Consider the following 69560-nt stretch of genomic DNA (forward strand, 5'->3'; position numbering starts at 1 on the left):
CTATTAGAACTAGTAAGTGAATTCTGTAAGTTTGCAGGATACAAAATAAACATACAAAAAATCAGTTGCATTTCTTTACAATAATAAAAAACCAAAAAAAGGAATAAAGAAAATCTCATTTACAAAAAAGCATCAAAACCAATAAAATTCTTAGGAGCAAATTTAATTGAGGACATGAAAGACCTATACACTGAAAACTAGAAAACATGGAAGAAAAAGAAAAAATGTAAGACACAAATAAATAAAAAGTATTCCTCGTTCATGGACTGAAAGATTTAATATTGTTTAAATGCCCGTCTTACCCAGGGTGATCTACCGATCGAATACCATCCCTATCAAATGGCATTTTCCACAGAAACAAAAAAGCTCTAAAATTCATATGAAGCACAAAGGACTCAGACTAGCCAAAGCCATCTTGTGAAGGCAGAGCAGGTGGAGACCCCACACGCCCTGGGTCCAGCACAGGGGCTTGTTGGGCCCAGGTCTGAGCTGTCACTAGGGAGGAGTCTGGGTGAGGAGGGTCTACGGGAACTTCCCTAATACCTTTGTAACTTTCCTGTAAATATAAAATCATTTTTAAATAAAAAAGAATTGGGAGCATGACCCGTGTGTGGCCAGGAGAGATCTTGAAGGACTTTTGCTCATTGAAAGACGGAAGCACATCCACCCTCCATCCTCTGTCACAGCTGACATCACTGCCTGGCGGGCTCTGGGCACAGGTGGGGACTGAGGGGCCGGGCTCCCAGGAAGACCAGCAGGGCTGCAGCCCCCTCTGCTATGTTGCCCCAGCCCGTGAAATTATAGGATCCCCATGGCTATGCCTGGTCTCCACTCTGATATGTTCCTTAACCCAGGGGTCTAAGCTCTTTCCTGCCTTGTGGTCCCAAAGCAGGGGAACCTAATGGCAACCCCACAGATGTTAGTGTCAGCCTGTGGTCAATCCCGGCTCTGACACTGACTGCCACACGTCTCCTCTCAGCTCCCTTCCTCGTTTAAGGGTGGGACTGTGACACTGCCACCATGTTGAATGCACACAATCCAGGTGGCCAGGCAAGCAGGCCAGGGCATGGTGCTCTGGTCCTGTGTGCAAGGTGGGAATAGGAATGGGGGCCCTAGGAAGGGGAGCCAGATACAAGGCCTCACCCCTTCACCCTCCCTCCCCGCACATCTGCACTGTGTTCTATCCCAGGGCTGCAAGAAGCAGCACCCGGGTGCATCTCTCTCTCTTTGCACACACAATCTCATCTTCCTAATAATTTCAGAGACTCCTCAATTCATTGTCATTCCCTCCATCCCAAAAATACAGATATACTGACGGGGTATAAAGCAATGTGAGCAATGATGTCTTTTCCCACTAAGGAAAGGTATGGATAACTGTTTTTTGACCAACACTTAAGGCATCAATTCTAAGTATTTGAAGTCTCCTAAAATTGGCAGTTAAAGTGAAAGACCCGTGCCTTCACACCACCCTGGACTCCATCTGCTCCCGGACCAGCCTGGCCTGGCACTCCCACCAGCAAGTGGAAAGCCCTGTTGCCTCTGAACCTGGAGGGTTGGCTCCTCGCCTGTGCTGAGCACGGGGAGGGAGAGGCCAACTCAGCGCAGAGGCAGCCACAGCCCGCGGAGCTGAGCACGGGGCAGTGTAGACTCTTGCCCAGGGACAGGTGTGCAGCGGGCCATCCTGCGAGGGGTGGTGCAGCTGTGCCATGGAGCTGCAGTGGGAGGGGCTGGAACTCCCCTAATCCCCAGGGGATGTGAGCAGCAAGAGCCAGCAAGAGCAGGGCGTTTTCTGTGTCCTTTAAGGACTTCAAAGTCACCCATTCTGCTACTGAATTCTTTAAAACTTTAAAGGCATACTTCCTTAAAGATGAAAGTGACTCTCCCATTTCCCTGAGTGTAGAGAGAATTTGGAATGTGAAACTGTCACCTCTTCCCTACCCCGTCGTACTTGTTAGACCAGTTGGGGTTAATGTCAGCTTCAGCAGAAAGCCCAAAAAACATGCCACAAACAAAATGAATCTTCATCTCGCCCATGGAAACAAAGTCCTAGGGAAGGAGCTGGCCAGTGGGTCCTTCTGTCCAGGTGATGAGCATTGTTCCAAGATGGTGGCCCTCTGGCCCACTCAGCAGCACAAGGAGAAAATGAAGAACCCTTCCCAGAAGGCACCAGGCCTCCTCCCACCCTCTTGGACACTTTTAGTTGCAAGGGAGGCTGAGAAATGTGATCATCATCTGGGGAGGCCTCATGCCCAGTGCAGATAAATCAGGGGTTCCATGACCAAGGAGGGGGACCATGAGTATTTGGGGTTGTGTTAGTTCTTCATTACTGTAATGAAATACCTGAGATCATTGGTTCACAGATAGGAAAGGTTTATTTTGGCTCATGGTTTTGGAGTTTCAGTCCATGGTTTGTTGGTGCATAGTTTTGGGGGCCCTGGTAAGGCAGCACATCACAGCAGGAAGCAGATGGTGGAGCAGGCCGCTTGCCTCACAAAGGCCGGGAAGCAGAAGCGGGAAGAGAAGGGGCCAGGGTTTCAGCGTCCCTTCAAGGCATGTGCTAGTGATCTAACTCCTGCCACCAGGCCCCACCTACCTCATGAAGGTTCCTGCCACCCAACAGCACCAAGCCAGACAAAGCCTTTAGCGTGGGCCTCTGAGGACATTCAGACCAGACCCATGTCTCTGAAGGGTCGACCTGCAGTGCACCTGGCACAGGCAGATGGGCCACTCACCTGCAGAAGCCTTGAGGTTTCTGATTCCTGACTCATCACGCCTTCTCGTTCTGTTTTTTTTTTTTTTTTTTTTTTTTTTCTTTTTGGTTCTGGGGATTGAGCCCAGGTGCACTAAACCCTGAGCCATGTCCCTAGCCCTTTTTATTTTGAGGCAGGGTCTTGCTAAGTTGCTGAAGCTGGCCTTGAATTTGTGCCCCTCTGCCTCAGCTTCTTGAGACTCTGGGATCACTCTGAGGGCACCATGCCTGACTGCCATGCACGTTCATGTGCCAGTGTTTGAAGGCCTGCCTCAGCCCTCTTATGTGTCCACCCAGACAGGGCTGCTGGGTCAGGCAGTACCTCACTGCTGGACTCTTCAGAATTGCCCCCTTCCATTCCTCAGTAGCTGTCCTGCTACTAACGTGCAGGGTCCCTGTTCTTCCCCAATCTTGCCAACACTTGCTCTTTTCTCTTCCTTTAAATTACGGCCACTTTGCAGAGGTGAAGTGGTGCCCCTGTGTGGCTCCTCTGCCCATGGTGCGGGATGACACTGAACCTCCCTGTCTACCCAAGTCCTTCCCGTTCTTAAATCAGCTTGCTCCTCTCGTTTGCCACTGAGTTGTGTGAGGTTTTTATATGTTCTGGATACTACATCTTTACTTATTCACTTATTTACTTTTCCATGCTGGAGTTGAACCAGGGCCCCCACACGTGCCTGGCCAGTGCTCTGCGTTCCTGGTCCAAGTTTCTTGATACTGTCCTTTGATGTACAAAGGTATTAATTCTGATGAAGTTGAATTCCAGCCCTTTTTCCTTACGATTTAAGGATCCACTGCTAAAACCAAAGTCTTATAGGTTTACCCCTATGTTTTCTTATCTTTAGGATTCAATCCATTTTGTATATGGTATGAGGTTGGGGTGCACTGTTTTGGGGTTGAATCCAGGGCCTGGTGCATGCTGAGAGTGAGCACTCTCCCACTGAACTCTCCCACCCTCCTGAGGATAGCCCCTACCCCCAGGACATCCTTTTGCGCGGGGATATCCTTTTGCCCCAGTACCACCTGTTGAAATGACCCCCTTCCCCCTTGCTGAAGTCGACCCACAACTGCTGATTCGAGGTTTCTTAGGAATCCCCACTTCTATCCTGTCGATCTTCATGCCTATACCTGCACCCGTACCTCACTGTTCTGCTCACAGTAACTGCAATTTTGAGACCAGGAAGAGTGATGGGTCTGGTCATTTCCTTACGAACTTTAGGATCAGTTTGTGTCTTTAGAAAAGCACCTGGAGTTTTTATAGAAATTGCATCAAATCTGTGGGTGAGGCTGGTTGGTGTTGCCACATCAATCACATTGAGACTTCCAATCCATGAACACAGAATGCCTTTTCACTTATTTAGCTCATTTCTGATTCTCATTACTATGTTTTGTAATCTTCAGTGTTCAAATCTTGCACTTTCTTGGTTAAATTTATTCCTAAGTATTTTATTCTCTTGTAAAATGGAGTTGCTTTCTTATTTTCAATTTTGGAGTCTCTACTGCTAGCATACCAATTACAGCCTTTGTTTTTCTTTTGTGGTACTGGTCTTGAACCTAGGGACTCACACATGCTAGGTAAGTGCTCTACCATAGAGCTATATCCCAGCCCCTGCCCACAGCCCTTTTTAAACTTAATTTTGAGACAGGTTCTCACTAAGTTGCCCAGGCTGGTCTTGAACTTGAGATCCTCCTGTCTTGGCCTCCCAGGATGCTAGGATCACAGGTGCACCATGTCGCCTAGTTTTTTTTTTTTTTGGCTTCTGCAAACCACTGACTACTTTTCAGAGTTTCTGCTATAGAAAAAAATGGAAAATACTCATAATCAAAAAAGAAACATAAATGAAAATGGATCACAGTTCTATTGCCCATGTTTGGCTGCCCTGACTCACTAGCCACACCTGGCTGCCCCCCTGCTTGATTTCCACTATAAGATATTCTGTCTTGCTGATTTATGAATGTCGGTCTGTCCCTGGGAGTGTGTGGGCTCTGTGGCGACTGAGGGTCAAGTTCATAGCAGGTGCCCCAGGAGGGTGGTGCATGTGTGCTGCGGGGGTGATTAGAGGGAAGGCTGCCTGGGCCTCCAACTACTCAGGCCTCACAAGTGTCCTTCAAGGCAGGGCCTTACTGTTGTAGTCCCACAGGTTGGACACTGGGACACCTGTCTTCCAGCGACCAGCTTCTCCCAGCTGTGGCATGGCTCACTCTGTGTTCACCTGAGCCCCAGGCTGAGTCAGAAGCCTTCCCACTCAGGGCTTTTAGGGGCTTCACTATTGCTTCTGCACAAACAGGCTTCCACTGGGGGGCAGAGAGAACTGGGGTGTGAGACAGCTCATCAAGTTCTGTCCCTCGCTCCATGGCTCCCACCCTGCTGTTTTGTTTTACCATGCTGAGGCTGCAACCCAGGGCCTCGCGTGTGCTAGGCAAGTGCTCTGCCACCGAACCACGCCACACCCGCCCTCTTCTGAGAGATCTAAGTTATATGTTCTGGATGCTATAACATGTCTCCCCCAGGAGAAAGGTGAGCCCACATCTGGCTCAAGTCACAGCCCAGGTTTGCAAGGCCACCTTCATTTTCACCTGGACAGTGGGTGTAACAGTCCCTACCTTGGAGGACTGCTCAGGGATTCAGCAAACTGACAGTGCCTGGCACCCAGAAGCTAGTCCTTAATTATATACATAGAAACCTCTGCTCCCTGAGCCCTCCAGTTTTCCATAGCCCCGGCTCTGCTTGATGGATAGAAATTTATTACTAATTACTATTACGAGTGATCAGTTTCCTGGGGCAAGGCTCATGATAACTGAACTTTCAAGAAACTGAGGTATAAACTGTAATGTCACTGCTGTGTGTCTCAAGAGGCACTGTATATGAAGCTGGGGGAGTCAGGTGAGGGCCTGGGCCTTGTACTGGCCAAAACATGGCTATGTGGCCTCCAGGAGGGTCTCAACAGCAGGAGGACAGGGTGGTGTCTTAGCTGGTGGAGGTCTGGCTGCAGTGAAGTCTACAGATGGAGGCCTGAGGCACAACCATCAACCAAGGGCTCTGCTCGCATGGAGCCATCATGGAGGTGGAGGGGAGACAGTACATACTCCCAGCGTAAAATACTAGGGGAGGGGTGAGTGACATAGAAGGAGGGGATGTCACAAGCCTGGCTTGGGCACATGGCCCAGTCCCTTCCCAGAGCTGCCCTTTGACAGAGGAAGAAACCAGGCTGCGGAGGTTAAGTGGCTTCACTTGGGGCATTTGTCCCTTTAAAGTGGCCCTAGAGGCCTGACTTCAAGCCTGTGGTGGTGGAACTCCAAGAACTGGAGCCTGGGAAGGAAGGAGGGTCATGGCTGCAGAGGCATCAGCACTGGGCCTAGAAGCTCAGATGAATTTCTGAACCACCCCCTTACAGATGTGGCCTCCAGTGGACTGCTGGCCTCAGGAAAGGACCTGAGCCACCCAGGTCACGCGTGAATGGGAGGCATGGGAAGGGAGAGCCAGGCCCCAGGGAGGAGAGGGGTCCTGCCCTACTGCTGGGGGTTTCTGTCAGTGGGAGGCCAAGGATGGCATCAGGGTTGTTGGTGTTTGGACAGCAGCCTTGACATCCTGGCTGGTCAGAGTGGCCTACCCTGTGCCCTTTGCCCTTTACCCAAGCCCTAGGAGGGTAAGACCAGGTTCAGGACCTATTTGTTTTAGCTTTGGAGGAATGGCACTGGCGTTTCTTAAAGTGCTATGACAGCCTGTCCTAGTGACTACAGAGCCCTGAGAGTCCCCTCTACAGCAGGAAGTGGGTAGCCGCCAAGCAGGCTGGGATAGAGGCATGTACTTCTACAAGGCATTACATTAGCTGGGGCACCAGGGATGATGGTTCTAAGTGACTTGTCTAGGGTCCCTTTTTCCTAACTCTCCTGCTTCCAGGATGTTCTCCCTCCACTCTGCAAACTAAAAAGGCAAAGCCCCCCTCACCGGCCTCCCCCTTGCGCACAGTGCCTCCCACCTCCCTGAGAAGCTCCAGAGCTCCCAGCACAGGGAGGAAGGGCTGGGAGTTTTCTCCACAGAAGGGTTTTCAAGGCCTGAGGCTTTAGAGTCTCAGCTCTCCTGCACACTGGCTCTGTGATCTGGGGTAAGTCCCTTCACCAGCTTGAGCCTCTGTTTCCTTACCTGCAAGCCTGGGACAGAACACCTTGCCTGCCTCTGGATGCGTGGGAGAGCACGGCTCAGTGCGCTGGCGCACTTCAGTATTGTGAAGATCTATTTCCTCGGCCAAACTCCTGCTCAACCTGAACCAAACTCAGTGACCCCAAGGGCGTGGGGTGGGTCCTGCCCACACCAGGAAACGCGAACCCTGCAGGTGGCAGGCAGAGGGCCTCGAGGGAAAGCTTTTGTTTTTGACGTTTTGTATTAGGGTCTGACATACGCAACATGTACCTTCAGGTACAGCTGGATAAAAACTGACTTACATATATGCCCGAGTAATCTTCACCCAGAACAAGTTTCGAAACATGTCGGTGAACTGAGCCTTTCAAAACTCGGAGAAGGAGCTAGCGGTCCTTGTTTTCATCTCGGTGGCCCTGTCCCGGAATCTTAGGCTGAGACTTCTCTCGCCTGTCTCTCGGTGGAGAGATGGGGAAACTGAGGCTCAAGAAAGAGAAGGTCCCCGGACAGAGCCAGACCCTCCCGTGCTCCTCCCCAGCCGAGGACTTGGCGCCCTTTCCGCCGCCAGCAAACTCGGGTAGGGGCCCCCGCCCCACCGCCGGGACTTTGCCCGCGCAGCGCGCCGGGTGGAGGCGAGGGCGCGGCCGAGCGGGGCTCCTCCCCCGCAGGCCCGTCCGCGCGCCCCCGCCGGGCTAATTAGGCGCGCGGTTTGTTTACAAACACGGGCTGCCGGCAGGTGCGCGCCGGCCGCCTGAGCGCGGCTGGGGTTCGAGGGCAGCCCTTGCGGGCCCTGGGGCGGGGCGGGGCCGCGGGGGCTGCTGCGCTCCCGCCTTTTCCACGCCTCCCTGGGGCGCCTGGAAATCCGCCCACGGGCACACGTCCTCTGCGCGCGGACTGGAGGGCGGCGCGGGCCCGCGCGGGGGAGGCCGCAGAGGGTCCCCGAGCCGCCGCCAGCTCGGGGCGGGCGGGCGCCGAGCCCCGCCCCCGCGCGCCCCCCGGGCCGGGCCCGCTCGCGGCCGGGTCGGCGGGGCGGGCGGGGGCGCGCGGGGCGGGGCGGCGCCGGCGGGGCCGGGACATGTAGTCCGCGCGCCTCGGCCTCCCCTGGGCGGCCCCGGCGCGGGCCCGGGCGCGGACTACGACTCCCGCCAGGCGCCGCGGCGCAGCGCATGAGCCCTGCTCGGCTCCGGCGCGTCTATTATGCTGCCGGGGCCGGCGAGCCAAAGAGGAGCCGGCCGCGCGGGCCGGGAGGGGACGGCTCCGGAGCCGCCGAGGCCAAGTACGCCTTTTTCTTGATTCCTTGCGCGCGCGGGGCGGCGGGCGGCGCGGACGGCGGCGGCGGACCAGGCTAGGCAGCGCGGCCCCGAGCGCCCCGCTCAGGCCGTTGGTGCGTCCGGGGAGCCCGGCGCCCGGGGCCGCCGCCGCCGCCGCCTTTGTGCGCGGCCACGAAGCAACAAAGCGCGGCGGCCGCCCGGGGTCGCGGCGGAGGCGCGGGTCCCGCTCCCCTCTGTCCTGCGCCGCGCCGCTCCGGCCGCCTCTGCCCGGGGCTCGGGGGCGTCGCCGCGGCCGAGGCGCGCATCCCGGACTTGGCACGGCCCGCGCGCCCCGCGCCAGCCCGGCCTCCGCGCGCCCTCTCTCGCGGAAGGGATTTTTTTCCCTTTCCTCTGCCCGCCATCTTCGGAAGGGGGGAACCCGGGCGGACGCGGCGGGGGAAGGTGTGTGCGGCTGCTCGGGCCGCAGCAGTGCGTTCCGGCACCAGTTCGCCAGTGCCCGACTGGGGACCTTAGTGGCCAGGGCGGGGGGCCGGGCCTGGTCTCTGTGCGGCCGCCCAGAGGAGCGGCGGCCAGGCCTTGGGGGCGACCTCCTCTCAGAGTTGTGGGCCCGGAGTCGACTTCGCTCCCCTACCAGTTGCTGGATTACTTTAGCCAGGCCAGGAGAAGACCGAGTTCCCGTTTTGAAATCAGCCTGAAGAGCTCTTAATCCGGCCCAGGTCGAGTTGGATCGGGAGGGGTGGGGGCGCTTCCCTCCTTCCTACTTGGGGTAGGCACCGGCGTGGCAACACGGTGCAAGCCCATCTGCGGAGTAGTGCGCACCAAACCTTCTCCTATGTGGGCTTTGGAGGCTCCCTGTGAATAAAGCTGGGGGCCTGGGGACGTCCTTTCTCCACCGCTTGCGGTGTCCGGGGCAGGGCCGCAGTGAGGGCCAGGGGCAGCGCGCTTGGTTCGCCAGGACCCACTTGAAGCGGACCAGTGGTCCACCGTGAGTTCCCGCTGTTGTGCTCAATCCCGAAGTGTGTGCGGTCCAGAATTTTGGTTGAGATTCTGCTCAGAAATGCACAGTTGGTGTCCCTCGCCCCTCTAAGTTAAACTTATTGTCTGCAGAAGTTAATGGTAGTGGTGGGGGCATGCATTTCCAGACCAGCCAACAGGGCTGGACGCCTGGAGAAACCTAAGCTAGGGAGTCTCCCGGGTTCTCTTTGTGCCCTGCTCTCCTCCCAGGAGGAGGTAAGTTTCCTTCCCTTGCTGTTTCAGACCTTTTCTTACTCTTTACTATGGAAATTCTTCCTGACTCTATGCCGCCTTAGCATTTTGAGTGAGTTTTTTTTACTGGCATTGCAGGGGGTCCAGGAAAGGGCGGGCCTCAGGTTAGGGACCTTCTAGGTATGGGGGCAGGCTGCCTTTCTTCCCCAGGGGCCCCAATGAGGCTTTTCATTTGCAAATAAAGGTCTGTTTGCCTTATGTCGGGCCTTGATGTGTGCTGGTGGTTACAGATCAGGAGAGATAAGGCACAGCCCAGACGGTGTCAGGAGGTGGGGGCATTTTTGACCTTCCTGGTAATGGCTGGGCACTGAGTGTCTGCAGAGACAGTCCAAGCAGCTGCAGAGATCTGGTGCTTGCCCTGTCACTGAGAAGTTCAGGGAGGAGGGATTTGAAAAGCTTTCTTAGGGTGGACAGTAAGCACCATTTTGACTTTTGGTGTTAGAAAGTAGAGCGATTGCTTTCCTTCAAGCAGTCCTGCGCTTGCTTTGGAAGTGAGATTTGAATAGAAGACAGGTTTGTAAAACTTCTCCCTTGCTAGACTCCAGGCAGTCTTCCACAGAAAGTGAAAGTGGGGGAGTGTCTCAAGGGAAGGCCAAGGCTCCTTGGCAGGGGCTCATGCCTGCCTGAAGCCCTGTGTCCTGGGCCTCCCAGGGTTGCCTTGTCTTTCTCCTGGTTTACTGTGGCAGAGCTCTCCTTGAGGGCTGGGGGCCCAGACCCTTCCAAGCGGAGTGATTGGTACAGGATGGTCTGCCCATCAGGTACATTTGCCCTGGGGATATGTCAGGAACCAGTCGCCCTCTCCAAGTCCCTGCAGCTGGGGGAGCTTGCCTTGACTGCTCTGCAAGTCTTGATTTTGGAAACCATGAAAGTATTTGGCTCAGTGGTGAGGCTGGTCAGCAGTGGGGCCCTCTTGCCCTCTGGACTGGTCATTGGTATAGGCAGATTTCTGCAGAGGAAGCCAGTATCTAGTTGTGTCTGATCCTTGCTTCAAATGAGAAACTGTGGCAGCCAGCAGCATTCCATCCCCTAAGAAAGTCTGTGGGTTTTGTGGGGTTCTGCTGACCTGGGTGAGCCTGGGGCTCTGCCTCTTGCTGGAACACAGGAGATCAGGCCACTGCTGCCACATGTAGGTCTCCATGGCTGGAGCATATATCCTCAGCATCCTCTTTTCTGTGAAACCGAAGCAGCCGAGGAGTCCTTATGCTCTGCTGCCTGGGGTGGTGGGGCTCTTATCAAAGGAAGCATCCCAATTGGATCATGTATGTGTTGGTGGCTTTGAGTGTGAGTCTTTCAGCCAGTTCAGGTCTGAATTCACAGTGGAGCTGGGAGCCCCCCCCCCCCACCCCATCCCCCTGTGTGTGTGTGTGTAGCTGTTGGCTGTCTCTGGCCAGTGTCTGTCTCATGAGGGATTCAGTTCTTAGGTACTTCCTTTGCAGGACCCTGTAGCCTGGAATTGGAGGTGCATTTTGGAGAAGGTTCTCCTTTCCTCAGAAGCCTCAAAGTCTTGCAGAATCCGCAGAAGCTAATGAGCTGTTGGGAGGGCACTTCAGCTTCTTGGGACGTGTCATATGAGTGCAGTAACATCTAGGTGTCCCTGGTCAGGTGTCTCCTAGTGTGTTTGGAAGTTGGGCATGACAATGAATGTCTCAGGCATCTCCATATCCATTGGATTCCCAGCGTGATCTGCAGAGGAGGGACCTGTGAAATTGGAATCTGGGGCAGAGGGGACCTCCATGTCACAAGGAGCTTGGAGTCTGTCGCTAGGAGCTCTGGGTCCTGGAGGCAGAATGTCCTCAGCTTTTTCACAAGGACTGAGAGAGGTCTGGTGTGTACGTTTCTACCTGCAACGCCCACCTGCACATGAAGGCTGCTGCCCTCGTGGTGGTCACTGTGTGTCTCTTGTGGCACGGCAGAAGGAAGAGGAGTGAGCTGGGCAGTGCAGTGGGTTCCCTTCCTAGACAGTGCTGCCTGACCATCTTGGGCAGATCTAGGGGATATGGTGTGGCATGCAAAGGGTCCGGGCCTGGTTGTCTTCCAGACAGGAGCCGGGTGCTGCCTGGCCCCAAGATGCTCACCACCTACTTGCACCACATGACGGGGCCCTTGATGGTGCCTGCCCCACACTAGGGTGGGTTTGGACCACTGTGACTTCGGGAGCTGCAGACTTGAAATGAGGCATGCACCTTTGCTGGGCTCTGAGTTCTTAGCTCCCCCTCAGTTTGGCCTGCATCCTGTCTTGAGGGGTGGCTAGACTGAGGGCAGGGCAGGCCGGCTGCCCCTGAGTATCAGGGCAGGGTAAGGTGGCAGTCCTGAGCTCCTGGCCCTCCTACCACTGCTGTTTTTCTTGTTCCCAAGTCCTCCCAGCCTGTGACTTCAGTCTGCCTCACTTCCCATCTGTTAAATGAGATGGTGGAGCTGGCTCCTTCTTAGGGCCATTGCCCAGGGCCAGCAGGCGGGGAGGGCTGGGGTGGGGGTTGCTCTGGAGCAAACAGCTGGTGTGCATGGCACCTCCCCTGCTCTGGCCAGCACCTGCATCAGGTGCTGGTGGAAAGGTGTTCAGGTTAGTGGTTCTGAGCCGAGGGTAGGCAGCATGGGATCTCCCAGCAGTCCTGGCCGCTGATCTTGCTGGAGGCGGTTGAGGGGCAGGTTAGAGAGGCAGGGCCTGGCACCCAGCCAGGCAGGGTCCTTTCCTAGCTTTCTTTTACTGTATGAGTGGGGCTCTTCAGGCCACCCTAGAGGAGAGTGATTGTAGTGATTATTAGATCCACAGACCAGGGTGCTGGGTAGACTCCAGCCTTGCTCCAGAAAGTGCTGAGTGAGGGGAGTGTTGGTCCATCTGAGCCTCGGTGCTCACCACGCCACTGCAGTGTTGCTGGGCCACCTGACTGGGGACAGTACCCCCTTCCCTCTCCAGGGCGAGTGTCTTCCTCTGTGTCCTTCTGGGGAGAATATCCTTCTGGGCTGTGGCTCTGTGGTCACCCCCACCCATGCAGGGACCCTTGAGTACAGCAGGTGACCGGGTGCATGGCCACTGAGCTCTCCAGAGGGACGGCCCTGGGCCTGGCCTGCTGGGCCCCTGGCCAGGAGTCCTGGTTTCTCAGCACGAGTGTGAAGGGACTCAAGTGTAAGGTGTCCACCTGTCCTTGCTGTTGTAGCTATGGTGGGGGGTCAGGGTCTGTGTTGAGGTGGATGTCCCTGCAGCAAAGGAACCTCCAAAGGCTGGCTCCTACGTGGGCTGCTGCGGCCTGAGGAAAAAACCTGGATTTAGAAAGGGGGGTGGTGGTTGGAGGAGAAGCAGGGACCGCAGCTGCTGCCTGGGGAACGCCTGCATGCCTGGCCATGGGACAGCCCCGTGGATCCAGTGGAGCAGGGCACATAGGATGGGGCCAGGGCTGCCAGACAGGGCTGGGCAGCTGTTGCAGGGCAGGTGTGATGTAGACCCGACAAGCATGGGGCGCTGGCCAGGGGCGCCTAGACCGCAAGGGCCCTGTGCCTCTTACATGGGAGAGTCTGTCCTGGACAGGGAGGCCCCGCCCATGCTGACTGCCCGCCCTGGGGCCGCCTGGAGGCCCCTGGCCCTGGTTCCTGCCCTGGCTTGTGGAAGCAGTTGGCTCCGTCTGTCACTGAAACTGGCCCTCCCTTATGGATCCAGTTTCCCGCAGCCTGAGGGCTGGCCCCAGGGTGGGCGCTCCAGGGGCACTCATTCTGTCTGCCAGGGCAGAAGGCAGCAGTGCCTGCAGCATGGCTGTGGAATTCCCCGGAGATGGCATGGGCCTGGCGTCTTGGCTGGGTCGGCCTCGCCCTTTGGCTCTCCCCACCCTGAGCCCCCCTTCCTCACCTGGAACCCCATGGGTGCCACACTAGGATGGAGCAGCAAGGACACTGGGCTGAGTACAGCTACACCGGCCACTTAGGGTACAGGAAGCCATCAGTATGGGGTCCCCAGGGGAATGATGACCCCAGGTAGATGGAGAGAGCGGGCCACCCTCCCATTGGAGGAGCTGGCCTCCTTGAACGCTGTTTTGTGGCCAATGGGGACAGTGGATCTGAGCAATAGGGGAGACTAGGGCCACTGAGATCCAGAGGAACCACCCTGCCCAGCTTCCTTCCCACTCTGCTGCCCATGTAGCCTGCCCTTCTGGAGCTCTGACTGCTGCCCTCTGGGGTGTGTGCACCCCTGGAGTAACTGGGGACACGTGCCCCTCCTCTGCACCCATTGTCACATCCACCCGTTCCTGAACACGCCCAGAGCTGTGTCTCTGCAGATCCTCTAGTGCCCCAGGTGGGAGCCCCATGAGCATGCCCCCTGCCTGGCCCTGTAGGGTCCCTGCTCCCCAACCCCCACATGGCTCCTGCAGCCTTCCCATCTGTCTGCTGAAACACCCCAAAAGGGTCCCTGCTCTGGGGCCAGGTGAGGCTAGAGATGCCACCTGCTGTCCTCCAGCTGGCCCAACCAGGGCCAGGGAGGTGCCCTCCATGTTGGGTGAGTGGACATTGTCCTTGCCTTGAAGCTGGGCTGTGGTGCTGGCCCTCAGTACCTGCTGCCCAGCAGTGTCCAGCTCCAAGAGGGGATCCTGAGCTTATGGCAGGCAGTATGGCAGGAGGAGGCCAGTGGGACTACTACTGAGTTTTCGAGGGGTCTTCCATGGGGTGATCCCTGCTCCCGCTCCATCTGTCCAGGCCCTGAAACAGCACTGGCCTCATAGCTTTGCCGCTGGCCCTTTGTGAGCTCAGGGGGGCTGAATTTCTGCTCGAGGTTCAGTCTTTAGCTCCTTTGGAAGAGGAAGGCAGAGCCTGGGTGTGGGGGCCCCACCCTTGCTGCTGGCTCCTGTGGCGTCCTGGCCCTGGGCCTCCCTGGTGCCCTCTGACCTGGGCTTTCTCTTGTGTTGGAGGACTTGCGGTCTGTCTGTTTCCGCTCTGTGGTTTCAGATCCTCTGTCAAGGCTCTGCCTCTTGCGGACTTTCACCCACACTTGCGCAGTCCCTGTCGGCCCTGGCGGGAGCACCTGGGGGCCCTTACTATGGACTGCAGAGGAGGCCTGGGAGAGATGGGCCTCAGGAAGGGCCCCAGAGCCTCAGTTTCCCACTCTGAGATGGGGTCCACCCCTGCTTTGCCATGCCTGGCCAGAGCGGGCATACCTCATTTGCTGCTAGGCCCTGGTCTGCGAGGACCACGGGGGACGGACCGCGGAGGGCCGCTCCTGGTGGTACTGTTGGTGGGTACAGAGCCAGGGCTGCATGGAGGGCACGGTGCACCCAGCCCCTCTTCGGGGTAGGTTTAGGCCATGTCAGGAAGGCTGGCATCCAGCCCTGCCACCACAGTTCCAGCTGGACCCTCTGTTCCCCCTGGAAAAGGGGTGTTTACCTAGAAGACCAGACCTCCCCCTGCTGCCCATTCCCCAGCGGGCAGGTGGAATATAGGGGATAGGGGGCCTCAAGTGTGCCACTTGTGTCTGGGATTCCTTTGACGCCCTCTCCAGCACACCCCTGGCCATGCCACATAAGTCCCTCCCATTGGCTCCAGCTGCTTGCAGGGAGCAAGGTTGTGGTCCCCAGGTCTCCCAGGTCACCTAGTAGGGGTAGGAGGCTGAGCACGTGTGCCAGGCAGGGGCAAGGAGAAGGCGCATCATCTTCCACAGGGTGCAGACCAGGATGTAGAGGGTGCTCAGCCTCCAGAGCAGGGGAGCTCATGGCCTGTGCCGCTTTGTCCAGACCCCGCTTGTTTTTGGCCCCCATCATGCAGCAAATCCCAGACACATCCCACTCACACACCTTCCACCATGAGTCTCTGAAAGGGCCTTTGAAAAACCAAAACCTTACAGGTGGCCGTGGCCCGTGTCTGTAATCCCAACAACTCAGGAACTGAGGCAGGAGGATTACAAGTTCTAGGCCAGCCTCGCAAGTAAGTTAGGCCCTAAGCAATGGGGTGAGACTCTTGTCTCAAAATAAAAAAATAAAAAGCACTAGGGATGTGGCTCTGTGGGCCCCTGGGGTTCAATACCTTCACCCGAATCTATCAGCACCAGTTCCAAAAGATGGCCAGGTACTTGGTCAGCATTGGGGTCACTTCCTCGGCTTGCTCTCCAACAAGCATTTCTAGCAAATTAGTGCCAGACTCAGGCTCCAGAAGCCCACATGCTTCCCTGTATCACCCCTTGGCCCTGGGCTCCAGGCCTGCTCTTGGTCACACTGGCCTGGTTTCTGGACTGTACAATGGAGCCTGCCAGCCACCTGCCCTCACTCCCTCCCAGGGATTCCCGGCTCTTCATAGAAGCCAGCCCCAGCCACGGTGGCCTTCCTTGCCACTAGGTCACTCTCTTGTAGGTCCCAAAGCTCTGGGTTAAAGTTTTCCCCCCTAATTGTTCTGCAGTAAAACTTGTCCCCTCAGCAGAGGGACGGCTGACCTTAGAGTGTTTGTTTTCCTGCTGAGGAGTGTCTGGGATGGGAGGTGACCTCGGGCCTGGGGAGGTGTGCGTACAGGAGGGACACCCCTGCCCCATGGAATGCAGAACTGGCTGGTCAGGCTGAGGAGAGGCAGGCCAGCCAGGGCTTGGGCTGGGGAGGGGGCAAGGGGTGAGGGCTGTCCTGGTCCACTGAGTGCAATTCTGATCTTCCTATTTCCAAAGCTGGCTTGGGACCAGCATGCCAAAAGTCTGTGGGTGTCAGATAAGACCCCAGATGTCACTTTGGTAGGCTTCATGGAACCCCTGGGGTGACTGGGGACACATCCCCTGTACCCATGGGCATATCCAGCTCTAGCATTTTTTGCCAGGTGGCTCCTTGTCTCCCAAATGTCACTTCCTCGTAGGTGGGGAGCTGTGGCCTTGGGGCTCCCTGCCTGCCTGGAGAGCTCTTGGGGTGACAGCCAGGAGCTAAGGGCTTTTAGGGTTAGGGGGCCTGACTCTGGGTCCCAAATGGTGAGCTAGCTCTGTTGGAGATGTGCTGCTCACTCGGCCAGCGGCCCACCCTCTGTCCACCCAGTCTGGAACTTGGCATGGCCTTGTGACCACACCTTCCTGGACTGCCTGGTGTCCCGCTCGTCACCTTGCCGTGGTTCTCTAGCTCTGCAGTGACCTCATTCCAGGAGCACAGGATGGAGAGACACAGGGCCTGGGCCCAATGCCCATCCTGCATGCTCCACAGTCTGTCTGGTGGGTCACAGTTGTGACGCACAGCTCCGTTGTGAACATGTGCGCGTGGTCTGGGCGAGGGGGCTGCTGGCATAGCCCCTCACGTCCCTGGTGTTTCCATTAGTCCTCCCACTGGGCCCTGCCTGCAGGCCCAGCCCATGGGGCACTGGTGACTGAGAGCCAAGGAGGTGCCCTAGCAGGGCTGAAGGTCCTGCCTGGGTGCCCTGTGCCCACCTTACCACTGCCCAGCCTGGCCTCGCAATGTGCCGTCCCAGGGTCTATCTCAGGTCATTATTTTCTGGAAGCCTCCTGGCCCCGGGCCTGCTGGGCAGTGGCTTGGGCCACTGGGTGACAGCGCCCCTCAAGGCTTTGCTGCCCCCAGGTTGTCCTGGCAGTTTCTGGGCCTCCCTCATTCTTGTGGGCTCAGCGCTGGTGTGGCGTGGCATGGCATGGCATGGTATGGCATAGCACAGTGTGTGCCGACGCCTGGTTCACACAGCTCTGGTCTGGTGGAGGGTGGTGAGGTGGCAGGATGGCAGAGTAGAGCCAGGACTCTACTGGCTGTTGGTGGCTTTCCCCAGACCTGCCACTCTTCCAGGCTCAGCTTGAGGTGTGTCTGGAAGAGCAGGTGCTGCCTGGGGCTTTTGGAAACCACCAGGACCCCGTCCCAGAGCCCCTTCCCACCTCCCCTCTCCCTCCCCTGGAGGCTGGACTCCCTGAGCTCTCTGGGTGGGTATGTTCCCATGCCCATGTCCTGCTGTCCCTCGCCCATCTCTACCAGGCACCTTGGAGTGAAGGATGCCTTGGAGTGGAAGGACCTTGGACCCCTTCCAGGCACATGTGTCCCCTGTGTCTCAGGTCCTGGGGTCCACACACTGGCTGCACAGGGAGCAGGCTTCCCGTCGCTGGGAGGCAGCTGGGGTGCAGTGCAGCCTCCTGTCCTGGGGCTGGGCCTCCTGTGGCAGTCCTAGCTGCCCGAATGCCACAGCCTCAGCTCTACATCCACGGGATTCCAGAAGGTTCCAAGAGGCCTGGGAAAAGTGAGGACTAGCATGGCTGCAGCAGCTACATGTCTCAAGGCCCTGTCACTTTGGGCCCTGCTGGCCAGTGTGGTGTCAGGGGAGGCCTAGAGGGTTTTGAACCAGTGAGTGCCTGGACCTGGCTTCTGGTGAACAGGGTCTTGACCAGAGTACTGCTGCTAAGCAGAAATGTCCTGGTAGGCTGGGGTTAGGAGGAGCCCCCGAGGGTGACCCAGGCTTGTGCCTTGCCGCTGTCTCAGGTCATTTCTTTCTGGAAGCTTCCTGGAGGTGAGGACACAGCCTTGTGGTGATTGGCCGATACAGGTGGGGCTGCCTTCCCCACTGAGCCACCGCCAGGGCCAGTGCCCAGTTGGCCAGATGTAGGACCTTGAGGCGCCCCAGAATGGCGCCCTGGGAGCTGCTGTGCAGCATAGCTCCTAATGGCCAGGGGCCCTTCTCTGAAGAGGGACAAGCAGGGTGGGGGCCTGGTGGGCAAGGAGTGGCTGGGAGGGAGCAGACGTTCTGTTAACGACCAGCGTTCTGGGGGCAGAGCCCTGGTTTGTGGCCCTTGCCAACTGTGGTGCAGATACGCCCGCTGTGGCATTGGATGGGGCCAGCAGGGCATCAGCCGGCTCCCAGCCACCTTCACTCTGGAGAGGCTTGCCAGTGGCTGTCTGGCATCCAGTAGAATCTGGCTCCTCTCCAACATGGGCATTACCTGGAAAACCTAAAGGCAGGGTGCAGCGCCAGCCCTGGCCTGGAGTGAAGGGCACACAGTGAAGCTGCCAGGACTCTTGCTTTCCCTACGGTTCCCGCTGTCCCAGCCATTGGTAGGGCTGCCAGGGCCTCGGCTCTGGTAGGGCCAGTGTTCCCAGCACTCCAGCCCGGCCTGGGGTGGCCCCCCAGCCCCTTATTTGCCCTGAGGAGCAGAGGAGGTGGACTGCAGGGTCGGAGCCGCCTCCCTCGCTGTCCTGATTGGCTGAGGGCCAGGCCGTGTCACAGCCAGCCGCCATCACAAACCCCAGAGCTGTTCTCCTGGTTACGTTAGAACTCGCACCGCACCACGCTTGTAGGAGACACGTGTCGGTCACTGCTGATCTCGCCGGCCCTGGCTCTCCTGGGGTTGCGTTGTAGTTCTCTGCACTTTCTCTGCTTGTGGATTGTCCTTAAAACCTTGCCACAGCCAAGAAAAGTGCAAGGTTTGGGGAAAGCAAATCAGCCCTGGCAAGTGGTGGTTTGGTGGGCGGCGAGCCAAGTGGCTTCGTCCTTGGCACACCCGTCTTTAGCCGTGTTCCCACCTGCAAGCAGGTGGCCTGTGCTGTCTTACCCCACCATCCGGCACTCCACCTCCGCCAGGTTGACAGGCAGTGGCTGGAGAGGCCCTGTGTACAGGTGACAGCTACGTATCAGGGCAGGTGGGAAGGCCAATGGCCTTGCTGGGACCAGGCGGTGTCTTCATTGAGGTGGCAGAACTGGGGACTCTGGGGTGACGGGTTTCTGTCCTTGGTCCCCTGCAGGTGTTGCCTGGTTGGGCTCAGAAATGGGATGCCAAGCCTCTTCGGGGAGCACAGAAGGCGCAGGGGCCTTTTGGAGCTGCAGCCGTGACAGCAAGTGAGCCAGCTGCTGGAGGATGTCCACAACCACCACGGCCGCCCCTGCGGGGATCCCGGTGGCTCCGGGCCCTGTGAACCCCCCCCCGCCCGAGGTCTCCAACCCCAGCAAGCCTGGCCGCAAGACCAACCAGCTGCAGTACATGCAGAACGTGGTGGTGAAGACGCTCTGGAAGCATCAGTTTGCCTGGCCCTTCTACCAGCCCGTGGATGCAATCAAACTCAATCTGCCTGTGAGTAGCCCTGCGCCCAAAGGCCCTCTGCCCACCCTGGGCTCCCAGCCTTGCCCCTGTGTCTTGGCCAGGTGGTGCTGGAGATGTGGCAGGTGCTGTTAAGCCGAGGACAGTCTGTGCCTCCAGTAGCCCACAGCTCCAGGGTAATGGCCTGTGACCCCCAGTAGGAAGGAGCAGCAGGGCTACGGGCTTATGGGAGAGTGGGCGGCCAGTCTTGGGTGCAGGAGTTGGGGAGCAGGCAGGAGGTGCCGACATTGTTGGGGCTCAGGAGCAGATCTGTGCAACTGAGGCCTGACCTGGGGCCGTGTGCATGTCCACCTGTCACACCCACTTGTCTTCCAATGTCAGCTGCACACCAAGACCTGAACTCTAGGCGATGGTGCCCCCAGCACCTGTTCAGTATTGATCTGGACCCAAATAGAGAAACCCTGAGAATTGTGAGGAGAATCCCCTGCCCTGTACTTGGTGGTCTGGATTCTTGGCCCAGCTTGGCCCCTGGCCACTGGTGGGTTTAGAATGCCTAGAATGGGCCAGGCACAGTGGTGCTTGCCTGTAATCCCAGCAGCAGGAGGCTGAGGCAGGAGGCCAAGTTCAAAGCCAGCCTCAGCAGCTCAGTGAGGCCTCGTCTCTAAATAAAATATAAAAAAGGTCTGGGATGTGGCTCAATGGTTAAGCAATCCTGGGTTCAATCCCTGATACTTAAAAAAAAAAAAAAGGTTACCTGGATGGGGCTTGGCACCTTCTGTAGCACGTAGATCAGCTCAGGGTCTGCAATGGCTCCAGGTAGTTGTTTTGGACTGGCTGTAGATGGCCTCAGACCCAGTGCTCACCTGCCCTCAGGTGGCCCAGCTCTAGTACCCAGCCCGAGGACCTCATTATGACCCCTTGCTACACTTGGGAAGTGAGAAAGTAGTCATGCAGAATTTCTTATGATACCTCTGAAAATCTCTCTTCTAGGATTATCATAAAATAATAAAAAACCCGATGGATATGGGGACTATTAAGAAGAGACTAGAAAATAATTATTATTGGAGCGCAAGTGAATGTATGCAGGACTTCAACACCATGTTTACAAATTGTTATATTTACAACAAGGTAAGAAGACATCAAGTGTGGCTCCAGATGCTGGTTTGGGCCCAGGATGGCCTAGTCCCTGGGTGGCCTTGGCTGGGTTGGCCCCAAGGGCTGGTTCCCCATAAGTCAGGGGGCTGTGGAGGTGCTCAGGCTCGGAGCACAGCCGGCCCTGACCACCCACAGCCTTGACCTCCTTACCTGGGCCTAGACATCTTATCTCAGCAACCCTCGGAGCAGTGCAGCCTGAGCTTGACCCGCCTGGCGGCCCTCTGGACAGCAGAGAGCACTTCTGCTGAGCAGAGCTGCCTGCGGAGTGGTTTCAGGGAGGGGGCAGTTAGGGAAGTTGCCTGGGGTCCTGGTTTTGAGGGGTTTTTTTTGTTTGTTTTATTTTTTGGGGTACCAGGGATTGAATAGAGGGGCACTTGATCACTGAGCCACATCCCCAGCCCTGTTTTATATTTTATTTAGAGACAAGGTCTCACTGCGTTGCTTAGTATCTTGCTTTTGCCGAGGCTGGCTTTGAACTCACGATCCTCCTGCTTTAGCCTCCCGAGCTGTTGGGATTGTAGGCGTGGGTCACTGTGCCTGGCTTGATTTTTTTTTTTTTTTTTTGATAGTACATACCTTAAGTAGAGATGAAGGGTACTGGGCTGTTTGCGGCTCTTTGTCCCCATGGGATGGGATGAAGGCTACAATTTTCTTGTTTTTCTTTTTGGTTGTGTTGGGGATGGAATCCAGGCCTCGGGCATGCTGGGCATGCTGGGCAAGCACTCCGCCCCATGATACCCCCATGGCAGCTGTTTCTTATTTATTTTTTTGAGATACTGGGGATTGAACTCAGGGCTGCTCTACCACTGGGTCACAACCCCAGCCTTTTAAAATTTTTTATCCCGAGGCAGGGTCTGCTGAGGCTGACCTAAAGCTTGCCACTTTCCTGCCTTAGCCTCCCTGAGCCACTGGGGTTGTGGGTGCATGCCACCGCACCTGGGTGGCTCTAGGAGTTTCCGCACTGAAATATGTTTGTCTAGTGTCCTCTCCACCAGATCTCTTAACAGATTCTACATAAAGGCTTCCTTGAGCCACAACCCACAGTATGATTTGCAGGATCATGCTCCTTTCCCAGCAAGTGACCCGGGCTCTCTGTCTTTAGCCCACAGATGACATAGTGCTAATGGCCCAAGCCTTAGAGAAAATTTTTCTGCAGAAAGTGGCCCAGATGCCCCAAGAGGAAGTTGAGTTATTACCCCCTGCTCCAAAGGGCAAAGGCCGGAAGCCGGCTGCGGGGACCCAGAGTGCAGGTAAAGGGGAGGGGGATGGGGGATGTTCTGTCCATGGGCCACAGGTAGATGGGCTGGGGTGCCAGGCCTGTGACCCTCGGGGCCATTTCCCTGTCCACTGGGTGGAATGGATGGGGTGAGCCTGCAGGCACCAGTTTGTGCTGGAGAGGTGGCTAGCCTGGGGGCAAGGAGGACATTGACATTGTTGCTGGCACGTGTCCCTGTTCTCCCCTTCCAAATCTTCCTCTGCTGTCTAATTGGTGACCTGAGCGTCACTGTCATCTGTCTTGCTCCTTGTTGGGGAGCCTGGTGGTAGAGTAGCACAAGTGCTGGGGTCGGGCTGACCAGGCAGGTTATGGAGGAGAGGAGCCAGGTAGAGGAAGCCGGCCATGTAGCCGCCTGCTCGGCTGGTTACCGATGATGGCCAGGTTCTGTCCCAGGTCCCCTGAACCCACAGCTGGTTCTTGGTGCCAGGCCACGGGGCTTCTCTTGGTCTCCTCCCTCAGCCTCCTCTGGTTTCTGGCCAGGGGTGCTGCTGTTACAGTGAGCACTCAGCCAAGGAGAGCCAGCCCAGCTTCTGCCCTAAGGTGCAGAGCTGGGCTCTTGGCCAGGCTGGGCTCTGCTCTCACAGCCGGCCCCTGATGCACTCTGGCTAGAAGGCATGGTCCTGGGTGCTTCTGGAGGTACAGCAGAAGGCTCCTGTGCTGAGTTTCTGTCCTTGTCTTGAAGGTACGCAGCAAGTGGCCGCCGTGTCCTCAGTCTCCCCAGCAACCCCCTTCCAGAATGTGCCCCCCACTGTCTCCCAGACGCCTGTCATTGCTGCCACCCCCGTACCAACCATCACTGCGAATGTCACATCAGTCCCTGTTCCCCCTGCTGCTGCACCGCCTCCTCCCACGACGCCCATCGTCCCTGTGGTCCCTCCCACGCCACCTGTTGTCAAGGTGAGCATCTGGGGCCTGAGGTGGTCGTTGTGAAGTGGCTGGGGCCGACCTGTTGGGCTCCTGCAGTGGGCAGGTCCAGGGTGGGAGGGGAGCTCTGCGCCTCCCGGAGCTATTGGCTGTTTGGAGATGTTCTCTCTGCACAGATGAGGAGACCGAGGCTCAGGGGCTGGAGGTCACACGGCTGGTGAGGGCCGGGCTGGACTTGAACCCCAGCTTCTCTGGCCAGGCAGCCCTGGCCTTACAGCCCATTGGTCAAGGTGGGAAGGTGTGGGAGAGCAGCATGGGGGACAGTCCCTCTCCTGCTCATGCCTGGGGAGAGCGGTGGCCAGTGAGTGGCACTGCTGGGTGTTGAGGGCCTCCGTCCACCCTGCTTGCTGGGAGCTCTTCACCATGGGCACCTCCCCGTCCTGGCTAGGCCTGGCTCTCACGCAGGACGCGGCTCACGAGGCCCATGCAGCCACTGACACGTGTTGTCTTCTTCGATTTGATCCTCACAGCTACCCTCTGGGGCAGACAGTAGTCCCCCCTCTTACAGATGAGGAAGCGGGCGTCAGGGTTTAATGGCTCTCCCAAGGTAAAACGCCACCCCCGTCGCTTTCCCCTCCCCGTGGCCTTCACTGCCTGCACTTCTGGGTGGCGCCTGGCCAGGCCACTTCCCATGGCGCGGGGCTGTTTTGGAGCATGTCCCGTTTGCCAGAGCCAGATGAGCCTGTCCCCCTCCCCGGGGCCCTCTGGGGCACGCGCTTTGTGCTTGGCATCCTGTGGGTGCCTGTTAACTGTCTGTGGAAGCTGGCTCATGCCCCCGTCAGCCTGAGGGCAGCAGCTTAGCTGGGCATCGATGTGGGCCACTCTGACAGCAGACCCCTGGGCAGCTGGCAGCCCGCTGGGGAGCTGTGGCTCCCTTTGGCTTCTCCTCCCACCTCATCTGAGCTGACGGCTCCACCAAGCTGGTCTCGGAGCACGTTGAGCCCTGCCCCGACTCACCGGTGATGCCCGAGGCCCTCTGCCCCTGCAGGCTACAGGAGAGACCCTCACACCTGGGCTGCCTGCGTGTCAGAGCTGCTCGTGATGGAGGTCCTGTGTGCTGCCGCCGGCTCTGCTTCAGGCCCGGCCACACAGCACTCTGCTGCATCAGGCTCCTGGCCTAGAACAGCCAGTGGTAGCTGCCCATGCCTCTGGACAGTCCAGACTTGCCAACCCCACAGTTCCTGGAGTCCCTTGGCCTCAAACTTGCTGTGGCTGCTTCACATTCCCTGGTCGGGCTGCCCCCACCTGTCTAGCCCAGAATGCTCCTGCTGCCCCCCAAAATCCTGCACCAACCACTGTGTCTGTTCTTGAAGCCCAGCTCGGGTCCCCTTCTGGCACTCTCTGTTGGTCTTTAAAAGCAGGGAGACCCCCATTGGTGCTGGGCCTGGGCTGAGGTGGGCCTCAGGTGTTGGGTGGGTGGTGTGTGGCTCCTCATGCCACCCAGGGTGGTAGTGAGCGAGCCCACCTGGACGGCGGGGCTCTTAGGGCCCAGGGAGAGAGGTGAGGCCCTCAGGTCTGGCAAGGGCAGGCTTCAGAGTCCTAGCCTCACCACTGCCAGCTGTGTGACCATGGCCAGCAGCTGGCCACTCTGAGCCTCGGTGTCCTCGGTAGGGAGGACGCAGCGAGACTGCGTAAGGTCTGCGCTCCAGAAGTGTGTGCCTCGAGACACGTGCCCATGCCAGGGCCTTACCTTGGGTGCTCACTGGTCGCTTTGCTCTCACAGAAAAAGGGCGTGAAGCGGAAAGCAGACACAACCACGCCCACCACAGCGGCTATCACCGCCAGCCGCAGTGAGTCGCCCCCGCCGCTGGCAGACCCCAAGCAGGCCAAGGTGGTGGCCCGGCGCGAGAGCGGGGGTCGCCCCATCAAGCCACCCAAGAAGGACCTGGAGGATGGCGAGGTGCCTCAGCACGCGGGCAAGAAGGGCAAGCTGTCCGAGCACCTGCGGCACTGCGACAGCATCCTCAGAGAGATGCTGTCCAAGAAGCATGCGGCCTACGCCTGGCCCTTCTACAAGCCGGTGGACGCTGAGGCGCTGGAGCTGCATGACTACCACGACATCATCAAGCACCCCATGGACCTCAGCACCGTCAAGGTGGGCGGGGTGCCCCGCCAGCTGGCCCATGCCTGTGGCTGCCTGTCCCTCGGGCAGGGAGGCCTTCAGATGGCCTACCTTGTGGCAGGCATGACTTAGAGCTGCCGGTGCTGCCCTCAAGCCCCAGGTCTAGGTCCTTAGCAGGGACCAGAGCTGGGTGGCCAGTGGGAAGGGTCTGGCTCTGGCCTTCGGCCACCACTGGAGGTGAACCCAAGCTCCCGTCCCCAGACAGGGTCTCTCCAGACCCTGCCTTTTGCTGGGCTTGTGTGTCTTCTGCCAGGTGGAGCCAGGCGGGTCTCAGCCGAGTGGGCCTCGGTGGGCCATGACGTAGAGAGGGTGCAGCCTGGGCTGGGCCGAGGTCCCCACAGTGCTCTGCCCTCCTGGGCAGGGCAGCTCTGGCAGGCGTGGCCCACCTCTTGGGCCCTGGAACGATTCCCACGTGCAGGTAGTGGTCCTGTCCGTTGTTGGCATTTGGTCTGTGGAGGCTGATTCAGCCCTCAGCCTCCGTTCACAGTAATGACAGCCCAGGGCAGTCCGGTGAGGACATCCTGCCCAGTGGGCAATGGATGTCTGGAAGGCCTGTGCTCACTTGGATAAAGTGCCCTGGGTGTGACACTGAGGGCAGAGCCTCAGCCCAGAGGTGCCAGGAGCCTCCGCTCGCTGTGGCTGGGCTCCTGTGTCGCACAGGCTGCAGTGGCAGCTTCCGGAGTGAGGCTGGGGGTCTGGCATGTGGGCTGCATCAAGACCTGACCTGCCGTGCTGGTTCAGAGGGGCTGGTTTGCTCTCCTCCAGAGTAAAGCCATTTTGCAAGCTTGGTCCACTTTGAAATCACAGCATGCTTTGGGCCTCCCGGGCCCCTCACGCTGGGCAGAGCAGGGTTGCCTAGATGCACTGTCCACAGCGGAGCCCGGCTTCACCACCACTGCCATGTCCTTCACGAGCAGGTTGTAGTAGAAAAGAGCACAAGGCAGCCACAGCTCTTAATATCACCTGTCAGTAACAGGCTGTGCCCCACACCACAGGGGGCATGGCCACACCGCAAGGGCATGTCCCTGACCACAGGGGTTGTACCCTCCGCACCACAGGGAATGTGGCCCCCACCACAGGTTCGGAAAGTAGAGCTCTGGGCTCTGGGCATGTCTCATCCTGGCACTGTTGAAATTGGACCTCAGGTTTTTCCCCTGATATCAGAAGGTTTTCTGGTTTCCCCCATGTCCCCAGACAGTCCTCTGCAGAGGGTATGTGACCCAGAGGCACGGGGTGGCTCCTGGAGGAGGCTGCTCTGACCCCTGGGAGTTGGTGCCCAGCCACTCCATCTCACTGGCACCTGGGCTGACAGCCTCCTGGGCCACCCCTTGTCTGCTCTCCCCTCAAGGCCCTGAGTCCTGGCTCCAGTCTCCATGGCGACCTCGAGATGTCCCCTCGTGGGTGGTCCCATTCCTGTCTTCCCCTGCCCAGCTTTGTGCCTCCAGCCCCACCCACTGGGGTCCTCCAGGCCTAGGCCACAGGGGCTCTGTGGCTCCCTGCTGGCTCCAGGCTCCCTGGAGGGGGCATGAGCTGCCTTTGGGCTCTGAGATGCTGCTTCTGTAAGCCACAACCTGGGTGACAGTGACCAAATCCCCATGAAAAAGATGCAATGTTTTGTTCTGTAGCTGAGCAGGCTTCCTGTGGTCGGCAGTGTGGGACCTCACAGGAGAGCCTTCTGTGTGGGGTGCTGACTGCTTCATGGAATCAGGAACTCTGGACAAGGGAGGGGAGGGTGGTGGTGAGGACCGTGACTCCTGGCAGAGTGCCTCTTCCAGCCAGGGACTCTGTTTCCACATTCCACTTGCCCTTCTAAGCCATCGAGTCCCTTCCCCTCCCTCCCTGTGGGCACCCACACCTGAAGTTCCAGAGAGCTGGGGTGTCCTGGCTGGTGCTGCATTGGCTTGTGTGACCCTGAGTCCATCCTGGCAGGGTGTGCTTGGGAGCGCATGGTCGCCAAACCCTGCTCACTCGTGCCTACTGCTTGTGTGTTGCAGAGGAAGATGGACAGCCGCGAGTACCCAGACGCACAGGGCTTCGCCGCCGACGTCCGGTTAATGTTCTCAAATTGTTATAAGTACAACCCTCCAGACCATGAGGTGGTGGCCATGGCTAGGAAGCTCCAGGTAACCTGAGGCTGGGCATAGGAGCAGTTAGAGCTGACTCGGCACTGGGGGCACCTGGACCCCAGATACAGGATGGGCACCCAGGAGGGACACACGTGTCTCAGAGATACTGAGCTAGGGAGTCTTGGGAGCATCATTCAAAACCCATTTTCCATGGGTGCTGGCTTGAGGCAGGCTTGGAGCCTGGTGTTCAGATGCTGTGGTGGACAGGCTAGCCTCCACCTCCAGGAGCGTGGGCTGTTGGGAACAAGGTCAGCGAGTAAGCAGTGCCTTCATGGCTACAGGATCTTGTGCCCACCTGCAGGCATTGCAGGGTGTTGCTGCCGGAGGGCCTGTCCCTCCAGGGCTGACTGGGGTGCAGCTATCCTGCTCCTAAGGCTCAACTGTCAGGCCAGGGCCACCTTACTGTACCTCCCCTGGCGGCAGCCACAGCACTGGAGCGAGCATGGGAGCTGCAGAGCATGGGAGCTTCAGACGGCCTGTGGGGTGGGGGGGGGCAGGGGGGCGGTGGGCTCAGCCTCTGCCAGGAGCATGTGCCTGGGCCGGACCTGCCCTGTTTAGCTCTCAGGCTCGGCTGCAGGTTGTTTGCCTTTTTAAAGAACAGTCCCAGTTGTGTGCACATATGGATCTTTGACAGTGAATCCCATTGTACACGATCATAATGCAGCAGTAAAAATATGGAAAAAAAATAAAGAAGAGTCTCAGTTTCAAGTTTATATGATCAACAGCCCTTTTGGTGGGGAAAACAAATCGTGGCTGATATTTGTACAGAACGTCCTGAGAGCCGTTCTGACTCCCTGGCTTAGGCCCATCCTGGCGCCCCGTGGGGGAGCTCCAGGTGGTGTCCTGGGTTACGCTGCCGGCAAGCTGTCTGGGTCCTCTGTACGGTGGCCCGGCGAGGCCCTTTTCCACAGGGCTGTGCCTGCTAGAGCACAGGGCAGAGCCACCCCAGAACTATGCTCACTCTTTTGGACCCCGAGGCTCTGCCAGACACCGTGCTCCCTACCAGGGACGCTTCTGTGCTCAGCAGAGGCTGCCGCTCTGCCGCTGTCCCCGAGTCTGGCTGTCAGCAGCACAGCCCCGGGGGCTGAGGGTCTTCCCGGCTGCACCTGCCTAGTGCTTGCTGGAGGAAGCTGTTCAATCAGGCCATGGGTTGGAGCCCAGCACCTTTAATAAGCTGCCCTCCTGGAATGGCCTCCGAGGCTGGTTGTCTCCCCAGGTCAGGGCTCTGAGGGCAGCCTACTCTGGGGACGGCTCACTGGCTGTGAGCACAGGGCTGCTCCCCAGAACTGGGCTGGGAGGCAGAATTCAGAATGGGCTGCTGAGGAAGCTAGACCCAGCTCGGTGGGGCCATCTTGTGTGAGCCAGCCTGGGGCAGTGTGCACTCGGCAGGGGGCTCTCACTTCACTGTGGGACACCAATCTGGGTGGCGCCCTTCACCGCAAGGGGCTTGCAAGGGCCTTGCAAGGGCCTAGGTCCTCCTGTAGGAGCTACTGAGGAGCTTTCCAAAGCTTCTCCCACCTTTTTTTCTTCTGCAGTGCTGGGCCTAGCATGTGCTAGGCAAGTGCTCTACCACACGCCACGGCCTGCCCTCAAAGCCAAGTTTGAAAGGACAAGGTTCTTGCTCTTGAGTCAGTTTTTGGAGCCAATCATTAGGAGACAAGACCTGCACTGACACCAGGGGAAGGGGACAGGGGCAGGAGGCCCCAGATCCCTGTGACTAGAGGGCCTCAGTCAGGGTTCAAGGAAGGCACTCTCCCTGGTCCACAGTGGGTTAGCTTGGCGGTTCTGGGACCTGACCATAGAGCCTTGCAGATTTACTTAACCAGGAGAGCTGTGTGCCCCACTCTGGAAGGCTGGCTCTGGCTCTGGTCCCAGGCCTGCATTCAGAAACCACCTGGGAAGGAGGGCGGTGAGCTGGGAGCTAACGCAGCACTCCAGGCAAGCAGACCCTGACCCTCATCCCAAGCCACCAGGCAGCTGTGTGTGTACGGGGGCCTCCAGAATGGTGGCCATGGCGAGGGGCTGCCTCTGGGTGCCAGATACTCAAGATGGCCCCTGTTCTTTCCCAGGACGTGTTTGAGATGAGGTTTGCCAAGATGCCAGATGAGCCGGTGGAGGCACCAGCACTGCCCACACCCACGCCCCCCGTGGTCAGCAAGGGCACTGAGAGCAGCCGCAGCAGTGAGGAGAGCTCTTCCGACTCGGGCAGTTCTGACTCGGAGGAGGAGCGAGCCACGAGGCTAGCAGAGCTGCAGGAGCAGGTGAGGCTGCCCTGCGCTCACCGTGGGCTCAGGCTTGTCTGCCGAGGGTCTGCTGCGGTCATAGCTTCCCCTCCCACCCACTGAGTGTCCATCAGTGCAACCCAGTGGTCCTTCAATGGGCTTTGCTGGAAGACTTGGTTGGGGGGCCAGGCGCCTTCCACGTGTGCGCAGCTAGAGCCTGACCACAAGAGCACGTGGCACTGCATGGGCACATGTGCCCTGGACATTCTCAGAGACCTGATGGGCCTTGGGGTGGGGTCTCTGGCTCTGAGCAGAAAGGTTGCTGCCCCTGAGTGTCTGGCCAGCTCTGCCCTCCTTCCCCTCCCAGCCCTGCCTTCCCTGCCCTGCACAGCCAGCCCTGTGGGCGGGGGGCATCGCGTCAGAGGGAACACTGGCTATGAGCACAGGGCTGCTCCCCAGAACTAGGCTGGACATTTGATTTGGCATGAAGAGAGGCCATGGGACAGGCCATCTGCTCACCTGCAGGGCGTGTACCTGGTGCCCCTCTTCCCTGGCTTAGAGGAGGCTGCTGACATGAGGGTGCAGCTCACAGCTCTGCGGGCTGCAGGGTGGCTACAGGGAATGTGAGCTGCAGGCCCTGGATCACGCCCCTCCTGCATGCCTCCTGCACGAGTGGTCTTGCTCAGGCACTTGCGCCTCCAGCATCATTCTCACCTGAAGGCACTAATAGTCTCTGGGTGTGCTGGCACACACCAGTGATCCCATCCACTCGGGAGCCCGAGGCAGGAGGACGGCAAGTCCCAGGCCAGCCTGGGCAACTCAGACCCTGCCTTAAAGAATAGCAAGGTGGGCTTGGGTGTCGCCCAGTGGCAGAGCACCCTGGGGTTCGATCCCTAGTACCACACTCACCCACACAAAATGAAAACAGGTAGCAATAACACCAGCTGCTGTTGCTGAGGACTCTTGCGTCCTGCCTGCTCTGGGCAATGTGCCCCGTGCCCTGTAGGTGAAGAAATGGCCTCAGAGGGGTAGTGACTGCCAGCAGCCTCCTGGAACCAGGAAGAGGGTCCGAACAGCTTCCTGCCCTGCCTGGCTGTCCCCGCTGCACAGCCAGCCTGTGCCCAGGGCCTGCAGAGAGACCTACTCAGCTGCCCACTCTCTTCCAGCTGAAGGCCGTGCATGAGCAGCTGGCCGCCCTGTCTCAGGCCCCCGTGAACAAACCAAAGAAGAAAAAGGAGAAGAAGGAGAAGGAGAAAAAGAAGAAGGACAAGGACAGGGAGAAGGAGAAGCACAAGGCCAAGCCCGAGGAGGAGAAGAAGGCCAAGGGCATCCCGCCGGCCAAGCAGGCTCCGCAGAAGAAGGCTCCCGCCAAGAAGGCCAGCAGCACCACAGCCGGCAGGTGGGCCCTGCAGCCCGGGGGGCGGGGGGCGGGTGGGGGCTTGGGCTCGGCTGCCTGGGCTCCGCTGCCTGGGAATGCACGCAGGGCTCCCGGACACAGCGTACAGCCAGACCTGCCAGAGGGCCCTCAGCTCCGGGCTGCGTCCACCTCCACCTGTCAAGAACCTGGGGCCTTTTCCTGATCTGGGCTAGGGGTCTTTTCTGGGGGTCTTGTGTTCTCGGTTTCTGGCCCACCCGGTAGGGCAGGGGTCGGTGTGATGGGTGGTGCCTCGGCACCCAGCCTTCTGATGAGCTCTTGCCGTGGCCACCCTGAGGAGCTGCAGGATGCTCGCCCTGTGGCGGGGGTGGGGGGTGGGCAACCCCTGCTGGGCAGCACCTGGAGGCCAGCAGGTGTGTTCCTTTGGGAGTAAGGGCAGAATTGTCCTGCTGAGGAAGCTGAGAAGGGGGTTGGGCCGAGAGCAAGGACTGAAGTGGCCAGACCCTGACACCTCACTGGAGCTGGTTGTGGGTGAGGGCAGCAGCTGGTGTAGCAGTTGCCAGCTGTTGGGAATCCGAGCGGCAGGCCTTGGTGTGGATGCAGGGCTGTGGTCAGGCTTTGGTGGCTCGGGGGAGATAGAGCTGGTGAGTGGGAGAGTCTGGGGTGTGCTTTCCTGTCTCCAACTTCTCCTCCTGCCTCAGTCGGTCAGGGGGTGGGGGGGGGTCCTATATACAATTGAATCAATCCAGCATCATCTTAATGGCTCACCTCTCAACCATTACTTCTGGCAAAATGCCAGGGGACATTCTGACTCCCAACACCCTCCTTCCCTCCTTCCCTTCCTCTCTTCGGGAGGGGGGTTGCAGATTCTGGCTTTCTTTGTGCTTTCTGGGTTTGGTACCAGTATTATGCCAGCTGCAAAAATGGTGACATATAAAAGCCAGGCGTGGTGCTGCGCACCTGGAATCCCAGCACCTCCAAAGGCTGAGGATCCCAAGTTCAAGGCCAGCCTTAGCAACTGAGTAAGGCCCTGTCTCAAAATTTAAAAAATATTAATAAAAACGGTTGAGGATGTGGCTCAGTGGTTAAGTTCCTGTGGGTTAAATCCCCAGTACCCAAGGAAAAAAGTGGACTGTAACACTCAGAGTGGTCAGGGACTACGAAAACGAGAGCACCCCCTCTTCTCTTTTCTGGGGTAGATTTGTAAGATTGGTATAGATTCTTAAACGTTTGGTAGAATTCACCAGCAAAACCATCTGGACCTAAAGGTTTTGATTGTTGGAAAGTCTGTGAGCACAAATTCAAGTATTTTCATGATCTGGGATATGAATCGTGTGAGCTCACTAGGCCCATGTGTGTCTTCCCATGTTCCCTTTGGGACGTGTCTGCATGCAGGCTGTGTGTCATGTTCCCTGGCACCTGCAGACCAGGCGTGATGCGCCTCTCCATCCCTGTGCTGGGAGTCTGCATGGACACTGTGGGTGTCACTGCTCGCACCGAGGTTCCTTCACTGTTCTCCTGCCCTCACCTCTGGCCTTTGCTCTTGCTTTGCCTTTTAGACTTGGTCCGCTGTCCTTGCAGGCTCTTAGGACACGGTCACAGAGTGCTCCCCTGGGCCTTGCTGATGGGCGCTCCTGGCAGTCTGACCTCGCATGAGCGCCGTCTGCTTGGCTGCAGGCTACAGAAGGACTCTGGTTGCATCATTCGGTCAAAGACGCCATCTTTGACCACTGGGTCATTTGGAGCTAGGTCGTCTAACTTCTGAACATTGGGGATTTTTCCTGCTGTGATTGGGTTCTTGTTTAAGTCCATTAGGTCCCGGGACCTGCTCTGTGACTCCGACACTTTTTTTTGCTAGGGTTTATTTCACATGGCGTGTCTCTGAGGGCAGATGTCCTCCTAGGGTGGGTGGTCTCCGAGCTCCAGGCGAGCACAGTGTGCCCATCTGGGTGGCTGGCAGCTGGCTCCCGTGTCACTCCTGGCCTGGGGGAACTGTGCAAGTCTGATGTCGTGTGAGGCCTGGCTTCTGGACACCCCTCGGTCAGCAGACCCCTGGTCACGACCTTTCCCTGAGGCTCTCCCTCATTCTGAAGCCCACTTCTGAGGCAGGTGTGGCTGTGGGCTTCCTCGGAGCCTGCTCCTGTGGCACTTGGGACAGGCCTGCTCTTGTCCTCCTCCCCGCTGCAGGCCGTGCCAGAGCCATGCGTGGTCCTGCAGTTGGTGGCAGGTCTGGATGCCCCCAACCCTCTTGTCCCCCTCCCTGCCTTCTTTTGGATCGTTTGGCCATGGACACCTGCTTTGGGTGTTGGTTGAGAGTGCTGTGGGGTGCTGAGGGGAGCGGGCTGTAGGCCAGGCCAGCTGTCTTGACCCTGACCATGACCGAGACTCTAAAGCAGGGTCTGCCCAGCAGCTCTGCCCCCAGGGGTCATCCAGCCTGTGGTGGCTGGGAACTGGAGGCCATGCTCTCTGTCTTGTGCCTTAGACAGCTGAAGAAGGGCAGCAAGCAGGCGTCTGCATCCTACGACTCCGAAGAGGAAGAGGAGGGCCTGCCCATGAGCTACGATGAGAAGCGCCAGCTCAGCCTGGACATCAACCGGCTGCCGGGGGAGAAGCTGGGCCGCGTGGTGCATATCATCCAGTCGCGGGAGCCCTCCCTCAGGGACTCCAACCCCGATGAGATCGAGATCGACTTCGAGACTCTGAAACCCACCACCTTAAGGGAACTGGAGAGATATGTCAAGTCTTGCTTACAGAAAAAGCAGAGAAAGCCCTTCTGTAAGTCACCTGGAGGGTCACAGCCCCTTCCCTCCTCCCTCCTCTGTCCTCACGGCCCCCCACGCTGTGCCCTGAGAGCATCTGGCAGGGGCTGAGCCTCTGCAGCCCTCTCGCCCTGCTCTGAGGCCTCAGCCTTGCCTAGGGAAGGCAGAATCCCAGATGGCCCGGCCACCACTCACTCAGCGTCCGGCTGGGGTCATCACACACTTTCCCGAGGCTCTCTTTGGGGCTGTGTAGCAGCTGCAGGGGCGGATTTCCCTCCTTGGACTGGGGCCCAGTGTCCACAGGGTGGACTCCAGCCCTCCCCCCAGACAGCCCTAGAAAGTCAGTGATTTTACTGGGTCTGCAGGTGCTGGAGTCAGGTTGGGGACAGACCCTAGTGGTCCCACAGTAGCCCTACAGGCTGTGCAGGGTGGCAGCTCACGTGACCTGCGTGCAGTTGCACAAGCAGCCTCCTTCCCTTGGATGGCCTATCCATGTGGCCTGTGTGGCCACAGCACATTAGACCAGGTAAGTCACCTGTCCACTTGGAGGCAGTGACACGTCAGGTATGGAGCCCAGACTTCAGAACACAATAGCCTTGCAGCACAGGCAGGGGATAGGCAGGTGTCGCCATGAGGGAGGACTGCCTGGGGCTCCGCCTTAGGACTGCCCTGTGCTTCCCACAAGCGGGTGGCACGCCTCTTCTGTGCACCTAGTAGTAGGTGGGAAGGGCCCATTCCCCTTCAGAATCCTCAAAAAAAGCCTTAAAAACAAGGCTTTGCACATGGCCAGGGCTCAGGGTGTGGTTCCATGTCATCTGGTCCTTTCTGTGGCTCGTGGTCTGGGCGCAGCTTTGTGAGGGGATGCACTGGCCTGGGGTCAAGCAGTGGTGCACAGCAGGTGAGGCCTGGCTGCGGCCCCTGGTTGGCTCTCAGTGCTCATCTGTCCCTGCACAGCAACAAGCGGGAAGAAGCAGGCGGCCAAGTCAAAGGAGGAGCTGGCCCAGGAGAAGAAGAAGGAGCTGGAGAAGCGGCTACAGGACGTCAGTGGGCAGCTAAACAGCAAGAAGCCCACCAAGAAAGGTACCCACGGGGTGGCCCCGTGCCCTCTGCCTGGAGGGCAGTGGTCACCAGGGGTGCGAGCGTGCGGTTGGGTTCGCCAGTGAGCTCTGCTCTGAGATGGGGCACTCAGCCCCTGAAGCCTCAGCTTGTCCTTGTGGCTTGTGTGGCCCCAGCCCAGGCCACGGGGGTTCCACGTGTGAGGTATACGTACAAGCCCCACGTTCCCAGAGGCAGAGGCAGATGGCCCTGCTGGCAGGGAGAGCCTGGAATCTGTTGGGCAGCCTCCCAGCCTCTCTGCAGCAAGCTTCCTGACCACCACAGCTAGGCACCCGCTCTACACGGGGCGTTACATGGGGAAGGCAGGGGGCTGTCCCAGCCGGGCCCTCTGCTTGGTGCACACCCAAGAGTTGTGGCTAGGCGAGCGGGTATTTGAGTCCTTGCCTCCCTTTTCTGAGGCCTTGAAGAAAGAGCAACTGTCTTTTTCCCTGAACACCCCAGGAGCAGGCCGCTGAGACACACCTGGGGGATAGTATGGGCTCGGGGCTGATCGCAGGAGCCCAGTCCCTGGCTAGTCTGGCCTGCTTGGACACCCATCGAGAGCCACAGCCTTGCAGAGGCCCCTCTGCCTCGTGTTGGGATGGCCAGTGCCCCTGCCAGCACTGTGGAAGGCAGCAAGGGTGCTCCAGGAAGGCCTGCACCGCTGTCCCTCAGCTGGTGGCTGCGCCCTGACGGGAGGCTTCTCGAGGCGCCCTCCCCAGGCAGTGCCAGCTCCCTTTAGCAGTCTGCATTTGTCCCTTGTCTGGAGCGTGCTGAAGTGGTCTCACTGCCCTCGTGAATTCATCTCAACGGGTGTTTATTGACCGCTAGGCCAAGAAGGGGGTGAACTGTGACACAGTGTGGTGTGCAGTGCCTGTCCCCAGCTCCCCGCCCTGTGTCTCCTACAGAGAAATCCGGCTCCGCGCCCTCTGGGGGACCATCGCGGCTCAGCAGCAGCAGCTCCTCGGAGTCGGGCAGCAGCAGCTCCAGCGGGTCCAGCTCTGACAGCAGCGACTCCGAGTGACGGGACTGGAAGCAGCAGGTGGAGGATGCTCACAGCGAGCCCTGCGGTGCCCATGGTTAATACACTGCTTTGTTCCATGGTGTGCAGGTCTTCTTTGATTCAGTGTTATGGTATCTTCCAGTTCTGCTCCAGTAGGTCAGAGGTCCTCCCTGTGCGTGCATCGGACTCCGAGAAGGTGTGGCCCCGCTAGTCTTTTCTTCGTAACTCGGTTCAGTTGCTTGGAGACAACGGCCTCAGATGCTAACCTGACGGCGACCCCTGGACCCCTGCGAGGCAGGATCTGAAGGACCTCGCAGAGTCCCTGTTCCCAGCCCAACCTGGGCTGTCCTCGGAGGGAGACTGACGTGGGTACTATATTGAAAGCTTTGCCAGCGTGTGGTATCTTTGCCATTTGGGCTCCAGCCCTCGTGCCACTGCGGTCACCCCTGCCAGGGCCAAGGACAGGTGTGCCTGCTAGTGAGGCCCCACTGGGCCTAGCGAGGCGCTGTGCAGCTCCACAGCCGAGTGTGTCGTGGGGCAGGTGTGCGGGCGGGCGTCTGGTCTCTGGCCACGGCAGCAGCAGCAGGAGCTTCCAGGACGGAACACAGCTACTGCATGTGCGGCGTCCGGGTTTCCAACACTGAAATTTTTACCTCAACTTAAAAAAAAAAAAAAAATTAAAAAAAAGAGAGACTTTTTTGTAAGGTTCAGCGGTTTTCTATAAAAGTCCAGCCCGTGTGTCCCCATCTGGTCAGTGCTGCCCTGGCTGCTGCCGCACACTCTGGAACCACTTCCCTAGTTTATGTATATATAAATACTTTATTTATTAACATCATTGGTCATTTTTTAAAAAAAAAAAGAAAAAAGAAAAACAAAACCGTGAAAGAAGTGCATTAGGAGAAGTCGCAGAGACGCTGGCCTCCGGGCCCGGCCTCCGGGCCCCGGTCTCCCCGCCTGCCGGGCTGGTGCTCATCCGTCTGTGTGCTCCTCCTGAGTCCGGTGGCTTTTTTGGTTCTTCTCGTGGGTTACTTTGTTTCTGCTTTTGTTTTTGTAACATTGGAGACTTACTAAGGGGGACACCTCTCAGCTACGGCACACTTAGGTATTTACGTTGGTTCAGTTCTCTCGTAATTCACTTACGGTCTCTTTAAGACTTAAAATCAACTTAGGGAACCCCAGTTCTATAACATAAGCTTTGTAATCTGAGAGAAAAGAAATGTATAGTAAATCAAAGGCTCGATTTTTAACTTTCTATTGTAAAAAGTAATAATATACAGAGTTTAACGGAAGGTTCTGTTTGGTTCTGTTTTTTTGGAGGCTGCCGTCTGGCCCAGCTGAGCTCTGCCCAGCTGAGCTCTGCACACTGTGGCTTTGGCCGGCCTGCCCCCTGCTCACCCAAGCCTCCAGGGGCCTGGCCGGTCTGCCCAGGCATGGAGGCCACCCTGGGTTCCACACAGTGCTGCCTGCTGGAGAAATGCCTGCCCTAGGTGTCCTCACAGACCCCCAGATGAGGGCCCCAGGGGCTGTGGGGTCCATGCCTCGGCGGCTTGGTCTGATGGTCCGTGGTCCCCACAGGCACGCCTGGGTGAATATAGGACTGGTCGTGGGCATCCCTGGGCAGGTGACATTTCAGTCCCTGGCCCTCCGCGGGTGTGGGAGTGCCTGGTGGGCTGCCGGCAATTCTGCCACTTGGCTTGTTAAACTTTTAAGTCAATTTTGTTTATAGTAAAAATATAAATGGATTTTAAAGTTCCATTTTTAAAAGTTACCCTTGTTTTTCAAAGGTATTTTCTAAATAGATCTTTAATAGAATATTTAAACTGTGATTTTAAGGAATTAACACGAGATCGACAGGTCTTTGCACAGGATCTGAGTGGTGACGTTCCAGGAGTGCACTCTTGGGCGAGGCACAGTCCCCAGCCAGGGTCCCTGGGGGAGCTGCAGGTAGTGAGGTGTCACCCGTGGGAGCTGGCCCGGGAGAAGCAGCTGGAGTCGGTGCAGTGGCCCGCTGTCCACCATGCTTGACGCAACCGCCACCCGCTCTTCTTGCAGGGTCCCTGGCTTGGCGGCTCCCAGGCTGTGGCCACACTGAGCGCACAGCTCTTGGTGCTGTAACTTCAGGCCTTCTGTCCAGACTCAACACTGTTTCTCTTCAGTTTTGGAGGGTCAGCGACTCCCTTGAGACCCTTGGTGTGAGCTGTGGGCGCCTGGCGCCCCACTCACCTATGTGAGGAGGACTGCAGTGGCTCCACTAGATTGTCCCTTGCGGAGAGCCGTAGGGCAGCTCTCGGCAGGCTTCCTTGGGAAGGGCGCAGGAAGGGCAGGAGGAGCCTTGGAGGCCAGGCCAGGCCTGGGTGGCCCCTGGCCCAGGCCCTCCTGCTGGCCCGCCCCCCGGCTTGCTCACAGACCGAGATGCGTTTTCTTGTTCGTTTGGTTTTGTTCTTTTCAGCGTCCCGCCTTTTACTGTCACTGGGAAAAGCAATGCCACCTCAAGGCTGTCACACCCACTGTGTACCGCTGTTCCCTGATGACACTAACACAGGACATTTTCCTTTTTATATCTAAAATGTTACTTTTCTGTATGATGTGCATGCAAGTTTACCGTAACTTTTCTTAACTTTTTAGTGCCGTTTCTAGTATATTCCTGTAAATGTCAGTTACTGAAAAAGAGTCCGGTGTAAGTAGTTTAGCTTGTTTATTGCAATGCTGGCCTCAACACCACAGAATAAAAATGGTAGAGAGTACTCTGATGTTTCTGGTAATCATGGACCCTTCTCCTGGGGCATTTGTTTTGTTTTCATAATAAAAAGAAGAAGAAAAAGGCCAACTGTGTGCTGTCCTGTGCTTTCTGCGGCGGCTCCCTGACTCGGGCCGCATGGTGAAGCTCTTGGCAGAACACCCAGAGCATCCCACAGCTCCCGCCCTCCCCCTGGCTGAGGCACTGGGGTTTGGGGTGCCGCCTGGCCTCCCTGAGAGCTCCGCCCTCCTTCCTAGTGGGACAGGCTGCTGTGTGTGAGGCGGGAGAACCTGGGACCTCGAGTGTGCCAGAGTGTGCCAGGCTCCCGTCTCCTGCGCCCCTGCCCCCACCCCAGACTGCCTTCAGAAGATGCGGGCACTCCCCCTGCTGGGCCTCCCCTAGCACTTGCCCCTCGGGCCTCAGCTACACTGAGGCCATTGCCTGTGGTATAGGCATCCAGCCCTCTTTCTGGGTCTAGCGGGCCAGGCATGATCGGAGTGCACCAAGAACAGGTCTGGACAAGGTTCCAACACTGCTCAAGATGGCCATGGAGAGTGGTCCCAGATCTTCCTGGAGAGGAAGTACTCAAGTGACTGGCCCCAGCACAGGCCGGGGAGCTTGTCCACCCCCACCCCAGCTGAGTCAGGCCGATTGTCACTCCTACTGACACTGATCCTTCATATTCAGACCAGCCTTCTCCAGCGTAGCACTGGCCTGTCCACCTCAGGAAGATGGCACCTTCCTGCAGCCTAAGCAGCTTAGCACCAGCTGTCCCATGTATGGGTGGAGGCCTGTTTGTCGCCTGCATCCGCTGACCCCTCCAGAGACTGGCCCAGTGAGTCTTATCCTCCCTGTGCTGATGTATCCTCAGACCCCAACCCATTTAAGTGTTGTCCCATGCTGACCTGACCTTGACCTGTCCTTAGGTTAGTCATAGATGCAGTGAGCAGGTGGCATTCAGGTATTGCAGATAAGTGTGAGCTTGTTTTCTTCCCAAGCAGGGATTACACAAAAGAACCGAAAACCTGTTGACAGAAACTACCTAGTAGACTTGGCACAGTTCCCAAGTGCCAGGTCCCCTTGATAGGTGAGCCTTTGCTAAGTCTTCCTCTAGCAGATGGATAGTCCACCAGCCCTGAGCATCCCCTGTGGGACTGGGGCACTTCAGGAAGTCTCACTTTAAGCCTTCCAGTTTGAGGCAGCCAGCAGGCCAGGGGCCAAGCAGAAAAGCCCAGGCTGCAGCTGACCTGTGGTGTTGGCCAGCGCAGTGAGCAAGCACGCTGCGCTCAGGACAGGCTGCGTGCAATGGGGACGAGCTGGGCGCTACCGCTGGCCACCTGCCAGGTGTCACAGGCAGAAACAGGCCCTGTCTGACAGCTGAGTGGAGGGAATGCATGGACGGAGGACGCCCTCAAAGTAGGAGCATGGAGACGTGCACCCCACTGCGACAGCGATGCTCTCTGGGGCACTAGGGCTTTAGCAGTCCTTAGGTAGCACCAAGAAACCAAAAGCCAAGTAAGATCAAGAACACATTAAAAAATGAGAGGGAAGGAGAATCCTAAAGGATGTTTATTTAGATGAGAGAATCCACGGACAAAGCACACCTGACATCTGCACTGCCATGGGGATGGTCATGACAGCAGGGGGCAAGTTCTTTCAAAATGACTTGAGGAAACTGCCCACAGAGGTGGGCATTGTTGCCCGTGTGCAGAGATGACAAGTCAAACGTCGGGCAGCTGCAGCTCAGAGTACAAAGACCAAAATAATCCATCCAGGGAGGAACCTGCCTTTCTAAACCACGGGACTATGTTTGAAAGCACTGTAGGCAACTCCCGTGGAGCTTAAAATTTGGGAGTTTCTTTAAGGGGTTCAGGATGTACTTGCCTGTGAGCCAGTGTCTGGGCCAGTGAGGATTGTGCTGGACTATGGCTACTGAGGTGCCACCTCTGCTGGGCTGGCCACTGGCCACTACATGCACGCTGATGGATCTCACCTGTTCTTCACCAGGCAGAAGTTACTACTCAAACAACCTGTAAGACCTTGAGGGCTGAGGACATAGCTCTGTGGCAGAGCACTTGCTTATTAAACATGAGGCCTGGTTCCACCCCAGCAAAGCAAATCAGCAAGCGAAAACCTTGAAGGGGGGTTGCAAGGTGGGAGCCACTCTTGTTGGTCTTGTCTGGAAACAGAAACAGAGACCAGCAGTGCCCAGGCCCTCCATTCCCTGCAGCATCTGGTGCAGCGGCATGTCATAATGTTGGGCTACAAAGGTCCCCAGCAATCTCTGGGTACCAGTTGCACTGATCTGTGCTAAAGGGCTGGAGCTGGGCTTCTTGTATTCTTACACAGGAGCTCAATCTTCGTGGTCTTTAAGATCTCCAACAAGAAATGAACAGGACCACGGAACAGATTAGTCTCCTTTTCCTCAAGGCTTGGCACTTGAGTGCAGCTTTCCACACTGGAATTACATAATTATGCAAAACTTGGATTGCCCTGTGTCTCGGGAGACCTCAAGCTTGTTTCTGTCTCTGACTAAGATGGCCTCGTTTCCATACTGTGAGTACCACATACTTCGGCTCCTGCTCAGGTATGTCCCAGGTGGCACAAATTCCAACTTCTGCTGCTGCTGTTGCCAGATGAGCAAGGAAGTGTCCCTGTACCTTAGGCGGGCGTAGCCTTCCGACAGGGCCTTCTCTGCCAGCGGGACTCTGCAGCTCATCCCAGCGCGGGCTCCTGCACGGGCCGACCTCGCGTGCGGAGGGCTGCGGGCTGCTCCACTCTGGACTAATGAACAACTCTCGCGGCAGCCAGGTTTGAGGACGCCTTGTCCAACGCACTGGGGGAGGTTAGGGGTTCGAACTGTTTGCAGGACACATCCTTAGCAGGGCGGCGTGGCGAGGAAAGGAGATGTGCCTCTGGGAGTTGGTGAGCCACCTGCAGCGCCATTCGGGACGGCCCACGGGTCACGGCTGCTGAGCACAGTGGTGTGCCCACACGGGCAGGCCGAGGCACCACTCTGGGGCCTGTCGAGCGTCGTGCCTCCGCGCCGCGGCCTGGACAGCTGGGCGGGAGACACTTCCAGGCCCGGGCACAAGCGCGCGGTGCAGCCACACCCGCGGGGAGAGGCGGCGTGTGCAGGCCGTGCACTGACTAGTCCTCCCGGCCCGGGATGAGCCGCCGCGCGCCCATACGCTGGAGTTCGGGTCCCGCGCCGCGCCGCTCCCCGCGCGGCCAGGCTAGAGGCCAGAGGCCGTGGGCGCCGCCGGTCCGAGGCCGCAGGGGCAGGCTCCACGGCCGCGCATCGGGGCCGCCCTGGCCGGGGGCCGAACCCGCCGGCCACGCTCCGCACCACCTCGCGCTCCCCGGAGGTGCGGGGGCCGAGCCCGGGTCGCGGGGCTGGGCGGGCGGCGGGGCGGGACCCCACGCCGCCCGGCAGGCGCGCGCCCGGCTGGCCCCCCACGCCTCGGCGCCTCGCCTGCGCTCGGGCAGCGGCCGGGGGCGGGGCCGCGACCGCGTCGCCACGGCAACGCGCAGGCAAGGCAAGCCGAGCGCCGAGGGCGAGCAGGCGCGCATGAGCTCGGACCATCGATCCCTCCGCGGGGCGGGGACCAGCCAGGAGACCGCGCGTGCGCCTCTGGGTGCGGAGGAGGGGACCGGGCTAGAGGAGGGGCTAGGGAGGACGACTGGACAGGGAGCAGAAGGAGCCGGGGAGGAGCCGGGGAGGACCCAGAGATGAGGAGGGGACGGACATGAGGGAGAAGGACTTGGGTCGGATGCGGGGGAAGAGAAACCAGGGAAGGGGAGGAGCCGGGGAGGAGCAGCGGACTGGGAGGAGAAGCCAGAGGAGGAGCAGCTGGGGAGGGGAGGAGGAGCCGGGAGGAGGAGCCGGGGAGGAGGAGCAGCTGGGGAGGGGAGGAGGAGCCGGGGAGGAGGAGCAGCTGGGGAGGGGAGGAGGAGCCAGGGAGGAGGAGCAGCTGGGGAGGGGAGGAGGAGCCGGGGAGGGAGAGGGGCTGGGGAGGGGAGGAGGAGCCGGGGAGGAGGAGCAGCTGGGGAGGGGAGGAGGAGCCGGGGAGGAAGAGCGGCTGGGGAGGGGAGGAGGAGCCGGGGAGGAGGAGGGGCTGGGGAGGGGAGGAGGAGCCGGGGAGGAGGAGCAGCTGGGGAGGGGAGGAGGAGCCGGGGAGGGAGAGGGGCTGGGGAGGGGAGGAGGAGCCGGGGAGGAGGAGGGACTGGAGGGGAGAAGACTAGGAGAAGAGGAGCCGCGGCGGGAGGAGGAGAGAGCCAGAGGAGGAGCTGGGAGAGAGCAGAAAGTCCAGCTAGAGGAGCTGGGGAGGAGCCCAGAGCCACCGCCACCCTAGTCCTGTCATTTTTCTGGTGGTGTTTTGTATCGCTGCTCGCTTAGTTACTCTTGTCAGAAATATTGTATTTCTGTTGTCCTCTCGCCCTAGTAATGGTTCAGGTATTTTTGATTTATTAAATGTGTGAGGCATACTGTTTCAAAAAAGGGTGTCAGCCTGGCGCCGAGGCACAGGCCTGTAATCTCAGCCGTTTGGGAGCTGAGGCAGGAGGATCAGAAGTTCAAAGCCAGCCTCAGCAATTTAGGCCGAAAGCAACTTAGAGAGACTCTGTGTTTAAATAAATAAAAAAGTCTGGAGATGCGGCTCAGTGGTTAAGCTCCTCTGGATTCAAATATAGGCAGTACCAAAACACACAAAAAAGTGGCAAACCCATCCATCACCCACCAGCCCACCCGCATGCTGCTTGTTGGAAGTGCTGCTGAAAATCAGCTTGTTCCTTCTGCATGAGCCTCCAGTTGGACCCTGGTGAGGTTCTCCTTTCCTTCTTGAAGATCAATTGATTGATTGGTAAAGGAGGTTGAACTCAGGGGCACTCGACCACTGAGCCACATCCCCAGCCCTATTTGGTATTTTATTTAGAGACAGGGTCTCACTGAGTTGCTTAGTGCCTCGCTTTTGATGAGGCTGCTTTGAACTCGCGATCCTCCTGCCTCAGCCTCCTGAGCGGCTGAGATTACAGGCGCCCCCACCGTGGCCAGCTTATTAGGATTTCCAACACCAATTCAGAAAACGTTGCGGATGCCCAAAGAACATCAAACCCGCAACTGCAACTGTAAATGCGTGTTCTTCACAACTACCCAAGACCTTAACCAAAACTGACCACACAGAAGCTTGAACAAGCAAGAGAGCGGGTGCTGGGAGGCTTGGCCAGAGGACTGGCACCTTCAGCTCTGAGTAAGCACTGAAGAAGAACTGGCAGAAGCAGGGCAACAGCACACCCTAGGCTTGCAATGGGCTGAGAGGAGATCTGCGTGGGGCGCTCTCTCTCTCTCTCTGTCTCTCACACACACACACGGAGGCTGTGGGGAAGGGGTATGGGGGTCAGCGTGAGTGTGGCACACTATTCATACATATATGGAAACATTGCATTATGCTCTTTTGACAGTGAAACCTCAATAACCTCAGAGGAAAAAAATATATATTTCCAATCTCTCATGGGTCAAAGACTCAATAGAAAACGTTTAGTGGTTTTTAAATCTTCACTTACTTTTGTTCATATTTTACATTTTTTAAATCTAAAGGAAAATAGATTGTTTCTTGAGTCTTGAATCCAGAATACATCTGGGTAATTTCTTCTTTCTTCTATTTTCTGTGTCTGGAGCAAAGGTCTCTGAGAATCGCGTTTCCAGTGTTTCCAGGTTCCTGGAGGGCGGGGAGGTAGCTGAAAGGTAGAGTGCTTGCTCACCTGCCTGGGGTCCTGGCTGAATTGCCAGCAGGTGCAGAGGTTCAGGCCACAGCTGTGGGCACCATGGCTCTGGGTCCAGGAGAGGCAGAGCATCATGGAGGAAGGGCCTCCCGAGGGAAGCGGCTCAGGATGTGATGCCAAGGAGGAAGGGACTGTTGGTTGGTTGGTTGTTTTGTTTTTTGTTTTTTGTTTTGTACTGGGAATTGAACCCAGGGGCACTTAACCACTGAGCCACATCCCGGCCCTTTTTAGAAATTTTTTTAGGGCTGGGGCTGTGGCTCAGTGGTAGAGCACTTGCCTAGCACCTGTGAGACACTGGGTTAGATCCCCAGCACCACAAAATAAGTAAATAAATAAATAAGATAAATAAACAAAATAAAGGTATTAAAAAGGTATTTAGAGACAGGGTCTGGCTAAGTTGCTGAGGCTGGCTTTGAACTCAGGATCCTCTTGCTTAAGCCTCCGAGCCTCTAGGATCACAGGCGTGCTCCACTCAGCCCGGCTGGGACTATTGTTTTTTGAGATAGGGTCCCAGTATGTTGCCCAGTCCAGCCTCCAACTCCAGAGCTCAAGTGGTCCTCCTGATTCAGCCTCCCCGGTAGCTGGGAATACAGGTGCACACTACCACAACCACTAAATATGTTATTGAATTATAACAGCACATATCAAAACTTATAGGGTGTGATTAATATTGGCCCCTGATGACCATCATTCTGCTTCTTGTTGCTATGAGCTTACTTTTTTAGGTTCTGCATACCAACGAAGCCATGCAGTGTTTATCTTTCTGTGTCTGGTTTGATTGGCTGAGAATAATGTCTTCTTTTTTTCCTGTTTATTTGTTTTGCTTTTTCAATGAGCATGTCTCAAGGTTTTTCTATGTTGTTTCAAATGCCAGGATTTTAAAATCTTTTTGAAAATAGTTGTAGATGGACAAAATGCCTTTAATTTATTTTATTTTATATTTTTATGCGGTGCTAAGGATCTAACCTGGGATTGGGCAGGGCTGACCCTAGACCTAGAAACCCCTAGATCACAGCACCCACTGGCAACCTCGAGGCTCCCCTCCAGCCACAGGAGCTTGAGGCCACTTTAATAAATCCTAATCCTGTTCTCTCACCTTCTGCTGTCTTCGAATCTCATTCTTGAATGTGCAAGACAAAAAACCCACCTGATCCACGCCCCTCCACATATGGTCGCTTGCACATGAACTGTCTTTTGCAAAACTAATTTCAGTGCATGGCCACCTGTGCAGGGGCAGAACCAGCCTGGCTCAGCAACACCCTTACTCAACCTCCTCGAAGATGCTCCATGACAGTGTTCCCATGGGAGCATTGTCCAGTGTGGGCTACACCGGGGTCACTGGGGTGAATTTGAGGTGACACAAAATGACCACACAGACATGGAAATACCTTTTTCTGGGTATCAGGATGGCTTCCCTGCCTCCATCTGCAAGCTCCCACAAAGGGGGGCAGGAGGAAAACACGAGATGCTGGGGTGGGGAGAGAAGAAGTGGGGGCACGTTCTGAGGCTCAACTGTTGTTATTGGGGAAAGCTGTTTCATGGACCATTCTATCCAAAAAAAGAGCAAAAGGGTAGGATTATAACAAACAGGTGGGTGTCACATTAAACCATGAGGCAAAGAAAAGACCACTGACTCCAATTTTAAATCAAATTAAAGCAAGCTTGTAATTCCAGCCAGTCGGGACTGTCTCTCCCAAAATCCGTGGGTTAGATGACAATCCCTAGCTCTCTAGGAGCATGGTTTATAGCACAAAAAGCTGCAAACGGGTGTCTTGAGACCTTATAGAAAACAGGATTTGACAAGCATAATACAAAGGCAGAGAGTAGGTAATGATCTAAATGGTTCAACACTTCAAGATAGGGAGTAAATTTAGACCCCACACTAGAATTTATGAGGCGCTGCTGAAGTTTCAGAGAGGGTAGCTCTCTGGTCAGGGAAAGCCAGGCATTCCAAGAAAGTTTAGAAATTGCGGTTATTTATAGTAAAACAGAAATCAACTTTTCATGACTCTGTGACGAGACGGCTCCCACTCTTCAGAGGGAATTAGGCTGGGTCCATCAGTCAGTGAGCCCCACCAGGTGATGTCCACTCCCAGAGCTGCATCTTTCCTGTCCCAGCAGAGGTGAAGTCCATTTGCATTGAAGGGTGCAATGCCAGTCCAGTACCTGGCCGCCCCCGACACTCTGGTACTCCCCAATAAGCTGGTTACTCTTTGAGAAATCTTTCTCTGTATGTTGCTTTGGCCAATAAATTCACAACCTTTCATCAGAAAACACCAGGTGCTGATGTGACACTAGGGAATGCCACCAAATATTTAAGGAAGGAGTAACACAGTTTTCTGGCATTAGCAAAAGAGGGAATAACTTCTTTTATGACCTTCATACTAACCCTCACAGGACATTGTAGGGAAGGGAGATTACTGGTTGACCTGACTAAAAACGTGAGTATGAAAGTCCTATACAAAATAATGCATCTAACCTAGAAATACGTTCTCCACAGAAGTATGTAGTGCCTTGGGGCTGTCGCCCTGTCCTGGCCCTAGTGGCAGAGTGGCCCAGCTGAAGTTACCCCTCCCAAGTCTTGCTTGTCTTTGAGGACAGAAGATTCCAAGCCCAAAGTTCCTCTCCAGGCGGCTACATAACACTAGTTAAACCTAAGGTGCCACCAAAGTGACCTCTAGGGACCTCTGAGTTCATCATATTATAGACACGTGTGTCCTCCCCTTTCTGAGTCCTCCTTTCCCCACTTGCTCACCCACATCCATAGTCTCCCACTGCCCAAGGGAAAGCTCGACTTGCCCTCTTCTCTCCCACTTCTATTCTTCAATAAGAATCAAATGTCCATCTCCGCTTGGCCAGTGCTCAGTCCTATCAGTTCCACAATTCCAAGAGGGAAAAAGGACCCAGGCTTTGGGGTCAAAAATCGGTAACAGAGCCAGATGTGGTGGTTCATGCTTGTGATCCCAGCCACTTGGAGGTTGAGACAGGAGGGTGGCAAGTTTGAGGCCAGCTTCAGGAAATTAGCAAGGGGGACTTAAGCAATTTAGTAAGACCTTGACTCAAAAAATAAAAAGGGCTGGGGATGTGACTCAAGGGTAAAGCACTCCTGGGTTAAATCCTCAGTACCAAAAAAAAAAAAAAAAAAAGGGGGTGCCATATTTAACAACCCAAATGGGGTGTGGTCTGATCAGCACACTGGCCACTGGAAAGCCCATTCTGTGGGGGTCGGCGGCTCCCTTCTCTGGGAGAAGGAAGAAATCTTGGACCTTCTGGAAGGTGGAGAGACTATCTCTCCTGTTGCAAACCTGTGATCTTGAGGAGGACTGGGAGGTGTAGTCTGTGGGGACCTTGTGGGATGCCTCTGACACGGGGACTGGGCCTGGGCTGGGCATTGTATCCCACGTTAACTGCAGTGTTTTGACGCTGTCAGTGAATAAGATAGTCTACTAGGAACACGCAGACTGCTAAGGAAATGGGCCCCCACAAAAGAGGCTTCTCTGATTGAACAGGCCACTGCATGAAATCAACCTGCAGCAACATCTCACAGCTGACTCCTGCCCCAGAGTGGAAGGAGAAGGGAAGGGCTGGCAGACCCACGGGCTAAGAGGGCACAGCCAATCAGAAGGTCACAGGCTGAGCCCGCAGCCTGGGCGCTTTCCCAGGACCTGTTTAGTACAGATAGTGGTCAGTGGCCCTCCCTGGCAGCCATCCTAACCCTGACTGGGACACTTAGATGGCCGTGGCCAACAGGCCCCTCTCACCTGCCGAGAACTCTGCTTCTCTTCTCACTTGAAAAACTCTACCGCTTCACTGCCGTCTGCTGTTGTCTGTGGGTCTCACTCTTCGAATTCACAGACAAGAACATGAAAGGAGGCCCCCGGCTGGCCACTGGGGTCTGCTGCATCCCAGAGAGCCACAGCGGAGGTCCTGCCCACTGATTGGCCTGCCAGTCAGGTTCTGCCTGCTGCAGGGATGGGGCGGAGGGGCTCCCAGGGCCCAGCAGGGAACCCGACTTCCCCTCTAAACCGGCTTCACCAGCTCCAGGCTGCAGAGCTCCAGAGAACCTTGCCACCCATCTGATCCCCCTTCTCTGACCTGCTGCAGTTCCCTTCGGCAGCCTCCACAGCTGATTCCTGGGCCGAGGGACCATCCCGCCCTCTTTACTGACAACTGCAGCCTCGCCATCCCATTCTGAGGCCACCGGTTATCGGTGACGAGACTTGCTCCCCCACATGTTGAAGTCTGAACAGTGGAGAAGCACACCAAGGCCAGCATATACAGCAGGTTTACTAACAAGGGGTAACAGACTTCTCCCCCCCAGGGGAGAAGGGGCCATAGCTGGTATCTGGTACCCCGCGAAGCGAGGGGTCTGCTCCTTTTAATGTGTCCTAGGCTTCCTTTGTTCTCCTACTCTCTTCCCCTATTTCTCTCCTTCCTGCTGGGATGAGGCCCGGGAGTGCTGGTGGGGTGGCCAAGAGGTGGGAAACAGGTGGGCTGGGGTGTTGAGAGCCACAGCCGAGTCAGGATGGTGCCTAGCATTTTGCCAGAAGGAGTGGTTGAGAGGTGACGCCAGCGAGCCATTAAGATGATGATAATTAAGTTAAGCTGTGTATAATTGCTGTGACTGGATGATGCTGGATTGAAACAGGCTGTGTATTCAGTTGTATATAGACCCCTTCTGTCTGGCAATAGGGAGGCTCAGGCAATAGGGGGACTCCTGCAATAGGGCGGCTCTTGCTGCCTCGGGCGCCCGCTAGTTCTCACAGAGTTCCCTGTTGAGTTCTCGCAGAGCCTGGTGGAGGGTGAGAGAGGTCCCAGGAAGCTTGTGTGGAGTGCAATAAAGTAGTTCCTGTTTGAACCTACAAGTGCCTTGTGGTGGCTCAGTTATTTTGTGCCCAGCCAGACTGCGGCATTTGGTGGCCCATGCAGGGGATGCCTGAAGCTTGGGGGTAAGTGAAATTGCTCGCCCCTGAGGGAAGGCGAGAGAATGGGTGACCATTTCATAAAACAATGTGTTCTTGTTTTGATTTGTTTTGTTTTTGTTTCAAGCTGCCTGTCCCTAGAACTTTCTTAGGCAAATTGGGGAAAATGGTTGGCTCAAGGTTTGAAGTTGTTCACCCCTGAGGAAGAGGTAGAGATAGACCACAAATACACATGTCAAGAAAATAAAAAAACTGATACAACGATTTTTTGTTCCATTTTTGTTTTGTTTTGCTTCGGTTTTGTTTTGTGTTATCTTGTTGGGTTGTGTTATTTTTATAGCAGAAATATGGAATTAAAAATTAGTAAAAAACAAACTGAAAGAGTGTTAACTAAATTGTTAGAGGAAGGAGGCACCCTCGTAAAATCAAGAACAGTTAGGGCATACGTTAAGATGATACAAAGGTGTAGCCCATGGTTCATTAAAGAGGGGTTATTAAATATATCACAATGGAACCATCATGGGGAAGATTTAAAAAGGATAGAAAAGGAAAGCCCAGGAACTCTGCCAGTTGGCACATTACCGTTATGGACATTGGTACAATCTTGTTTGCTTAGTCAAGGAGAAGACATTTTAGATCAAGTAAAAGAAAAGGTCTCTCGAGCTAGTCAGACAGGGGAAGAAAATTTAAAGGAGGAAGGGCTATCAGGGGAAAAGTTACAACAGGAGGTTGCTACTAACACCTTTCTATCACCAGAGGGCATAAGTGTCCAACCAACAGCTCCACCTATGGAGACAACATATGCTGGGGGGTCCCCAACCCCCGTAGTTGATAAATGGGATCCTGAGACAGGACCTCAAAGATTAGCATGCCCTGTACTTGAGCAGGCAGGAGGGCAGCGAATTCACCATGTTTTAGATTTCAAAACAGTGAAGCAGTTAAAGGAGGCTGTAACAACCTATGGTCCTCAAGCACCCTTCACTGTAAACGTGGTCAAATCCATTACCAACTTGGACATGACACCAGCAGATTGGACTAGTATGTGTAAAGCTGTGCTAAATGGAGAACAATACCTGTAATGGAAGGTTGCCAATGAGGAATTTTGCAAGGAGACGGCTAGGTGAAATGCAGCAGCCGGTTATCCTCAGAGAAATCTAGATATGTTGTTAGGAAAGGGACCTTATGAGGATCAGTAGCAACAAATTGGATATGATCCTGCCATATACTCACAAATTGCTGCAGATACGGTTAGGGCATGAAGACTTTACAAGGACATGGAGATTTACAAGGTCAATTATCTAAGGTAATATAAGGAGCTAATGAACCTTACGCTGAATTTGTAGATAGGCTTATTCAAACAGCTACCAGTTTTGGGGATACAGAATAAGCAATGCCATTAATTAAACAGCTAGCCTATGAATAAGCAAACAGATGGTGCAAGGAGGCCATTAGACCATGGAAACATGAATATTTAAACACATATATTAAATTATGTAGAGACATTAATGAACAAGGGCAAGTCTTGGCAGCTGCAGTACAACAGGCTTTAAGTGCCAGGCCAAAAACATGCTACAATTGTGGACAAACAGGACATTTTAGAAGGAGTTGCCCCATAGGAGGAGGGTTTAACAAAACTGGATATGATCAAAGGGGTAGAATACCGGGTATTTGCCCACGATGCCATAGAGGGAGACATTGGGCTAATGAATGCCGTTCTCAAACCACCATAGAGGGTACTCCATTATCAAAAATTGGACAAGGACCAGGTGTTTACCCACGATATCGTGGAGAAAGGCATCAGGCTCCATTGCCAAAAAATGGACGACCACAAACATATGGGGCAATGGAGGAACCCAGTGACACCATCAGGGTAGTGCCCAGGACACATTATCCATTAGATCCCTCATTAGACAAACCAGAGGGAGCACAGGATTGGACATCTGCGCCTCCACCAGAGCAGTACTAACTTCAGAGATGGGAGTTCAAATCATTCCCACATTGGGGCTGGGGATGTGGCTCAAGCGGTAGTGCGCTCGCCTGGCATGCGTGCGGCCCGGGTTTGATCCTCAGCACCACATACAAACAGAGATGTTGTGTCCACCGATAACTAAAAAAAAATAAATATTAAAAATTCTCTCTCTCTCTCTGTCTCTCCCTGTCTCACTCTCTCTTAAAAAAAAAAAAAATCATTCCCACAGGGGTGAAAGGACCTGATCCCCGAAGAACAGTAGGCTTATTATTGGGATACAGTTCTTCTACTCTCAAAGGACTTATGATAAGTCCTGGGGTAATTGATCCTGATTATGAAGGTGAAATAAAAATTATAGCCAGTTCTCCAAGAGGTATATCAGTAATTTCACCAGGAGATAGAATAGCACAGTTGTTAATAATACCCAGCCTACATGATAAATTTTCCAGCCGTACTATAGAAAGAGGTTCCAGGGGATTAGGCTCCACAGGTGTAGATTGGGCTATGCTGTCTTTAAATTTAGATTCTCGCCCCATGCTAAAGCTAAATATTCAAGGACATGAATTTAATGGGCTACTGGATACAGGTGTAGACCTTAGCATCATCTCTCGTCAAGAATGGCCAAAACATTGGCCATTACAACAAGCCACTCAAATGCTTTGAGGCCTAGGAGTGGCGACTAATCCCCATAGAAGTGGAATGGTATTAGATTGGAAGGATCCTGAAGGATGTGAAGGAACTATACAGCCATATGTATTGGATCATCTTCCTATAAATTTATGGGGACGAGATTCCTAGATCAATTAGGACTAACATTAACAAATAACATCAATCCAAATGCACCCACTATTATGGCTAGACAAGGTTTTAGGAAAGGAAAAAGATTAGGAGAAAAAGGACAAAATATAGTGGCACCAATACAAATAGATAAAGGAACAGACAGACATGGATTGGGTTTTCAGGAGGTTGTCACTGAGACAATAAAAATTACTTGGAAATCAAAAAGACCAGTATGGGTTCCTCAGTGGCCCTTGAGTAAAGAAAAGATACAAGCAGCCCATGACCTGGTCAAACAACAATTAGCAGAGGGACATATATAACCTTCCATATCTCCCAATAATACTCCCATTTTTGTCATCAAAAAGAAATCTGGTAAATGGAGATTATTGCAAGATTTAAGAGCCATTAATAATGAGATGGTTATTATGGGACCTGCTCAATCGGGGATTCCCCAATTGTCTGCTTTGCCAAAAACCTGGTATGTTTTAGTTATAGATATTAAAGATTGTTTTTTTCAATTCCAATTCATCCTGAGGATAGTCCACGTTTTGCATTTACTATCCCTGCACTGAATCATGAAGGTCCCGATCAGAGATATGAATGGAAAGTACTCCCTCTAGGGATGGCTAACAGCCCAACTATGTGTCAAATTTATGTTAACAAAGCAATCCAGCCACTTAGAAATCAAAATCCTGAACTACAAATATTTCACTATATGGACGATGTATTATTAGCACACAAAGATAAAAACACATTGCTATAATGTTATGCCACACTTACAAACTTATTAAAAAATTCTTATCTAGAGATAGCAATAGATAAAGTATAATTAAATTTTCCAATTAATTATTTAGGAGTTCTATTATCCTCAACCATGGTCCGTCCACCAAAAATTTATATACGTAGATCAACTCAAATCACTTAACGACTTTCAAAAGTTATTAGGAGACATAAATTGGATAAGGCCTTATCTAGGCATACCAACAGGAGAGTTGGGACCTTTATTTGATATCCTAAAAGGTCCATCAGATCCAAATTCACCCCAAATGTTAATGCCTGAATAAGAAAGACATTAAAAATCATTGAAACATATATGGAAAATATGCATTTGAATATAATTGATATAAGTTTGCCTTTATTATTTATTGTACTACCAACAAAAAATATTCCTACAGGAGTATTTTGGCAAGAAGGTCCATTATTATGGATACATTTATCTTATTCTCCTAACACTATTCTTACTAGGTATCCTGAGGCTATAGGACAATTAATACTCAAAGGAATAAAAGCAGCGAAGGGAGTGTTTGGAATTTCTCCCAATAAATTTATTACTCCATATACAATGGATCAAATTAATGAGTTAGCTAATGAGTTAAATACTTGGGCAATAATCATGTGCAAATCTAATGTTTCATTTGATAACCACTTACCATCTAATCCTTTGTTGTCTTTTTGGTCTTCGCATCCTGTAATTTTTCCAAAAATGACAAGAAAAACACCTATCATGAATGCTCCAAATATATTCACTGATGGGTCAAATAATGGTACAGCAGCAGTATTTACCCCTGATCAAACAATCAGCTCAAAAGGTAGAGCTTAATGCAGTATTACAAGCTTTTGTGATGTTTAAAGGTTCTGTATTTAATTTATTTTCTGATAGTCAGTATATACTTAATGCTATAGTATCCCTTCAAGATGCTGGTAGGATTTCCCCTTCCTCTACTGTTTCCTCTTTGTTTTCCACTATACAAAGTCTAATCTGGGACAGAAAAGATCCATTCTTTATAGGACATATCAGGGTACATACAGGATTGCCTGGAGCCCTTAGTTTGGGCAATGATTTAGCAGATAAAACTACACATGACATACATATTTTTTTCTACGCTAGAAGAAGCTACAAATTTTCATAAATCCTTCCATGTCAATGCAAATACTTTTAAAAAGCATTTTAAAATAACTAAGGAACAAGCTAGACAAATAATAAAACAATGTCAAAATTGTGTGACCTTTTTAACCACAAGTTAATCTTGGAGTCAATCCTAGAGGACTGATACCTTACCATATTTGGCAGATGGACGTCACACACTTGCCAGAATTTGGAAAATTAAAATATTTGCATGTTACGGTTGATACTTCTTCCAGATTTTTGATGGGCTCCCTTCATGCCAGAGAAAAAACTAAAGATATTATAGCTCATTGCTTACAAAATTTTGCCACTGTGGGCGTTCCAAAACAGTTAAAAACAGATAATGGCCCTGGCTATACTTCTACCTCTTTTAAACAATTTTGCTCATCATTTGGCATTACTCATATAACAGGAATCCCATACAATCCACAGGGACAAGGCATAGTTGAAAGAGCTCATCAAACTATTAAAATGTGCTTATTAAAGCAAAAAGAGGGAATTGGGAAGGGTATATATCCCCTAAAGATAAATTTAAAATAACCCTTTTTACTCTAAACTTTTAAAATTTGGATTCATCAGGGCTTAGTGTGGCGGAAGGGCACATGTGTCCAAAAAATGTACATAAGCCCAAAGGTACATTGGAAGGATATTCTAACAGGACAACGGAAAGGTCATGACCCAGTGATTGTCTGGAGTCAGGGATCTGTTTGTGTGTTTCCACAGGGAGAACAGCAGCCGATTTGGATTCCAGAGAGACTAACTAAAGTGATTTCTACAGACCAAAAAGAAGATGACTTGGCTCAAATCCATAACAGCTGATATCCTTACATCTGTGACAGTGGTTCTCCCATACCTGGAGGCTAATGAATAATGAACACCATTAAAGCCTATTTCAAATGTAAAAAAAAAAAAAAAAAAAACCTTGGGGCTTGCTTGTGGGAATACCTTCAGACCCATATGCAAGTTACAGGAAGAAGGATGGGATATCAAAAGAAGAGTCAAACCCAGGTGGTAACCAGGATGCTTTTTTCAAAATCTATTTTATTATTGCCCTCTCCCACATCATGAAGTTCTATTTTATTTTTTGAGCTCATACAGACCTAGGTTAATGTTTTTCTGATCAGTTCTATTTTTTGACTGTGGAGTTTTTAAACATTGCAATGGAGATTTCACCTGTGAAAAGCTACAAGGCCTTTACTATTGTCTTATGTGTTGTATGTTATGTGTGCACACTTGTGTTATGTGTTGTATGTCTATATGTGCATATGTCCATATATCATATATGAGGAGCGTTCATGAAAAAATGGATCCAAATATTTTTTTATTATTCACGTGATTTAAATGGTTTAATTTAAATTGGGTAAACAGCTGTTGAGGATTGTTTTAATATGTGAACAAAAAAGGAGGTTAACAGATCTGTTTGTATACTTTTACCTTTCCTTTTCATTATATCTAATTCTATTCAGGATACTAAATTGTTTAGAAAATTGCTTTCTTTTAGTGCCTGCTGGAATGTCACATAATTTTTTTTTTTAGCCATCATTGCCAGAATTCCTATCTTCATCCCAGTGCTGGTGAAGTCAAAGATAAAACCAAACTACAGCTTCTGCGATAGCTATCACAATAAACTGTATAAACTGATGCATCAATGAATAATGTAACTCAACAAGTGATGCTCAATCAAGAAGTCGATTTGCTTTGGGAGGAAATAGACATATTGATGGATTCCTCTGCTTTGAACAGCTTGCAGAACTTGCCTGGACTATGTATCACTTGTATGCATTGTGAACTATCTGTTGGTGCAGCGAATTGTGGTAGTGCCGAGGTATTTTTGCTGATGGTGTCATCGGTGGCACAATTTTTCCAAAAAGAGCCATCAATTGGCTTGGTGTTGTGGCATTTTAGTATCCTCCTCCCTTCTGCTTGTGATGGTCATTCAGCTAAAATTTTGGGGCCAACAGAGGTGAGGCAAAGAACCTCACCCCCCACCCATTGGTGCAAAGGCCTATCCACAAGTATGGCTGTATGCTGGACCAGTAGTCAAAGAAGGGTAAGATCCAATTGCAATGGTACCAACCTAAGACAGGAGGCTGATGCCTTGAGGTCAGCTCATCCAATGACGGGTAAGGACCCCATATGTAGTATTGGACAACCTAAGACAGGCACAGTCCCTAAGCCACATGCTTGTTGTTTAATTAAACAGAAGGGGGGAGATGGCGGGATGGCGCCTAGCATTTTGCCAGAAGGAGTGGTTGAGAGGTGATGCCAGGGAACCATTAAGATGATGATAATTAAGTTAAGCTGTGTATAATTGCTGTGACTGGATGATGCTGGATTGAAACAGGCTGTGTATTCAGTTGTATATAGACCCCTGCTGTTTGGCAATAGGGCGGCTCCTGCTGCCTCGGGCACCTGCTAGTTCTTGCGGAATTCCCTGTTGAGTTCTCATAGAGCCTGGTGGAGGGTGAGAGAGGTCCCAGGAAGCTTGTGTGGAGTGCGGTTGAGAGTTCGGGCAATAAAGTAGTTCCTGTTTGAACCTACAAGTGCCTTGTGGTGGCTGGGTTATTTTGTGCCCAGCCAGACTGCAGCACTGAGGGGGAAGGGCAGGAGGGGGCAGCCCGGGACACCTTAATTAACAACTTCTAGCTGGGGGCAATTCCTGGGACAGGCTACCTTAGCCTCAGGCTGAACAGGGGCAGGTTCTTGATAAAGGTGGAGGAAGGGCCCTGAAGGAATTGACATTTCAATCCCTCAGGGGACAGTCTCCTCCAACTTGCCAGACTCACTCAAAATCAGCCTCCTTGGTCCAACCTGACTCTAATTACCCACCTAAACTGTCTAATTCTGGCTTCACCCTCACCCGAGTCCCCTGGCTCTGACCTTAGCTCTCCTGAGGTTAATTCGCCTACCTGTCCTCTCCTCGGGTCTCTCCTCCTCTTCTGACTTAAATACCAGGCCTTCTCGCTCTCCAGGATCTTTTTTTTAAGAATTTTTTTTTTAAGAGAGAGAGAATTTTAACATTTATTTATTTAGTTAGTTCTTGGCGGACACAATGTCTTCGTTTGTATGTGGTGCTGAGGATCGAATCCGGGCTGCACGCATGCCAGGGGAGCGCGCTACCACTTGAGCCACATCCCCAGCCCTCTCCAGGATCTTCTGGGAACTTTCTCTCCCACGGTTTCCTTCTTACTCTCTGGAAACCATTTCTCAGATCAAAGCGCTCTTCGCCTTTCTGATAAAAGAATGGGGGACAGAGGGCGTCCTTGCGTGGGATAAGAGCCCACAGTGGACGCTGGGGTCGAAGGAGCTGTCTGGTGTCTCTGACCTGCCAGGCCACTCCTGGCTTTATGTGCTGTCTCCCCTTCTCCTTGGGGCATCTGACCTCCCTCTGACCTGATCTGGAAGTGTGCCCTGCTTTAATGTAATTGTTTTGTGAGTTCTTTGTCTATTACCAGGGTTCTTTTACGATAGAGGTAAGAGATTAAGGTGAGCAATGCAGAAACGGTCCTATTAAAAATTTATCACCCTTAGTCAGGCCCTGAGCAACTGAGCGAAACCCTGTATCAAAATAAAAAATTAAAAGGCCTTCAGATGTGGCTCAGTGGTTGCATGCCCCTGGGCTCAATCCCTACTACCAAAAAAAGAAAGAAAAAGAAAAGAAATTCATTTCACTAACTCTAGCTCCAGCCACCAGACTAAGCTTTCACAAAATGATTCCTGGGAACAGCACTGGGCAAACATAATTGGAAAAGCTTCAAAAGGCTCGAGGGAAGATTTCCCACGTTGGATGGACATAAAAAGTGTTCTTCACCTTCACCTTCTACTCGTTGAAGGGCTACATATAATTAAAAAGCAAATTAGATTAAAAGGGCTAATCAATTAGGTAGTTCTCCAAAGTAGACCTCCCGACCCTCATAAGAGGAATTTCCATTTAAGGGCATCATCTTGGATTTAGAAAAATAGTGAAAGTTATTAACTTAAATCTACCTAGAAGCTACACCTTTAAACCTTTTGGCTTCACTGGGCTTCAGCTTAAGCCTTTCTCCTAGGTGTTCAGGTTAAACTGTGTCTTTGATATGTAAATTTTGTTTCAACTAAGTCATACCTTTGGAAATGCAAATTAGGATTAATGGTTGCTTTGGGCTACAGAGGTAATGAGATCTAATCTAAAGAAAAGCAAACTCTTTAAAAACTGGCAAATGATAAATCTAAATGAAAGCTATAGAATCTTTGGAGTTTTTTGTCCACTTTTTGTGCGCATATTGTATGCACACGTTGTTGTGCGCATGTATTGAATGTCATGTCTACATATGGGCTTACAGCTGACATTGTCAAGGAAAGCAACTTCTAGGGTCTTTCATGAACTAAGAGACCGAGGCACAGCAAAAGCGGGACTTTTCTGAAGGTCTTGCAAGATCGGGTTCCTGGGGGATCGGCACACCAGACAAGCTACAGTCAGCATTTTATCCCCTGGTACACAGGTCCCGCCCCTCCCCCCCCCCCCCCCCCCGTTCCTCATTGGCTGAATCCTATGGGGTGCACAATCTTCTGGAACTTCACCTAGGTTTACTGTCTCTTACTGGGTGGTTTAAAGAAATATACCTTCAGCTGTCCCCTCCCCCCTTTGTCCTCTTGTGAGGGAGGCAAATCCGGGATCCAGTGCATTTGGGCCTGTGTGAAGTTCATCTTTATCCGTCAGGCCAGGCCCCTTCTCCCTGGGCTCCTGTTTGTCAAGGGGCTGTCATCTGTCACACTGGGGTGGTACCTGCTTGTAACTTTCTACTCTGCTGTCCCCTCTGGCTGCCTTTCTTACATCCAATTTTACTTTTAGGGCTAAATACCATATTCTGAAAATGGACCACTGGACTATTTCTCACGAGTCCCCCTTCTTCTTATACTGTCTGGCCTCATTTTTGTTTTTGTTCTGATCCCTTTGGTATTGCCACCCATCCTAGCCATATATATTTTTTGAGGTGGAAACTGTCCATGGCAATGAGTCCACCCGCTTTCAGCAGCTGGGATAGCTGTTCCAGTCAGGAGCCTGTGGTAGGGTCTTTTCCGGCTCAGTTGGAACTTATCTTCTTTCCAGGTCTCAATGAAAACCAAGTCACCAGGCTGGAGTTCATGAATGGCAAGCTCCACGGGAGGAGTCTGGGCCAGGAGCCCTTTAACCTGAGAATGATGAAGAAGAGGGCATGGCCAGTAGATATTCTTTCAGAAGTTGGTAGGGAATTCTGTAGTTTATCCCAAGTAAGGGAGCCCATACAGCAGCTCATGATGAATAGCAGAACTAGATTATCATACCAGAAAAAAACCAGAGATGCAGATAAAGTCCACCTGGTAGGAGATTAGGAAGATTTGCAGATCTCAAATTGACTCTGAGCAAAGTTGTGCCTCTGACAGAGATTTTGGGGAGATTTATCAGGCACACCTGAATAAGAATCCTTTCTTCATAGCCTCCCAGTTTTCCTTACTTTGGGGAGGACTGACACAAATTACATCTCAAGTTACTTTAAAGGAAACATTGTGTTTCCTTTTAAATGTTCATGTATGACTGTTGAAAGGAAAGTGACCACAACACTCGGAGCAACCAAAAGATCTTTATTGCAGCAGTGCAACAAAGAGAAAAGAAAGAAGGAGAGAGAGAGAGAGAGAGAGAGGGAGGAAGCGCACGCAGGAGAGAGACAGAGAAAGCAAAAGAGATAGCAAGAGAGAGGAGGGGCAGGAGGGAGTTTTTATAGTCCAAATCTAATGGGGCCTCTGGGTCTGCAAGCTGCCTGGTTGGCTCAAGGGGGGTTAAGTGTTCAGCCTTGAGCAGGGTTGAATGTTCAGACTTGAGGCAAACAGGTGATAAAGGACCAGATAGAGGGGGGTTTGAGTGCTTGGGCTATCTTGCAGACAACACAGTTCAGCCTGCTCTGCACCCAACAACTGTGGTTTGGTTCTACTTTCCTGCCAGATGTTCAACACCAAATTGGTCAAAATTGACCTTTTCCCTATCTGTTGTTAAGAGCAGTTGATATTTGTCAGGGATCACTCTTGGGAACTTGTGAAAAGTCTCTCGGTTCCTTCAGCTTTTCCTCTACCAGTGGTGCCATCTGCCAGGATTGGTCAGGGTCCTGATGATCACTGTAGCTTTCTTTGGAAGCAGCAGGGACATTTCCCTCTCAATGGCCCTCCTCTTTACTGAATGGGCACTGCTTGGCCTCTTGTTCTCTCGGTCCTCTAACCTCCTGATCGGAAGATTGGGTGACTTACCAGAGTTGCAGGTCCCCAAGAGGGGTCCCATCATTCCCTGGAGCCCAACTGACCTTAGAGGGCAAGGGTGAATATATTGACTGCTTTTTCCTTGGCCCTTTTACTTCCTTGACTTTGGTCTCCAAGTTTTGGTTTTAAACAATCATCAGGTTAGTCCACCATCTTGAAGTAGGAGTACCCTGTTTTAACTTCAATGTCTATAATTTCACAGTTACCCCTTCCATTTAATTGGGGTCAATATTAGTATTGGATGTCAGCTTATATCCTGTCTGTCCTACACGTGATAGCTAATTGTCTCAAATTAGCTCAGATGGTTCTGTTAGAAGCAGTACCTGTGCAAAACACTAACAGGAAACAGTTATAAAGCTTTACAAGGAAAATGCAAAATGAAATTAACAAGACCAAAAACATATTCAGTTTTTATAACAACTTTGAACCAAGGAAAACAATCTCTATAATAAATAGCACTTAAAAGGAAAGCGAGGCACAGGGAGACGGGCAAGTGAGAAATGAAAGTCAGAGACCAGGCAGAGATACACACAGAGTTTATTTGTCAGAGCTGACAAATAAAAGCACATCTCTCCATAGACAGAGAGAGGCAACACAGGCTTGAGTTCTGGGACTTTTATGGGGCAAGCTCAGGGATTAGAGCCAGATGGATCCTAATGTGATGGTTAAGGGCGGGTTTGGTATGAGGGAGTGGTGGGCCTTTCTCAGAAAAGCCCTTGGGTGGGAAAGCAAAATGAAAAATTTTAAGAAATTAAGATGGCCATCCAGATTCCCTATGAGTAAGGGAATAGACAAAGGGCTCTCTTGTGTCTGGTGTGCACTGTTATCAGAATAGACAAACTTTGGATGTTAGGTAAGACATCAATTTCAGGAGTAAGGAAGACCAAGGTCTAGAAGCTAGACCAAATTTTTGGTAGGTAGGAATAAATATGAGGTTTGCAAAGAAAAGTGCCTCAGAATTTGGGGGGTGGGCACCAGGGCTGTGGGGCTAACACAAATGTTGTCTTAAGTTCCATTAAAAGAACAATTGTTTTTTCTTTTAAATGCTCAAGTATGGCTGTACTTTAATTATAATTGTTTTTGCTAGGTATTTAAGATGAAGCTGGTCAAATTGTCTTTGTTTCTATCTCTTGTGTGTCTGCCAGGATGGGTCAGGGTCTCATTGAACACATGGCTTCCTTTGGAAGTATTAGGGACATCTCTGTCTCAAATGACCCTCCTTTTTGCAGTATGTGCACTGGTCGGCTTTCTGTTTTCCAGGATCTCATTGATCCCTCTAATTAGGTTGTAATGTGGCCCAGAATTGCAAAGCCTTTAGAGAAGTCCCTGTCATTCCCTGGGACTGAGCTGAACTCATACAGCAAGAGCCAAATACTGGCTAATCTTTTTTTCTTTCTTAGCCCTTTTATTTCCTTAACTTTAGTCTCTAAGCTTGGACTTAAACATCCAGCAACCCAATTGGGGTCAGTATTACATGTTGTCTGTCCTATAGGTGATGGACTGTTGTCTCAAATTAACTCAGGTTCTTATATTATAACTTGTACTTCTGTACGACACTAACAGACAATAGTTATAAAGTTTACAAGGATATACAAAATGAATTTAACAAGAGTAAGAACATTCATATAATAGCTATAAGGCAAGAAACATAATTTTTATAATCCCAAGCCTTTATTTTACCTTATGTTTTAAAGACTATACACTTGGAAGACACAAATACATCTAGTATACAAAGAAGTCAGTAATAGCACCACAATTACATTGATGTTTTTATATTAGTCAAGTTTAGCTTTTAAAGACAATTTCAAACTGTGTAATGTACTGTAATACTCTAAAATAACATTTGTTCTTTAACTTTAGAGTTGTACAAACCCTAATTCCTTTAAGATTATTCCTTTAAAGAATAAAACTTAACAAACACAAAAATTATCTTGATAGATAAGAGCAAATTAATGTTTTAAGAAATCTTTGTTACTTCAATCCATAGAGGATTAAACTTTGGTTTATATCAGTACAAATTAATATTTAACCTTAGGAAAAAGACTTAAATAGCTTTAGCTGATTGTACAAATCATATATATCCAGTTTAATTTAACACACACTTTTTGAAATTTGCCCTCCACAAATCTTCAGCAACTTACTTAGACATTTTTTTGGGGGGATGGGAAGGTACCAGAAATTGAACTCAGGGGCACTTGACCATCAAGTCACATCCTCAGCCCTATTTTGTATTTTATTTAGAGATAGGGTCTCACTGAGTTGCTTAGTGCCTCATTTTTCCTGAGGTTGGCTTTGAACTCGTGGTCCTCCTGCCTCTGCCTCTTTAGCCGCTGGGATTACAGTTGTATGCCACTGCACTTAGTTTACTTAGACATTTTACAATTTTTTACTTTCTTATCACACAAAGACTTTCTCATCCAGAAACATTTCTTTATCCTTCTAGCTTTTAAAATATATTTCCAGGGCTGGGGATGTGGCTCAAGCAGTAGCACGCTCGCCTGGCATGCGTGCGGCCCGGGTTCGATCCTCAGTACCACATACAAACAAAGATGTTGTGTCCGCTGAAAAGAATAAATAAATGTTAAAAAAAAAAAAAAAAAAAAAAAAAAAATATATATATATATATATATATATATATATATATATATTTCCATACCTAGAACCTTCTTACATCTCTTTCCTAGCTGTTGATCCCTTTTACATTTATATTCTGAAACAATTGTTATGAGATTTCTGAATTTAGACAACTACTCCATTTTTTTGAACCCAGGGGTGCTTAACCACCGAGCCATATTTTATAACCACCGAGCCTGTTTTATATTTTATTTAGAGACAGGGATCTCACTGAATTGCTTAGGGCCTTGCTAACTTGCTGAGACTGCCTCTGAACTCATGATCCTCCTGCCTCAGCCTCCTGAGCCGCTGGGATTACAGGTGTGTGTCACCGTACCTGGCAAATTACTCCATTTTAATAAGATGAAATATTATCATAGTACTTTAATTGAAACCCAACTGAAACCTCTTGTACTCTTTGTATATAAAATTGCACCTGACAAAATCTTAACTCTTAGTAACCTTGTATCTAGTAAAGACATAGAAACAAAGCAATCTCAATTTTTTTTTTTCATTTTTGGGATTATTCCATTTTTACCTTTATATGCTGCAGCCTTTAGGGAGGAACTTGGTAAGAAAGCAGGTGGTGAACTGCAAGAGCAGATAAGATAGCCAGCCATCTAGGTCCCACAGAGGCTTGAATTTAAAAGTGACACAATTTTCCTTTGGTCTCAAAGTCTGCAAGCCTCGTTGGTCTTGCAAGCTCAGCAGGTCTCTGCAATTCACATTTTGAATGTAAGCCTTGGAGAGGGAGAGATCCGGCAGAAGCTAAGTAAGGGAAGCTGCTGTTTTGAGTAAAACCTCACGTATAGGGCATTTTAACCATTTTTCATTTCTCCAGTTGGTAATCAGGTCTGGTTTGGAGGCAGAAAATTATTCGACATCTCCTTTATCTCAACTGTGATAATATTACTTTTGAGGACAAAGTTCCCCTCTGAATAAAAATAAAAATAAACAGATGAAAGAGAACAGAACATGGGCATCTGTGCTGAGAAAATGGTCTCTTTGGCCAGGGTCACCTCCCTGATCCTGGAGCCTCTAGTGGTCTGCAGTTTCTGCCTTTCCTTCCATGACCTCTGGCTGGGGCCTCCCTCAGAATGGAGGACACTCACTAACTTCTTGGTAACTATTTTTATTTAAGAGAGGACATTTGCCAGCCCTTAAAATTCCTTAAATGTCCCCTTTTGTCCTTTTGGATCCTCACACTCCCAGGACCGTGATTTCATGTTGTGCTCCTCAATTTGGAGTGGGACAAGCCTGTTACTGCGCTGGGCAGTGTCTGCGCCAGAGAACATCAAAAACTTGGATTCCTGAAGCAGGACAGAGGAGCGGCAGTTCCACTCTGATTAAGTCAGACGGATCTTCCTGTCTGTTTCCCTCCAGACCAGGGGCGTACAGGAGAAGAGGTGTCTTTAGAAAGTTTAGACAAGGAGGTCTAGTTTTTAATGTCATGGAGCTGGGGCCTTCTGAGAAACTGAGGCACCATGAAGACCCCTCTTCCAACACCCATTCTTGTGATCACGTCTGAAAAATGTCCCTTAGATTAACAGGAACGAGTTTTTGAAGGGACTGGCAACAGGGAAAGGGGACACTCTCAAGGGAGAGAGTGAGAGGAGAGGGACAGCATGCTTCTCCTGCACTCCAGTTTTATTGGAGATCTGTTTTAGTCAGCTGTTTCGCTGCTGTGACTCAGGGACCCGACCAGAACAACGTAAGGAGGAAAGGTTTCTCGGTGGGCTCAGGGTCTCAGTCTTCGTCCATGGAAGGCCGCTCCGTTCCTCAGGGCTCCAGGTGGGGCAGAGCCTCATGGTGGGAGAGGGTGGCAGAGGGGAGCAGCTCACATCATGGTCAGGAAGCAGGGGAGGCTCCACTGGCCAGAAACAAATATAGACGGAAGCCAGGCCCCAGTTCCCACCCCCAGCCGCACCCTAGCACCTCAGTTACGGCTACCTTATATCACTGACGGGATCAGGACTCTTACGTCCCAACATTTCTCCTCTGAATCTCCTGCACTGTCTCACAGCAAGCTTTTGGGGGACGCCTCACATCCAAACCATAACCTGTTTCAAATTTCCAGAGAGTCCAGCCCAGGTCCACCTCTTGACTTTTGGGTGACATCAGACTTTCAAGTCCCCACTATCATGGGGGCCACTCCAGGTCAACTTGGCCCATGCCGACCTGTTCTAATTGGATTCCTAGTCATCCATTCTTACAGATTTATGGTGAGGAGGAACTGTCCTCATTTCCCAGAGTTTCAGGATCTGGTCACAGAAGTCTCCTCCCTCAGGGTGACTTGGGTCTTCACTTTGGTATTTGGAACCCAACTCATCTGGCTGCTTTCTGCTGAGAGAGGTTGAAGTTGGGGTAAAGGGATCCCAAGTCCTTGTTCCTCATTACATGGGGAATGAGAGTTAAGGGCATTTAGCATCAGGACAGTCCAGGGGTCCCTGGTGTCAGTTGGTGGGTGACTGGATGAGGTATACATAGGGCAGGGATCATGGTAAGACAACAATAAATAAATAAGGTGGCAAAGCATTATTAATTTTTGCAAACAATTAGCATGAAAGTAATCAGTATTATTAGCTGGTCACTGGAAACCACAAACATGGTGATTCATTAAAGCTCTAGGTGGGATGAACCCTCATGCCTCTGGGCTGTGAGTGAAAGCCAGTTAAGGCTTCAGAACATTAGCAGAGCTGTTAGAAACATATACATAGGCTGGACTGGGGCTCAGTGGTAGGGTGCTTGCCTAGCATGTGTGAGGCACTGGGTTTGATTCTCAGTACTACATATAAATAAGTAAAATAATAATAAAATAAAACCTTTATTTTACTTATTTATATGTAGTACTGAGAATCAACTAGAAAAAAAAGGAACATATACACGACATTTAGCTTTTATAATGTCACAGGTGTCCTCAAGAGCTGTGGTTAACATGTCTGATGCCATCAGGTTTTTGCAAAATACCTTGATCTTGGCATTTCCTCTGGGTTCAGTGAGATCCTTTTATCTGTGTCATTAGGGCTTCTTGGTAAAGTTAGTCAGGACTTTTTTTTGTGCCACATTACATCTCTTAGACCAATATGAGGGACAAATTTTGGGCTAGATGATCATACTAGCAAACACAGAAATGAGATCAAGCTCATTTTTGTAGGAGGTTAGAAAGATTTGAGACAGGCTCTCACTGAGTTGCTTAGCACCTTGCCTTTGCTGAGGCTGGCTTTGAACTCTCAATCCTCCTGTCTTAGCTTCCTGAACTGCTAGGATTACAGGTGTGGGCCACCTGCAGGCTTCTTTTTATTATTAACTATTACTTTGCTACAGGGGGTGGAACCATGGGGGCTGTACCCTGAGGCTGAGTTCTCAGTCCCCTGGGGATTGGACCCAGGGACACTTTGCCTCTGGGGCCAGCCCTCATTTTTAATTTTGAGACAGGATCCCATTAAGTTGCCCACTTGGCCTTGAACTTGCAGCCCCCCTCCCCCAGCCTTCCAAGTTGTAGTTACACCACTGCACTCACCTGATTTTGGTATTTAAAAATTCAATTAATATAACTCACCACATTAACAGATGAAAGAAGACAGAAAAAGTATATAATTTTCTCAATATCTGCATAAAATAAGTTAATTCCATTTAACTTTCATGGTTTAAAGAAGGTCTTATAAAACTTGGTGGTCAGCCTTGCCTAGTGTGCCCGAGGCCCTGCCTTCATGGAGGGGTCACAATCCTAAAGGCAGATGGACACCTGACTCAAATCCCACCCCAGGAGCCCAGGGCCACACACCCTGTTGCTCATAGGTGGTCCAGAGATCAACCTGCACCAACCCAGTAGAGACCCACTTCTCCCAGGGCTCTGCCTTCCCTCCCAAAGCTGTCCCCACCCAGGGTCATCCCGCCCCCTGGTCCACCGCCATTGTGGGTTCAGTGGAAACTCCTCCTGCTCTCCTTCCCAAGCTCCCCAAGCACTCTCAGCTCTAGGTGGGGGGCACGGTTCCGACCACTGGAGCTCCGGCTGCTGGGAGCCGCAGAAGCCTGCTCAGGATGTGGCCCTTGTTAGTGAGCATCCATAATGGCTCACAGATCCTTTTATTTTAGGGAGTTTTGGTTTAACAGAGGCCACTAAAATAAATATATAGCTGGGTGTGGTGCCCACGCCTGTCATCAGCTATACCTGAGGCGGAGGCAGGAGGATGGCAAGTTGGAGGCCCCTGCGGAGAGCCTATCTCAGAATTAAAAATTAAAAAGGGCTGGAGTATCCCTGGAGGGTGGGGCATGCCTGAGCTCAATCTCAGTACAACAAAAAGAAGAGATAAAGAAAATTTATATCAAGATTGGAACAGAAGAAATAAAGAGAATCTCAGATGAATTATTAAAATCAATATGGCAGATATGCAATGTTGCTAGATAGAAAATTAATATATAAAATCAGCTTTGCAATTCCAAATGCCAGGAAGAAACAATTTGGAAATTTAAATATACATTTTATAATAACATGAAAATACATTATGCCTAGTAATCATCTAACAAAAATGCTTAGGATTTTTACGAAAAAAAAAAAAAAACACCTCAGCATTTATTTTTGATTTTTTTTCATTTGAGGAATTGAATCCAGTTTTGCTCTGCCACTGAACTACAACTTTAGCTGTTTTTTAAAAAATTATTTTGAAATTCAGTATGTTTCCCAGCCCAAAGTACCCTTGAAGAAGAAAAATACCAGCACAGCAGCACGCACCTGTGATCCCAGCAACTTGGGAGGCTGAGGCAGGAGGTTGGCAAGTTTGAGACTAACCTCAGCAATTTAGCAAGGTCCTAAACAATTTAGCAAGAACTTGTCTCAAAATAAAAAATAAAAAAAGGTGAGGATGTGGCTCAGTAGTTAAGTCTTCCTGGGTTCAATCCCCAGGAAAGAAAGGAAGGAAGGAAGGAAGGAAGGAAAGAAAGAAAGAGCAATTTGCCTCTCTAGAGTTTAAGACTTATTAGAAACTTGTATGGAAGTACAGATGTGCAGCCCAGTAAGTGAAACAGAATAGAAACCCTGCAAGAGACCCACATACTACTGGAGATTTGATTCATCATAGAGAGGGATCCACAAGGCCTGGGAAAGGACAGATTCCCTCAATCAGCGGCCCTGAGATAACTGGTTATCCACATGGGAAAAACCTCCACCTTAGCTGGAGCACAACAGGTGAGACAGGAGTTCAGAGCCAGCCTCAACCACATAGTAGGGCCCTTAACAACTCAATGAGACCCTGTTTCTAAATAAAATACAAACGATGGGCTGGAGATGTGGCTCAGTGGTTGAGTGCCCCTCGGTTCAACCCCCACTACCAGAACAAAAACAAAAACAAAACAAAAAAATAAAACCCCAAATCTCCAACTCAATGGTGTCAAACAATACAAAAATAAATTCCTGGTGAACTACAGCTCTAAATGTGAACAGAGAAATAACAGAAAACTTACAAGGTAATAGAAGATACTTTCCTGAACTTGGGGTCAGAAAAGACCTTAATGCTTTTTTTTTTTTTTTTTGAGAGAGAGAGAGAATTTTTTGATATTTATTTTTTAGTTATCGGCGGACACAACATCTTTGTTTGTACGTGGTGCTGAGAATCGAACCCGGGCCGCACGCATGCCAGGCGAGGGCGCTACCACTTGAGCCACATCCCCAGCCCCACCTTAGTGCTCTTAATAAGAGCAAGATAACCAAATGGCCTTTACTCCCAGGGGCCAGCGGTAAGTACCCAGCACTGCCAGGCCTGCACCCTGGGGATACTTTTGGGAGGGCAGCCCAGGGTTCTCCGGGTTGTAGCCCACATTGCCACCAGCAAGGGAAAGAGGTCAGAGTGCTCTGCCACAAGGAATGGCAGCTAGATGGAGAGGGCTGCATATGGACTTGGGACACACTGAGGCTGGTTCCAGAGCAGCGCGCTGCGCACTAAAGGCCCTGGCTCCCTAGGCACTTAGGAGCAGTGACACCCCGCGGCGACGAACGTGAGGAATCTTGGTTTCTAACACCATTTTCCAAAACCGCAGGCAGTACTCGTGGGAAAGGCTGACTGAAGGATGGCAGAACTCGGTGGAGAAGAATTCCAAATAAAGTTTGCACATGTTCTGCTTCCTCCAGTAGGCCCATGGGCGCTGACTTGCTCCCACCGGGTGCGGTAGGGGGAGCAGGAGGCAGGATCTCTGTACAGGGAAAAACCCCATGGTGGTCATGCTCAGGGTCAGCACCAGCCATGACCCCTGGAGGCCTGTACCCTCCGTGAGCCGCCAGGGCTCCTGCCTCTGCCGGTCTTCTCCGCACTCTTAAATGTGCAGTTCAGGAACCGGGCTCATTCCTATGGTCCCGGAAACCCAGGAGGCTGAAGCGGGAGGGTCACAAGTTCGAGGCCAGCCTCAGCAAGTCAGCAAGATCCTCTCTCAAAATAAATAATAAAAAGGGCTGAAGATGTGGTCAGTGGTAGAGTGTTTCAGGGTTCAAGCCCCAGTACTGAAAAAAGGAAAACGAAAACCTAAAGAGAGAAGAGGGAGGTGAGGGGAGTTGTGGGGAGGGAGAGGAGGGGAGAAGGGGGAAGGCAAGGAGGTGGGGAGGAGAGCGAGGGAGGGAGGGCAAAGAAATGTGAGGTTCTGGCCTGGGCCTCCTGCACGTAGCCTGCCAGGGGGCCGGCTGGGCCTGGCTAGCCAGAGTCCTCCAAGCCAGCCCCAAGCCCCGGCTGTGGCGCCCCCCACTCCCCAACCCCGGCTTTCAAGGAGCATGTGCAAGAGGGTGTCCAGAGTGGACCGCAAGGCCTCCAGTCTGCAGCTGGAAGAAGGGTGAGCGGAGGCCAGTCTCCAGGACAGGCGCTCCCGGGAAGTGCTGCTGCAGAGCGCACTCTGAAAGTTAAAAGGCTTCTGGCTCCAGCGCCCGCGGGCAATAGGACCTGGGACCTCGCAGGCAGGGTTTCCTGGCCGCGTGGGGAAGTGGACGAGGCCAGGCGGAGCTGCACGGTATCTTCTGTTCCACTGACGTCTGGCGTCTGTGGCCATGGTGCGTGGGCGGGGCCCGCGGGCCAGCTTCTGCAGTGGGAGCCGCCTGGCTAGGGTCATTGCCCAGGCCTCGAAAAGCGCGCAGTTTGCAACTCTGGCAACCGATGTCCTTCCACTCTG

The 69560-nt window shown here is 52.9% G+C and overlaps 2 protein-coding genes across 5 annotated transcripts; one reads left to right on the plus strand and one right to left on the minus strand.

Annotated features, from left to right (window-relative positions):
- Nucleotides 1-8082: 8082 nt before the first annotated feature.
- Nucleotides 8083-38262, plus strand: Brd3 (bromodomain containing 3). Of its 4 annotated transcripts, XM_076845131.2 has the most exons (13): nucleotides 8083-8163; nucleotides 19090-19415; nucleotides 20373-20510; nucleotides 21640-21787; nucleotides 22496-22710; nucleotides 24461-24832; nucleotides 26854-26982; nucleotides 29055-29246; nucleotides 30374-30606; nucleotides 33065-33357; nucleotides 34296-34421; nucleotides 35345-35478; nucleotides 35582-38262. In XM_076845131.2, exons 2-12 carry the CDS (start codon nucleotides 19203-19205, stop codon nucleotides 35458-35460), a joined length of 2175 nt encoding a protein of 724 aa, XP_076701246.2. In that variant the 5' UTR covers nucleotides 8083-8163; nucleotides 19090-19202; the 3' UTR covers nucleotides 35461-35478; nucleotides 35582-38262. The 4 variants fall into 4 exon arrangements, with proteins under 4 accessions (XP_076701246.2, XP_076701244.2, XP_076701248.2 ...); XM_076845129.2 differs by having other exon boundaries at nucleotides 35345-38262; XM_076845133.2 differs by having other exon boundaries at nucleotides 21694-21787; nucleotides 35345-38262.
- Nucleotides 38263-39716: 1454 nt separating this feature from the next.
- Brd3os (BRD3 opposite strand) lies at nucleotides 39717-41597 on the minus strand. The gene has a single exon (XM_076843037.2). It carries the CDS (start codon nucleotides 40893-40895, stop codon nucleotides 40641-40643), a length of 255 nt encoding a protein of 84 aa, XP_076699152.1. The 5' UTR covers nucleotides 40896-41597; the 3' UTR covers nucleotides 39717-40640.
- Nucleotides 41598-69560: the final 27963 nt, after the last annotated feature.

The sequence above is a fragment of the Callospermophilus lateralis genome, chromosome 2 (genome assembly GCF_048772815.1).
Source record: "Callospermophilus lateralis isolate mCalLat2 chromosome 2, mCalLat2.hap1, whole genome shotgun sequence".
Taxonomy (NCBI): domain Eukaryota; kingdom Metazoa; phylum Chordata; class Mammalia; order Rodentia; family Sciuridae; genus Callospermophilus; species Callospermophilus lateralis.

What these genes read in the sequence shown, in the direction of transcription:
- Brd3 (XM_076845129.2), top strand. Translation starts at nt 19,203, where the DNA reads ATGTCCACAACCACCACGGCCGCCCCTGCGGGGATCCCGGTGGCTCCG. An exon ending in CCACGCCACCTGTTGTCAAG is followed by an intron (nt 22,711 to 24,460) that starts GTGAGCATCTGG and finishes TTGCTCTCACAG; the next exon opens with AAAAAGGGCGTGAAGCGGAA. An exon ending in TGGACCTCAGCACCGTCAAG is followed by an intron (nt 24,833 to 26,853) that starts GTGGGCGGGGTG and finishes TGTGTGTTGCAG; the next exon opens with AGGAAGATGGACAGCCGCGA.
- Brd3os (XM_076843037.2), bottom strand. Translation starts at nt 40,895, where the DNA reads ATGAGCTGCAGAGTCCCGCTGGCAGAGAAGGCCCTGTCGGAAGGCTAC.